The sequence below is a fragment of the Notechis scutatus genome, chromosome 1 (genome assembly GCF_049901735.1).
Source record: "Notechis scutatus isolate UNSWTSFEM ecotype Mainland chromosome 1, rNotScu1.2, whole genome shotgun sequence".
Lineage (NCBI taxonomy): Eukaryota > Metazoa > Chordata > Lepidosauria > Squamata > Elapidae > Notechis > Notechis scutatus.
Window position 1 is genome coordinate 40,429,789 of NC_142009.1, and position 72,089 is coordinate 40,501,877.

General features: G+C 37.2%; 2 protein-coding genes across 3 annotated transcripts in view; both read right to left on the bottom strand.

Annotated features, from left to right (window-relative positions):
* APMAP (adipocyte plasma membrane associated protein) overlaps nt 1–6,852 on the bottom strand; it is a 23,249-nt gene extending 16,397 nt beyond the window's left edge. The window contains exon 1 of the mRNA XM_026684682.2: nt 6,609–6,852. Coding sequence (XP_026540467.1) covers nt 6,609–6,700 — 92 coding nt within the window. The 5' untranslated portion in view covers nt 6,701–6,852. The remainder of the gene's footprint in view (nt 1–6,608) is intronic.
* A 2,762-nt stretch (nt 6,853–9,614) lies between these two features.
* On the bottom strand, nt 9,615–51,771 carry ACSS1 (acyl-CoA synthetase short chain family member 1). 2 transcript variants are annotated; one of them, XM_026684652.2, is made up of 14 exons: nt 51,277–51,771; nt 34,539–34,635; nt 29,072–29,271; nt 28,548–28,723; nt 26,736–26,888; nt 25,578–25,725; nt 21,831–21,968; nt 21,339–21,431; nt 18,335–18,447; nt 16,439–16,565; nt 15,368–15,495; nt 13,983–14,046; nt 13,013–13,131; nt 9,615–10,101 (listed from the first exon to the last, which is right to left on the bottom strand). In XM_026684652.2, the coding sequence occupies exons 1-14, from the start codon at nt 51,602–51,604 to the stop codon at nt 9,928–9,930; spliced, it is 2,058 nt and encodes a 685-aa protein (XP_026540437.2). In that variant the 5' UTR covers nt 51,605–51,771; the 3' UTR covers nt 9,615–9,927. The 2 variants fall into 2 exon arrangements, with proteins under 2 accessions (XP_026540437.2, XP_026540446.2); XM_026684661.2 differs by lacking the exons at nt 34,539–34,635; nt 51,277–51,771 and adding an exon at nt 30,046–30,138.
* Nucleotides 51,772–72,089: the final 20,318 nt, after the last annotated feature.

Consider the following 72,089-nt stretch of genomic DNA (forward strand, 5'->3'; position numbering starts at 1 on the left):
AGACATTCTGTGGATGAAATCAGTTTAAATCTCACTCTTCTAAACTAAACGTTCCTTCAATAATTTCAAGAAAGATTTTTTTTTAAATACCAGGCATGGTTAGTTAAAAGGAAAAAAAGAAGTAAACAAAATATCCAAATCCTACTTGATATGTTATTTTCTGTGCCTCTAAATCTGTGCCTCAAACTGGCGGTCCATGGGCTGGATGCATCATGCACAGGCCATGCCCACCCCAGCTCCACGAAGGGAAAATTACATTGCAAAATGTCACGTGATGGCAACAATGCCATGAGTTTGACACCCATGCTCTAGATCAGGGGTGTCCAACCTTGGTAACGTTAAGCCTGGAGGACTTCAACTCCCAGAATTCCCCAGCCAGCAAAGCTGATCTAGATACTGTGTGGTCACAAAACTTCCCTCCTTCACTCATACTCCAGTAGTATGTTGTCTTTGCTCAAGCAAAACAAATTTATCCAATATATAACTTCAGTTCTAAGGCATGGAGGTACTAAAAGGATACACTGGGTGCTAGTTTTTGTAGCTTATAGACAAAAATGCAGGTCTACTCTGCTTAACAGATAGTAAAACTGTAATGATTTGAAGTACAATTAAACAGTATTGTTGAAATATGTGGAGAATACAAGGTGGAGAATCTGAGGTCTCAGAACCACACCAGCCTCTTTTTGCAGCTGTTGAAGATCACTCTATCATCGTGATGTCAAACCTATGGCACACGTGTCGAAGTGGCACGCAGAGCCATTACTGTTGGTATGTGAGCCCTCACCTAGAGCAGGTCTACTGTGCCTGCGCGTGTCGCCCGCCCAACAGCTGATTGTATCTGTCACACATGTGCAGGGGCACGCGAGAGACGTGTGTGCATGCGCAGAGACGCGAGGTCAGGTGGGGGCTGCTTGCACATGTGCAGAGACACGTGGCATGCATGGGGGTTGCGCATGCATGTGCAGGGGCGTGGAGGGGCTGTGCGCATTGCCTTCTGGGTGCTGGCACGCGTGCACAAGTGCGCACGCAATTATCGGCACAGGAGCCCAAAAAGGTTAGCCATCACTGCTCTATCAAGACTGCTGAAAACTGATAGCTGCCATTTTCAGGTACAAATGTGTGAAAATTTCTTGCAATCCTCAGAGGCATCCATGTCCTAGGACCAACTCTCTTCATACTCAACATAAATGACCTCTGTGATCATATTAAGAGCAACTGCGTTCTCTTCGCTGATGACGTAAAGCTGTTCAATACCACAGACAGTACTGCTACCCTTCAAAAAGATCTTGACTATGTATCAGAATGGTCAAACAAATGGCAACTTCAAATCTCAACAATTAAATGCTCTGCCTTACATATTGGCAAAAAAAATCAGAAAATAAAATACAAGCTGAATAGTCAAGACCTTGTTGATGATCCAAGCTCTGTAAAGGACCTTGGAATAACCTCTAATGATCTAAGTGCTAGAGCCCACTGTAACTACATAACCAAAAAGGCATTAAGAGTTGTTAACCTAATCCTACGTAGCTTTTTCTCTGGTAATATCACACTACTAACTAGAGCATACAAAACATTTGCCAGACCAATACTCGAATACAGCTCATCAGTCGGGAACCCACATTACGTGTCTGATATTAGCACAGTTGAGAAAGTCCAGAAATATTTCACAAGAAGAGTTCTCCACTTCTCTACTCGTTGTAGAATACCTTATGCTACCAGACTTGAAATTCTAGACCTAGAAAACATTGAATTACGCCATCTTCAGTCTGTTCTAAGTATGGTATATAAAATCATACATTGCAATGACTTACCTGTCAATGAATACTTCAGCTTCAACCATAACAACACAAGAGCACACAATAGATACAAACTCAAGGTTAACTGCACCAAACTTGATTGCAGGAAATATGACTTTAGCAACAGAGTGGTCAATGTCTGGAATACTCTACCTGACTCTGTGGTTTCTTCCCCAAACCCCAAAAACTTTAACCTTGGACTGTCTACTATTGACCTCACCCCTTTCCTAAGAGGTCTGTAGGGGGCGTGCATAAGCGCACCAACGTGCCTACCATCCCTGTCCTATTGTTTTTTATTTTTCTTATATGTACCCATTTCATGTATTCATAACTATGTATATACTTATACCTATTATCATGTAAGCGATTTGACAAATCAAAATAAATAAATAAAAAAAATAGATTTACAAATCCTGTTACCATTTTTCCAAATTAATAGGATGTCTTGTTTCACAAACACTTCCAGTTATAGAAAGTTCAGGGTTTTTAAATAGAGGTATACACCTGGACCAGGCACCAAATTTTCATTTTTTTTAATGTAAAAGATGAAAAAAGTTATATGATACAACAGCTTTAGTATTAGCTAAATATTACAGAAAAAATATGAGAATTTCAGCTCTTAGAGAAGCATGTCTATATATGGTTCTGGGTTGGCTATGAAACATAGCTTTGACCGAACTACTGGGCTTTGAATAAAAGCTAAGAAAAGCAAACAACTCAAGCTTTGAACAAAATTGCTTTTAGCTTTTCTCAAGTTTTGTGGCTTGATCAAAATAGATATAATACAGTATATTGAATCCATTAGATATGACATGTAAATTATTGCTTTCACAATATGGAATCCACAAATAGAATGAAGTGAAAATTGTCTTCATTAAAACAAGCCAAATATAAAATTTCATTCACAAAAAATATGGCTGAAGTTCTATAAACCCTGAATTGGAAATAATCACTTATTTCCACATAAATAATGCAAGATTGGCATACAACATTATCATGTGGTGCCTGCATTAGTACCCAAGAATAATAGAGAAAAGGGTTTTTTTTAAATGTAACACTCATAATGATTATGCTTTTTGAGGATTATGGGAAACTCATACAGGTAGTCCTCAAGTTACAACCACAATTCAACCCAAAATTTCTGTTGCTAAGCAAGGCAGTTATTAAATGAGACATATCCCATTTTATTAGTTTTGTCGTGATTGTAAAACAAATCACTACAGTTAAGTGAATCATGTGGCCATGTAGTGAATGTAGCTTCTCCCATTGCCTTTACCTATCAGAAGCTCCCTAGGAATGTTGCAAGTGATAATCCCAGGACCCTGATATGTAAATACTTGCCAACTGCCAAGCACCCAAATTTTGATCATATGACTGTGGGAGAACTGGTCATGTCACCTTTTTTCAGTGCCATGGTAACTTTGAACGTTCATTAAATGAATGGTTGTAAGTTGAGGATTACCTGTATATAGCAACAACCTGGAGAATGCTTCCCTAATTCACTTCTCCTCTCTCAAGTTTACAACATAAAAAGGTAGTAATTAGTAAGCTATTTCTTGCAGATCACCAAAAGGCAATGACAATGCAAAACACAAGATCAACAATTTTGCAAGAACATGTTTACTCTTAGAAAAAGAGAATATTCCCTACTATTACTTTCTCATAGTAAATCTTGAAACATGCATTGGGCTGCAAGTGAATGATAGGTTACCCAACCAGCATCTGTGTGTAAAACAGGATTAGGATTTACAACCTCCCACTTTCTAGTCCAGCACCTTTACCACTACAACAAAGTGGCTCCTGAAATATATATATAACTTCTTCCATATATTATTTTAAGTAGAAAAGCCACACATTTCCTCAAATATGTATATATATATTCAGCTGCAATGCAAATTAAACCAGCTGCAATTATATATTAAGAAGCTATCTGTTGTAATATATCCTCTAGACTGACAAAGGAATTAACTAAAAGTAATTTAACTTTAACTTTACTGTAGCACTTATTTATGCACTAAAATACATAGGATATCACATTATTTTCTTGAAAACATAGAAACCTGCAAATATCTAATACTGCAATTTTAAACACTGAAATACCCAGAGGTTTTTAATAGTGTAGTTGTGTCCTGCATCTTGATGAGTTTGCACCTTTTCCAAAGGTTATTTTTTAATATTGCATAGAAGTATTAAATGTTAACATTCAAGTTGTATACTTCTCCAAAGAAAACATTTGCTAGCTTCAGACAATATTCATAGTTCTGCAGGAGGAAGTTAGTTATATTTACTCATGTTTTAGATATAAATCTCCAAATGCTTTTTTAAAAAAATCAACTTTTGATCAATGCTGTTGCAAAGTAGTTCCAGATATCTGCATATTAAGCTTCCTAAACTTTTCACTCTACCTGGTTAATTGTTCTTTCTATAGTATTTCCTTTTCAGAAGAGTTTATTAGATATGATTGCTCAACCCACCTCTAACTCCAAAACCTTAAAAAGAGAGCCAGTTTGGTCTAGTGCAGTGGTTCCCAATGTGGGCCCCACAGGGGGGCAATTTGATTTTTAATGGGGGCAATTAGAAAATGAGCTATTAACTGAATTTTTGAAAGCCCACTAATTGTTTTTATATATTTGTGATGAAACAGCTGTGTTTTATTTACCTATTGTTGTCTTTGTTAAAGTGCATTTCCTAGGGCCTAGTCTGAAAAGGATATCCCAACTGGGGGAAGGAGGGAGCAACTGCCAGCCAATCAGATGTGTTCCCACTTAGGATCATGGAACCGGCAGTCTCTCTGTCTCTCTCTTTCCTGTGGGCTTTGCTGCTGGGTGATTGCAGAGAGAACTGTTCTGTGGGGAGACAGAGTGGATGGCTGCTAGGGGAAGGATAAAAAACCAGGATGCAAGTTTAAGTAAGAAACTAAATACCCAAATTCAACCTACTTTGCAAGAAAACTGCTGTTACCATTTCCATCTTCATATTTAGCTGAATGATTTAGTGCTGTAAATGATTTGCTACTGAAGAAATCGACTGGATATCACTGCACAAGGAGACTTGAGAATGAATGAAGCTGACTAAATTGGGGCCTAATATAAACTCTCTCTGCAGCAGGCATCAAGCACCCTCACTAACTTAAAGCTGCAATCTTACATTTTCCCGGGAGTAAGCTCCATTGAAGACAATGGCACTTACTTCTGAGTAGACATGCATAGGATTGCGTTGTAAATATGAGGTGAGCTCAAATTGTATTTTGAATTTGTTAGGTATCTTTATTTTAATATGTATAGTAATTAATATGATCAAAGTACTGCAGAAAAAGCTTTCATAAAAATTATTTTATTCTTTGGAATCTTGTTTAAATCAAGTTAATGGCCTTTTAGGCTTCCTCCACGTGAGTAGGAGTTCACTTTTTAAATAGTAAGATTTATATGTGGGGGGGAATCATGATTTTAGAGATGCTTAGGTGGGGCATGGCCAAAAAAAGGTTGGGAACCACTGGTCTAGTGGTTAAGGCAACAAGCTAGAAAGCAAGAGACCTGCTTTAGCCATGGATGGCCTCGGGCCAGTCACTCACTCTCCTTTAGTGCACCTCACCGGGTGGTAGTTGTGGGGAAGGTGGGATATAAATAAATGAATATAGAATTTCTTAGTAAATGAGAGTTTTTAAGTATCTATTCATTCACAGTGAATTACTGTACATTTTAGAAGGAAAATTATGGCTTTTGTAAGTTTTTTTTAATTGCTGTGGTTTTATTGCCTCCATCATAGAAATTTTTCTTTGCACAGCATCAGCCTTTACACTTTCTAGAGCAGGGATGTCAAACTCATGGGCCGGATGCATCACGTGCTGGTCCTGCCCAGTTTAACAAGGCGGGGAGGGGGAAAGTCCTGATACTGTGATGACAGGAGTTTGACACCTCTGTTCTAGAGGAAAGGGAAGCGAAAGGGGGGGGATTACAAAACAAATTATGAACACATTGGTTATAAATTAAAATTGCTTAATTCTGCCACCTATCAGAAGGACAATCCTTTTCATCAGCTGTACCTGTAATGTGAATATATAAAATTGCTGCTATAAAAAAATGACATCTCACATATTACCCTCCCTACATTAAAAAAAAAATATGTAGAGGTCGTTTTAAAACAACTGCCAAGAATAATAATAAACAGTGGGCATTTACTATATTTTGCAAAGTCAGAGAGAACGAGATTATTTTCATTCCATGACCCATTCCACTCCTCATTAAAAAAAACAAAAACCAAACCTTCCCTTCTGGACCTCCGAGTTGTTAATTCCCACCGATTTCAATCGAGCCCAGTCACGTCAAAAGCCATTTCTAGGAGCTACCACAGTTATTTACCGTGGATCTTCAGAGACCACTTATTATTTTTGTTGGTATTTCTGTCCTTGACTTCAGCATGCGTTTTTTTTTTATCCCCAGGGCATACTTAGCAGCAAAGGCCGTGGAATATTTATTATTCCTAAACACCAAGAGGCCTAAATCCCTGAGTATCTGGCGCTCATCTTCCTTCTCTCTATCCACCCCCCCCCACCTTCCTCCAGCTCCGTCCGGCAGCACCGAGCTTTCCACGTGAGGGACTGAAGAAGCAGCAGCGCTGGCGCCGCTCCAGCCTGGCCCTCCCACCGATTCAGGAAGCCGGCGCCCACCTCCCGTATTACTGTCGGTGAGCAGGGCAGGGGGAAGAGAGGACGCCGCCCTCTAAATCTTCGCCCTTTCCGAAAGCAGCGGTGCCTCCTATCCTCCCCGGGGAAGAGGGAACGCCGAGGGGCCAGGAGAAAAGCAAAGACCGCACCTGCTCTCCTTGCCTGCCTGTGCCGCGTTGTCCTCGGTAAGCACTTGCGGCCGGGCGGGCCGACGCTGCCGCAGGCCATCAGCCTCATTCATGTTGCAATGAACGGCCCACCGAGATACAGAGATCAAGAGCAGCGGTTCAACTCCGCAGCCCAGGCTCGCTGGTGAAAGCCGAGGAGCAGCCCCGCTTCCCGGCCCACACCGCGAAGCCCCGCCTCTTGCTCCAGCCTGCTTCAACGGTTGCCACACAGAAGCCACGCCCTCACCCCTTGCGTCCCAAGGCCGCCATGACACTCCACCCCCCTCGGCTGAACTTGCCCAATAACTGTGGCGCCAGACACCCGCCCCTGCCTTCAGAAACGCCCAACCACCATCTTGTCCCCGAGTGGCAGCTCCTCGCTGGCCTCCGAGGCTGTTCACGGGGTGCTGCGCAGGTCTGGGCCTGCTTCAGAGGCGGCCCCAACTTCTGCCTTATCCATCCCCCATGATAACCCTCCATAGAGCCATGCCCCATCGCTCTTTTGGCGATGACTCCCTGCTGCCTGTACATAAACCTCCCCGGTGTTTTCCTCTTAGATATACTTTATTGCCCCCTTCAGACACCTGCCTCCATCCTAACGGCTTAAGTTCAATGAATCAGCCTAAGCCCGCGCCCCGCTTCATTGCCCGCTTGGAGCGAGGAAGCGGGGTCAGTAGAACATCCACTTAGTTTCCACGCGAAAAGAACGTAGGAAATGCTTGTTTCGAAAGGCTGACTGCATTTGGAGAGAATCTTGTGGGGAGGGGAACTTGAAGGAGTGTTTCAGGAGGAACAGAGATTAGCGTGAATTTGAAAGAGAGCAACTATCTATAGGAAAGACAATACGTATTTTATTGGCGAGTTTGAAGTGAGATGGAATGTAAAGTAATAGGGTAATCTTGCTGTGATTTGTAAGATTTTGAACGGCATAGAAGGGAAGTTAGAACCCACCCCTCTCTTAGGAAAATGAAATATTTTAGGATATACTAAAAAGGCAGAATATTTCCCCTAAAAAGAGAAGTAGAAACTCAGACGCAGAAACTCACCTCAGAAGCAGAAGCTCACCCCCACCTTTGTTAATGGGTGGGCCCTTAATGTCTGGGCCACAGTATTTTACATAACAAAGCCCTCTACCCATCTCACCAAATGGCCTGGGAAGATTGCATCAGCCAGCACTCAGGTGAAACCATGTGATCCAGACAAAGCCTACAAAGTTAGCTAAGATCCCTGCCCCTGGGAGTCTGATAGTCAATGGGATACATTTTTTACACAGGAACAGGAAACACTAAGGTGGGACCCAACAGAGGGTATAAAACTAAGGGTCTCTCAGCATCTTGCCCCTTCTTTTCCTTCACCCAACATCTTGAAACTTGTGATTGTCCTTTTCACTTTGGAGCTCCAAGGCATGTGTTCCTGTCCACCATTAAATCATCTTTCCAAACAGCCTCCATGTTTCCAGTGTCTTTTCTTCCCCACTTGGAACTGAACCCAGAAGGATATTTCTTCCAACAAGGAAATAGCTAGGACATTGTATTGAAAAGACCATTGGAGACACATAAATTAAATGAGCCTAATAGATGTAACATTATTGCACTTCTAAACACTAAAGATGAAGCCGAAGCTACTAATACTGGGTAAGATGAAAAAATGTCAATTTCCATCATTTACAATGTAAAAAGTTGATTCTTATCAAGGATCAATCATTTGCCATAAGATCCAGTAAGAGACATATGCACATGTAATATTATCACTGCGTTTGTGCCTTTTGAGTCAGAGTTGGATTGCTCTTGCCTGCTTCCTAGGGCTAAAAGAGTCAATTGGGCCAACTGACTTCATGCCTAAAACGGGACTAGAGTTCAGTCTCCTAGTTTCTAGTCTAGCCTTTGGTAGTTTAATTCTTGTCTTATGACTTCAAAATAGAAACCAGCCTGTGTTATTTTTGCAAATATTGTTTTATTGCTAACCCTCTGTTACACTCTGTGAAATGGCTGGCTATATACATTATTTAAATAAATAAAATAAGCTTATTCTTAGTTTTGAAATGAACTGGACTGCTAATCCAAATGCTTTTTGTATATGGAATAGGAACATATCCCTTTGCCCTTCCCAACAATTAGAAAGTTCACTAGTGACGATAAGTTGTGGTCTAATTATCTGGTATCCTATCATTTAACCAACAATCATGGCAAACAATTGTTCTAATTTACTGGTTTGCAAATCAGAACAAATGTATTGTTGCAATGCTCACTCACCAGTATCAAAATAAACTGTCCAATCTCAGTTTTTCAGAAACCAATCCAATAGTAACTGAGTATCTTTCTTCTACTAGATCTTCCTTTTTCTTCAATTCCATCACATAATTCAATATGAAAGTAGGTAATAGAGTTGGTTTGGTATCTGAATTTGCAGCCCTAAGTCAGATGTTTTGTACTGAATTCAGAAGTTGTTTTGTCATTATTGGGTGTACATGCTCAGGCTCATTCATATCAGCAATATCTAGGTGTAGTGGTTAAGTGCTGCCCTAGAAAGTAGGAGACTGTGCACCCTGCCTTAGGCATGAAAAAACAGCTGGCTGACTTTGGGCCACTCACTCTCAGCCCAACTCACAAGGTTGTTTTTGTTTTTGTTGAGTAATATATGAAAAAAAGATAAAAAAATCTAAAAATATACACGTTTAATAAAGAATAATGTATGCCTGTTCAAAATTATATGTCAATGCAACATTATAACAATTCAATTTGTCCAACTCCAGTAAAACAGATAACCTCCCACGTTATTCATAAGTATAAGTATTGATACAGTTTTGAGTTTAATTTGGCTTTCAGTTATGTAAATTGAAATTTGTATAGTATAAAAAAAGTCATTGTGATTTTTAAAAGTATATATAATATATTATATATTATATAAAATATTATATAAAAATAACTTAAAAGTATGGAGAGTTTCAGTTTATCTGATGAAATTAGGAAAAGAGTATAGCAAGACTGATATTAAAAGACAGTTTTATATATTGGTGGCAAAAATATTAAGGCTAAATGCAAAGTTACTCCTTAAGTTTCTACACTCTGTTTAACAAAGGAAGAACATGTCTTAAACAGCAGTTTGAAAATTATTTTTCCGTGCTTTCAAAGAAAAAGTATAAACTCAAGAGGTAAACTGTTACAATACACATTCTTTTCAGGAAAAAATTTTTACATGAATAATTTTACATGAATAAGTATAGCTCTTTAATCAGGAATAAATCTAATAGTTTCTTTTGTTCCTTCAGCTTTTTAACATAACTCATCTTTACAATAGTCCGTCATAGAGTAGGATGCTTAAGTTTGTATTTCTTACACGTTTCAAGTATTTCCTCTATGACACTGGGATCATCAAGTGTGGTAATATCTCCCATATCACTATTATCAGTCACTATTCTCTGTAGCAATCGTCTCATGATTTTTCCCGATCGAGTTTTGGGAAGACGTTTCACTACCTGTTTGAGAAATAAAAAGTCATTATAAGTAGCATTACTATAAATAAAGATACTACTTACTATAAATAAATAACTACTTCCTTGAGTTTTTCTTCTGTGCATTTACTTATATGAATAAATGTGTCTACGCAGAATATTGTGGAACCTTTCAAAGTTATCAAGGTAAACAGCCCCTACCCCAATGGCTCATTCCTCTGTTCAGCCATCCTAAGATCTTCACATTAGCCTTGATAAAAAGGAATACTCATTAACAGACTTAGGTGAAGGCAGGATGGATGAGTGAATTTACAGATGACCAACTGAAGAATCTCTATTAAAAGTAAGTAAAGAAGGCTACCAAAGCTTCAAATAGGGCCGCCCACTAAACAAGTTACACTGTTTATTTTAGTTTTATTTTATTTTTTTATTTTTATTTATTTGATTTGTCAATCGCTTACAAGATAATAGGTATAAGTATATACATAGTTATGAATACATGAAATGGGTACATATAAGAAAAATAAAAGAAACAATAGGACAGGGACGGTAGGCACGTTGGTGCGCTTATGCACGCCCCCTACAGACCTCTTAGGAAAGGGGTGAGGTCAATAGTAGACAGTCTAAGGTTAAAGTTTTGGGGGTTTGGGGAAGAAACCACAGAGTCAGGTAGAGTATTCCAGACATTGACCACTCTGTTGCTGAAGTCATATTTCCTGCAATCAAGTTGGTGCGGTTAACCTTGAGTTTGTATCTATTGTGTGCTCTTGTGTTGTTATGGTTGAAGCTGAAGTATTCATTGACAGGTAAGTCATTGCAATGTATGATTTTATATACCATACTTAGATCAGACCGAAGATGGCGTAATTCAAGGTTTTCTACTTTTTTTTGTTACTGTCACAAATCTATAAAGCCAATCATAAAGTCCTAACACAAAATTAAGTTTATTGAAATAAAAGTATCTTGAAAAAGTATACAAACTATCAAATCAAGAGGCAAATAAGAGGGTGTTTTTGTAGCAGGGATTCTATTGAATCAGCATTACCATGGGCAGATTTCTTCCTAAATACCAGAAGTCTATAGCCTAGTTGAACACTGCTGGCGTTGAGATCAAGTTTTAAACACCAGTTATGGCTCTCTTGTTTTCTCATTTTTATTCTCAGACCTCAGCATTCTTAAGGACTAAGTAGAGAAAGCTGCTGGTCTCAGTCATAGTCTCCTGGGTCCAAGCTAGGGATATAGGCCATTGTTTTAGCATAGTTATTACAAAATGAATACTAGTTACTACTAGTTACCTTTTTCTGGTCTTTCTCTTGATAATCCTCCAAGTTAGTGAGGTACAATGCCCTAAGGCAGGGGTGTCAAACTCAAGGTCCACAGGCCAATTCCGGCCTATGGGGTGTTTAGAACTGGCCCGCAGGGCTGACCTGGAAATAGTGAAGGACCAGCCCGCGGTGCCTTTGCAGCCCTCCCGAGCTCTGTTTTTGCTGGCAGAGGGTTGCAGGAGGCCGTCACAGCCAAAAGCAGAGCTCGAGAACACGTTTTCGCTGGCAGAGTCCTCAGGCCACCACAGGCATCCCCGACACAAGTGACATTGAGCTGGCCACGCCCACCCTGGCCAAGTCTGACACAGCTGTCAATTAAATCAAGCTTGATACCCCTGCCCTAAGATAAGATGTTGGCTATGTGCAAGCATCTACAATACATCCTTCACAACAGAAATGATTCAGAGATGGGAAGAGATGAGAAGCTTCATGTAATTTAAGCAAAGAAAAGAAAAAACCCCACAAGAATTCTAGAAGTCAAACTGTTTTCCAAGCTAAGGAAAGGTCATTACTGTTACAGAATTGCAAAACAACTGAAGTGGACATCCATGGGGGGGGGGGGGGAAAGGTATCAAAAACATCACGATGGCAATTGCAACCTCATGATTAACACCACCATTTTCGCAGTCCCCATCCTCAACCTAGATCCCTGATAGTAAGGCATCTGTGCAATAGAAGCCATAATTTCTTCATAGTATCCTTATATGTGGTACACTTTTTAAAATTGTTTTATAGTTTAAGACACTGTCATGCTTCAAATACACTGGGAAAACATAGTTTTCCATTTCAAAAATGTTCAAAGGAAGGACATTTAAATGCTTTTCTCTGCAGTCTGGAATAAAGATCACATATTAACTAAAATCTGCACTGGAGTAGAGATTCTGCAGTAACTCTCTCAGCATAGCCCTCTCCCAAGCTATAAAATCAACTAGAACTACAGAATTCTATGCTATCCCTCAAGTCATCTCCCTCTCTCTTGTGTATAGTTGCTATTACTTTAATAATATACATAAAGGCACTTCATCAGTATTTCCATGCCTCATATTTAATATACCCAGAAGGGAGAGGAGGCTATCTATTACCCCTACTCAACATTGATAATAGCAGATTTTCATTACAAGAAAACCATGGCTTTCTAAAATTTAGGAAAAAAATTCTATCTGAACTGGAAATGTTTATATAAAACAATCATTGTTTTAATAGTAAATATTTTTATTACATTTATTTGCCAGCCATCTCCCTATCCAAAGTGATTTTGGTGGCTTACAATGGCATGAAAGCATAACTATAAGTACATTAAAACAATAAAATTAACCATTAAATAAACTATTAAATACCATGGAAGGTATGGGGGTGGGCTTTTGTTTCACTCAACCAACCCACCTCCAGGATAGCAGACCTCTACTGGGGCCCCAAGCAACTGGCCGAGTCAGGTTTTAAGACCCTTCTGGAAAACCAGAAGGGAGGAGGCAAATCTCACTTCCACAGCAGAAAAGGTTCTTCTCCTGGACCCCGCTAGCTGAAATTCCTTGGCCATATCCCATAAACAATGAGAGATTATTTTCCAATATATGTCCTTATAAAAACATATACAATAATTAAATACTTACCATAATATGTTCAGGAACAGCGTATTTTGCTATCTTGGTGGCAACTATTGTCTTCACCTCTTTGATAATCATATCTTTATCTGCCATGTCATCTTTTAAAACTATGAATGCTAATGCAACTGGAAAAAAGGAATACATTTATCATTTAATATTTTTACTCCATTTTTATTTCTTTATAAAATAATTTGTAAAGCCATTGGCTTTCATGCCTAAGGCAGGACTAGAATTCAGTCTCGTGGTTTCTAAGTCAACATGTTAACCATTACACCAAACTGGCTCTTCATTAGCTTTCTAAACTCACATTTACTATATATTGATACTGGTTAATGTCTTTTAATGTATATACTGTAGCTAGAGATAACTTTATCATTATACTGTACTAGAGGATAAATATTTTTCATATTGCACCAAGAATAGTCCTATAGATAGATATGATCTGAGAGCTTTTAGGTCCAACAACCTTTTCACAGTGTTTGAAAAGTAACGCTACTATGGGTTCAATGTTACTTCTTATTCAAAGGGAGTTGGAAGTCAGTGTCTTTTCTGTCTTTTCCCCTCCTTCTCTATTCTTTTCTCTTCCCTTTTCCCTCCCCTATTTTTTCCTATTTGCTTTTCTATTTTTGTATTTTATATTATAAAAAGGATTGACGTGGGGAAAAAATAAAGAAAAAAATAAAAAGAAAGTAATGCTACTATAGTACTACAATTATTTTGATCAGAGTAGCTGTTTCAAAATTTTAAACTTAAATTACATTCCTTTGCAATAGTTTCCATGCGTGTAAATACATTATAATACTGCTGTGTATATGCTTTGAAAAAAACTATTATTCAAGTATCAGTTTCCGCCAAACATCCCTGTTCATCTTCTCCAGTTCAATTGTATCAGTAAAAGTCCTGACATCAACAAAGCAATTATTAAATATACAGTTAAACGTTTTCCTACTTATTTGAAAACATTTTAGTCACTTACCTTCCCCTTTGATATCATGGGGATAGCTAATCACAGCTGTTTCTGGAATTTCAGGATGTTCATCCTTTTGAAAAAGATGATTTGGAAAGCAATAGTAAACTGATAAATACAGTAATGGTTATGCAAAAAATATTTAACATGCAAATATTAATGAAACCTGAAAACTTTCTTCTAGGTATTATGGATAAACTGACAGAAAAACAATTTGGGACATTTTTTTGTATGTAGTGACTGCTGCAAAGATTGTCAAATAAATATATGCTAAATCCTGAGATATGAAGAATGGCTCCTGAAATTGACCGCACTGGCAAAGATGGCAAAATTAACTCTGGTAATTAGAGACGATGGTTTGGACAAGTTTATAAAAGATTGGAGACCATTTGTGGAGTTTCTGTGTGTTAAATAAACAAGGGACTGTTAATACAGGGTTTTGGACATTAGTGTAACTTTTGGGTTACTAGTTAATAGCTTTTTTTTTTACAGTGAACAGAGACTGGGTCAATTTGATTGATAAACAACAGAATTTTACATTTGGGATATTTGTAAAGAGACTTGATTTAAAATAGTAATTTAGTAAGTATAAATGGGAAAATTTATAACCATTGTATATCCCTCGAGCAAGAGGGGAAATCTATTAGACTTGTTTCAGTTATATTAATCAACATTCAGTTAGGATGGATGGTGTATGTTTAGTGTATAACACTTACTATATGTATATTCATTTTTACCCAGTGTTGTTACTATTTTTCCTGTCTTGTTTGTAATTTTTGTTATTCTTTGTTCTTCTTTTGTATTTGTATTTTATCCTATCTTTTGAAATCAATTAAAATTTAAAAAATAGTAAACAAAACTAAGCATTGTTCCTGGCATAACATCAAAGTTTTTGAAAAGTGTCTGAACTGAGCCAAATTCATATACATGCATGGAATCATATATGCATGTAATACAAGCTCACAAATAAGGTGATAAATCTGTGATCATAGACCTATGATGTCACTATAAGTGACATTCATATATCAGAAACTCCTGTAGAAACATGTCCTGCCATTCAGTCTGCCATAGTTTTGGTAGATACAGGCCTCCCATACAATTTGTTTTGAAAACTAGGCTTTCATCTTCTTAATCTAAAGAAACCTGACTAAGTTGATGAACCGTTTCCACTGCCTATACTGTATTTGAGTTAATATCAGATGAAAGAACCCATCTGTGGTGACTAATGCATAATGGTTTAAATATGCAAAAGGTCAGTAAATGCTACAATCAAAGCTAAATTAACTATGGGAGCCAGCCATTCAAATCTTCTCATTGTTCTAAATATCTATGTTTCAATTAGTTTACAAGAATAAATTATTGGAGCCCACACTTTTATTTGACGCAATAATTACCATCGCATCTTCAATTTCTGCAGTTCCAAGTCTGTGTCCACTGATGTTTAGGACATCATCCATTCTCCCTGTTAGCTGATAATAACCTTCCTTAGTTCTATAAGCAGCATCTCCTGTGAAATAATATCCTGTGGCAATAACAGGTTTAGCATCAGTAAATGTGGATGTTCACTTTTTGTGAAGAGAAAAATACACTCGATATAGTTCGTTATCTCTGTGGGAAAGTAATGTATGTATGTTGCATATCACCACTCGTCGATATGCAATTATAACAGGAGAACATACCAAACTGCATTTATAATACACCTCTATTAATTTGTCAGAGTGTGAAACAAACATTTAATAAGATATGCATTATATGAAAATGTGTGTAATGAATCAGGGAATTCTGCAAGTAGAATTCAGGTGCTTTGCATACATTGATTCTGCTGAGTCTTTGAGTCTTTGCTCAGTGTTATCACTTTAAGATTCTTGAAAATAAAAGACAGTATTGTATGCCAGATTTTATTCTGCAGAATGCTGGCTTTCTGTTTTTCTTAAATTAAAGTATTTTTTAAATGTAAAATATAATTGAGGCAGAAATCTGTGGGCAATGATGGATCAGTCCATTGGGAACAATGTTGAGAACCCAGGATGTCTGTCAACTTCCATGGAGACTCATTGCCATTAGTCTTCGCTTAACAACAGTAACTGAGATTGGAATTTCCATCACTAAGCAGTGCAGTGCAAAAACATATCATGACCTCATGTGACTTAATAACACACCTGTGTTATTAATCTACTGCAACTATTTTAGAATTCAATTCATTTTATACTTTAGCATTCAGGCCCATATGAATGATAAAGTAAGAAAATTAGCAAAGATGTTTCAGAATGTTCATGTCAGTCAACATCTGTTATGCATGTAGAAGTGTGCATGAATACTTCTCTGGTGTACAGACTGCTGCTGCACTATTTTTAAATGATGCAAAGAAAATATAACATAACAATATAGCTATTGTCACTGAAACTGCACCATGTAAAGTGTCAACTTCAGTGCATTACTTCAACCAACATTGTCATCATTCTCACCTGGGTAAGCTTTGAAATAAGCTTCTACAAAACGCTGATGGTCTTCATAGATAGTCCGTGCTATACCAGGCCAGGGTTGTGCAATGCAGAGAGCACCCGAGGTATCATTGCCTTCTAAAACTTTTCCCTAGGAAATCAAGTAAAAAAAAAAAGTTCTCTCAATCCATCAATAAAAGATAATTTTCCCAGAAGTTGAATTTAATTTCATATTTATTCTTTCCATTAACACTTTGATCAAACACTTGATAAAGACAATGAACTCAATATGCCTGCAAGCACAGGTAGTCCTTGTTGAGTGACTGCATTGTTTTAGCAATTATTTGCAGTCACACCAGTGATAATAAAGTAACATGACCAATCCTTGCATTTATGATCTTTGCAGATCTGTAAAGCAAAGGAAAGGTGAAATAAGATAGAAGTAAGAAAGTTGAAGTAAGCACAGTCAAGGTTTCAATTAGAAACCATTTCACTTAACAACCGAGTTGCCAGTCCCGATTGTGGTCGCTAAACAAGGACTCTTCGTATGAATAAAAAATATTTTTGTGGTGGATAGAAGGGAAAGGATGGGCATTTAGCACTGACAAGCACAAAGCTTCCTTTCTGATGGACCTCTTTCCTTACCACTCACCTCTTAAAAAATTATTTTATATCATGCCATGTCATGGTGATTTCCACTAGCATCCCAGCTGTTCTGATATAAGGCTGGCTCGTGTTTGTGATTAATTATGCTAGCATTAAGAAGTAAAATGTTAACTATATAAATCAATAAAGAGCAAGTCTAACAATTAAGTAGGACCTAATAATGCTATGTTATCCATTATCCCTAACAGTTACATTACTCACAGGTTAACATTTACATTTTTAAATTTTAGGGAACATTTTGAGACAAATATACATTCTGATTGCACAGAAGTCAGTGATTTTTCTACCATGGCTTGATTTTAGAAAACCAGTTTAGTTTTAGTAGACAGCAGGACACATATTCCATAATGGTTCTCTTGAAATGTGTACCTACTGTATATACTGAGTATAAGCCTAGTTTTTCAGCCCATTTTTTGTGCTGAAAAAATCCCCCGGCTTATACTCGAGTCAGATTCCCTCTGAAAAAAATGGTGTGGAGTCGCGGCCTCCGGCGGTGCAGCGACTCCCAACAGCCTCAGCCGGGAAGGGAAAGGCAAAAGCGCTTTGCCTTCCTTCCCGAGGCGGGGGGACTGGGGCCGCGCCGGCGGTAGTGACTCCTGACTCAGGGGGCCTCCGAGGGAGGGGAAGAGAGTGACTCCTGCCTCCCGCTGTCATCATCATCTTCTTCTTTGGGTTAGTGAATCAATTAAACCTTTCATGATAGTGAGATCGCTTTCCCAAATTAATTATTTTTATTTTTGAAATTTACCAATAGCTGCATTTCCCACCCTCGGCTTATACTCGAGTCAATAAGTTTTCCCAGTTTTTTGTGTAAAATTAGGTGCCTCGCTTATATTCGGTCGACTTATACTCGAGTATATACGGTATTTATTTCTTGATGTTTTTATCCATATGGCAAAAATTCCAGCTTTTTCCTTTTCTGACTTTTTCCTGCCTCAGACTTTATTCAGAATAATGCAGGTCCTTCAAGCTAATCTCTAAAAGTTACCTATTGATTCTTATAAGACCCTCCTTACCAAAAGAAGGTATGATTAGATGGTCTAACTCTTCATAATTTTTTCAAAGCTGTTCTGGGCTTTAGCCTATACAACTATCAACAGTCTAATAATGACATTTTTGAATGTTATTATTTTTTTTAAAAAATATCCTTTAAAATGTTTAGCACTTAAGGAACAATTAAGATCATTCTCCTCTCCCCTTAATTTCAATTAAATGTATTTTCAAAATCCAGAATTTTTCAGTATTTTAGCTTACATTCTCATCCATTAGCACTGGGGTAATTCCATAGAAAGGCCGCATTGCTATAGCTGGAATGATCTCAGCTCCTTCTTCTGAAGGCCGAGGAGCAATGCAAATGCCACCCGTTTCTGGAATGATAAATGAAGAAGAAGCACCACTAAAAATGAAAGCAATCTCTGTTTTCTGGAATTAAATGAATGTAAGCAACATTTTTTGACTGAGGGAGCTTCATTTTCCATTAAAAAAAAAATACCCAGAACTCCTTATTTTACCCTCACAAAGCCCTAAGCTGATTATGTTCAACACAATTAGATGCACTCAGCAAGTAATTTCAGCAGCAAATGAAAGAAATGCAGGGAAATCATGGAATATATTTCCTTGTGTTGTTTTGATCTTCAAACTGTTTGCTTAAAAGCAGTTTATGAGACTATCCACTTATGAGATATAAGTAGTTCAAATTTATAGTTACATCCTAGATTAATATAGGTAATAAAGAATAAGTAGGAAATAAATGCAAACACAAAATTAGGATTAAGACTAAAAGTATAAAGCATTAAGACTTTAATTTTGTATAATAAAGCAACCCCACAGGCACAGAAATCCAACGTTCTATGCCTGTGGTCCTAACAGACCACAATTCAGAGGTCTATCATGAAGCTTTTCATACAGAAGGTCACCAGTCTTGATTTCTAAAATGTGATCAAGCTTTATAGGGATACTGGATTTGAGAATGCTATTGCACTAAGCCTGATCACACTTTTAAAATATATTTATACACAAGAATCTGCATAGTGAATTTCCTCCACCTCTCCCATAATCTCTCTTTCTCTTATCCACTCAAATGCTTTCAAATATATTTGCAAAGCCTGATCTGCTAATCTTTATGCATATCTGAGTTGATTATTTGTGGCATATCACTGCTTCCAAGAGCTACGTTTAAGAAAGATAAGCTGCAATAATTATGCTATTTTAAAACCAAATATAAGATCTATATAAGATCAACTGGCCTAACACTAGGGAATAAATCAATATACTTTGCAAATTCTCTGAAGAATTATTGTTATTGTTATTCATATCCCCAGAAAACAATAAATCTCACAAGTAGTTGCCTTTGTTTTTGTATCAAGTGATCCGCTTTTGAGAAAACATTATATTAACTGATTTAGTTAGGATAACCAACATTATGATGTTATATGGGGAACTTGAATTGAAGTCTTCCCAGAAAATAACATCATTATTTCTGGAAAAGCAGCCTTGTAATATTACAAGAAGTCCAAGTTGAACATCCACTTGTTCAGCAACCATTTGAAGTTACAATGACAGCGAACAAGAGGGATATCACTCATAGTTGCAACTGATGCAGTAGCATCCTTGTGGTCATGTGATCAGAATTCAAGTGCTCAGCAACCACATCACAATTACAGCTTTGCAGCAACTTACAGTCACATGATTACAACTTGCAACCTTCACTGCCAGCTTCCAACAAGCAAAGTCAAAGTTCAGGAAGCTGGCAGGAGATCACAAATTGTGATTACATAAGAAGCTGTGACCATATGAGCTTCACTTAACAATCATAACTTGGATTGTTGCAACTGCCATTTTAAGTTAGTGCGGTTATGTGACATCACATTTTATAATCATTTTATATCTTATTCATAATGGGCTAAACAACTGTACATATACAGGGAAGGGTTAATTGTAACAGCTAATACCATATTAATATGTGCAAGTTAGGTGGTCCCTTGGGGAATTCAAGGTTTTGGAAAATTCTATTAACTTTACTCTGTTAACCCTGTTACTATTCCTTCATTTTCTTTTATAGTATGTGACGCACAGACTGTTTTTCTCCTATTGTTTGAACTGTAAGTAAATGTTTACTTATATGAAGATGGTGTAATTTTTAAAGAAATTTTGTTGGCTCAAGGAGGGGAAAAGAGAAGGAAAGAAATGAAAATAAGCAGAGCTGAAACCAGTTAAAAGTAATAACCACAAAACTGTCCAATAATTTTGATTCTTTGGCATACCTTTTGCTGCATAGAATAATTTATACCATACAAACACACTAATCAAAAGCAGAAAAGAGACAGTCTGTGGCTCAATAAGGAATGGAGGGGAAAAGTCAAGAATGACATAAAGCAAAAAAGGGGAAGTTGGGAGAAAGAAAAGGAAATTACTTCTGAATAGTAAGGCTTAAAGAAATACAGTAGTAGCTCTTGAGGTGAGATTTTAAGGAGAAAAAGCAAATTATATATAAATATACTCAGAAAGGATGTTCAAATACAGAAATCATCAGAAAAAAATGAACATAGGATTTTTCAGAAACTAAATCTTATTACAGATAGTACAGTTACTGGAAACAAGATCAGATAGGGCAATGTTTCCTGGCCTATTTTTATGTTACAGCTAAATTTAGCATCATATTTTAACTATTTTGAGTTACACATTGCATTTCTTTTTGCAGTGTTATAAACTTATCTAGAACCCAAGGCTGAGAAATTCCTATTTGTAAAGTTTTTGTGTTTTTAAAAAAACATATTTTATATAATTCCTTTACTGAAGATCTCAAACCAAAATGAAATAAATGCACAGTACATATACATTTGCATGAGTATAACTGAATGCAATTCAGAACTTGTTAAGAAGATACACATGTAATTATTTTATTTTAGAAAAAATGCCACAAATTATCAATGTGCAAAATCTTTAGCAACCTTACTGTCTGAAAACAGGTTATACTGTTACTTTTCTTTATTTATCAAACAAAAATTACAAATTCAAACAAAATGAAAAAACTAACATGCAGGGACGATAGATACATTAGTGCGCTTTCAAACACACACCCTTAGGAACCTCTTAAATATGGGATAAAGTCCACAGAAGTTAAGTTAGAATTAAAACTGTGAAAGTTAGTAACTGAAACAGCTGAATCAGGTAAGACACTGCAGATTTTGACAACTGTTACAAAAATATTTTTTATAATCAAGTTTAAAGTGATTTTCCGTTTGCTACATAGATTTACCTGTTTGCCACCATGTATCCACAAGGGTACACTTTTTCTCTCCTACCACACTGTAGTACCAGTGCCAAGCTTCATGATTTATTGGTTCCCCCACTGCAATTCAAAACAGCAAAATAAATAATTATGATATGTACAGTATTAAAGATATTTTATAACTGGTAATAAAGCAACTTAACTTGAAGACTGATTAAAAACTGGGCATGACCTATCTTGTAAGAAAAAAACTCATAAGATCAAACTCATAGCTTACTGATTGTGAGACGAGAGCTCCATCTCTAGGACACCACACTGGATATGAAGGCTGACTAGCTGACACTATTCAACTCTATTATTTTCATTAAAAATATAACATAAAGAAATAACACAGTGACCTCAATGGTCTTTCCAAGAATTACTGAAAAGAAAAAGAAAAAAGCTCAGTTCTCCTTCCATAGAAAACTAGCAAACTCTTTGATTTTAAATAGACATAAAATTTAGCTTGTCCATTCTCACCTGATCCAAGAGTAGTAAGAGAAGATCTATCATATTTCTTCACATATTCCTCACCATACTTCAGCAACAAACGTAATGCAGTTGGAGCACAGTAAAATTGGTTAATTTTTAATCTCTCCACCGTTTCCCAATAGCGACCTTAAAATGACCATATATTTTAAGAAGTAAGTTCCCAAAGTCTTATAAGCTCAGGATATTTCATATTAAATGAGAATGAATATCTTGGACACATACACATTTTGAAATACATAACTGCTCCTTATTTTAAACCTTCAGAGTCAAATAGTGAAGAAAAATAAAACTATCACAATTAAATACAGTTGAAAAAATACTGTGTATGTATGTGTGTTTCACATTATTTTTTGAAGTATCAGGAGGTGGCAGCATGTGGCTGATTTTTTTTCTGGGCTCAGAAACTAAAGAAGCTTAAACTTAAAATACTTGGGTGGCAGATCCTGAGAGAAGGAGGTTGAAGAGACATCCTAGAAGAAAACAGTGGGAAGAAATGCGAAAGCTTAATTTTTATTCATCAAAATAGCTTTAAAAAGCTATTGAATAAAAAACTCATTCAAACTAAGCTCAGATCTCAAAGTCAGAGTGAATTTTAATTTGTGAATTCCCCCAAAAAATCTAATTAAAATTCAAATTGAACTTTGGCTGTAAGTATTTTTATAATTTGTTTATCTTAGTGGTTTAACGTGTATTTTTTGAGTTGCTAAAGCAAATCAATGTATCTTAAAACATTCTGTATAATTCCGACTTTGGGCCTGAATAATTCATCTACTAATTTATACAAGGATGACACAGCTCTTTAATCAGACCCATATAAGAACTTTTCGCACTTTATTTATATTTTTAAAAAGTGTAGCAATAAGGTGTTTAGTTGGTTATATACAATCCAACTCTTAAGACTAAAATGTATTCTTTGGGCCTTGCATGTTATCTTTCCATTACAGCTTCAATTGAAAACATTTTGTGCTGTTTTCTACTTGCTGCATTATCCATAACAATTTGCTGTATCCTGGCCCTATCTTTGACCATCCATACTTTCCATCTTTAGTCATGAAAAATAACTGGTCCACTGCTGCATAGTGAAAGGAAAGTTTGGGAAGCCAAAAATGGTACCGCCATCTAACGCAGTTGAAAACATCAGAGAAGGCAAAAACAAAAGAAAAGAAAACAAAAAGTACTCAGAGTAGTAGCAAAACCCTCTTCACATTACTAAATAAAGATGGCCAAAAGCAGCCCATATCCACGACATCAAAAATCCCTTTGTGCTGAGAAAAAGGCTGGGGGGAGAAAACCCACAAGGGACTTTTTTGTGCACTGCAGATCTGGAGCTGTTTATCCTTTTGTGTGTGTGTGTGTGTGCAGAGGAAAGTGATTTATTTTGGCATCACAGCTCTGAGGCTCCTTTTGTTTTGTTTTTTGTTTTTTTTTCTTCTGCAGCAGAAGCACAGCGTAGCCAGCAGCCAGGCCAGGCAGCAGCAACAGCAACAGCAAGAAGATGGCAAAGGTTAGCAGCTAGGACAGCAGAAGGCAGGGAGCCGAAAGGGCATAGATTTGGGGGAGGGGAGGGGAGACAGGTAGGTGCAGCAGTTGAAGCATCCCTGCTTCACCTCTGCCAGGTAACCACGGGGACGTAACTTTAGGCATCTGTTGGAAATCTTTTCTTTTAGCACTGCTGAACACTTAGAACAGTCACTGAAAGAATGGTTGTAAGTCGAGGATGACCTGTATTATTTGACACAGCAAAGTCTTCTATTAGCAAATTAGGGAGGGATGCAGTTTTTTGTAATTCCCCAGCCAGCCAGCAGTCTCTTTCCCTTGACCTGCCTAAGAGATTTAAGGAACTCTAATGTAGAGGGTAGAGGGAATGGCTTTGAAATGAGGAACAGCTACTACCGAACCAACAGTCAGATAAAATAACCTAAACCTGGTCAAGAAAGTAATCAATACATACATATGCAGTTTTGTTCCCAATAATCTAAGGTTGCAGGCAGGATTTTTTTTTTACACTTTTAAATCCCACTTTTATTATTTTTATAATATAAATAACTCAAGATACCTAATACACCTTCCTGTTATTTTCTCCACAACAACTTTGTGAGTTGGATGAGAAAGAGTGACTGTCCCAAAATCACCCAACTGGCTTTCATGCCTAAAGTGAGACTAGAGTTCATAGTGTCCTGGATTTTAGTCTGATGTGTTAACCACTAGACTAGTGGTTCCCAAAGTGGGCGGTACCGCCCCCTGGGGGGGTGGGATGCCTTAGGGGGGCACTAAGAGGCAAGGGGGCTGGCAGGGGGGCGCTAAGAGGTGGCAGGGGAGCGTTCGAGGCGCTGGCCCTGCAGGTTCACCCATTGACTAGCACTGCTCCAGAGCCGGCACCTCCAATGCGGAAGTGGTGGCATGTTACGTAGTTAATCCTTTTGCCTGCCTGTCTGTCTGTCTGTCTGTCTCTCTCTCTCATCCATCCATCCATCCATCCATCCATGTTCGAAGCGCCAGCCCCACAGGCACATCGGGAAAGAGCAAAGCCAGTCTGAGAGGGAGGGAGGGAAGGAGGGAGGGAGAGAAAGAGGGAGACCTGATGCATCAGATTGAATGAGGCCTAGTTTAGACTGAAGCCCTTTTCCACACTGAAACATCTTTGCCAGCACATTGAAACTTCTTTGGCTTCTATTAAAGGTTTTGTGGACAAAACATGGTCAAGACTATCAGGAAGCTCTCACATTTTGTTGAGGCTTTAAACAGGATCCATTGGACCAGATCTCCACCCTAAAAATTACTTTTCCCCAATGTATTACAGTGCCAATTCTGTAGAAGGCAAAACCAAAATGTACTGGTAAATTACAAGGAGAACACACACAAACACACACATTCCCTTCTAACCCTGCTGGAGCAGGTGATTGGACTAGAATAGATATCTCATTAGCTTTCTCCTCCCTCCCTCCCTTCCTCCTTCTTTATTTCTTTTTCTTTCTGTCCCTTCCTTCCATCCCCCCCTCTTTCTTTGTCCCTTTTTCTTTCTTTCCCTTTTCTCTTTATTTTCTTCCTCTCTTTCTTTTCTCTCTCTCTTTCCCTCTCTCAGGCTCATCCCTTTGGATCAGGGGCCACCAAACTTTTGGACCTCAGGGACCACCAAACTCATAATTTTAAATTCCGGAGACCACAAATATGAATTTTGACTGACGGTGGCTTTCTGGCATTGGTGGGAGAGAGAGAGAGAGAGATCTGATCCAACCTCTCTCTCTCCCTCTCTCTCACACCCACAGGCAGGGGTGGGATGTAGACCTCTGATCTAAAGCTGTCAAAACTCCAAAAACTGGTCAAGTAGCTCTGGGGAGGCCAGTCATAAATTAGAACACTTGCTAAACAACCAGTCATTAAGTGAGGACCACTTGTATTTGGTTTGCCAGTCACCTGGCCATGCCCACCCAGTCACATGCCCAGCAAGTCATGCCCACCCAGTCATGTGACCAGCAAACCACACCCTCAAATTAGGCCACACCCACAGAAATTTGAATCCCACCCCTGGGTAGGGGGCACCGAGGATGAGTTTGTAGCACCAAGGGGGCAGTGGACTGAAAAAGTTTGGGAACCACTGCACTAGACCAAACTGGCCCTATATAGAGAAGCAAGTGGTTAACCTTTAGCATCACAATAAAGAAATGATTGTATCATAACTAATTGCCCTTCCTTATGTCTACTGCTGTTTTTATATATTATATTTAAATTTTCTACCTGGATCTGGATAAACAGGAGTACTTTCGAACAAAACTGTGGTGCTTCCGTTGCAAAGTGGTCCATAGACAACATAGCTGTGTCCTGTGATCCAACCAATATCTGCTACACAACCAAAAATGTCATCTTGTTTGAAGTCAAAAACATGCTATAAAGACAATATAGTTGGTTAGAATCAGTGTATACTAATGAAAAATTATTACAATAAATAAATACTTGTCAGTAGTTAATCCTCACGATCATCCTTGTGTGAAGAAATACGTCAATCACAAATTCATGCAAATAACATTTTAAGGGGCTTTCAATTATGGTTTCAGAATTTAAACCTTGTATGAGAAAATTTACTCCAGCATTAATTACAGAATAAACAGAGATTTTGCTACCTGCCATTTCATAAGATGAGAACAATTTCAAGTAACAGTCTTCCCACAATTTATGTATCATTCTTTCTTTCTTTGAATAGTAAAGTATATATTTTAAAAAAAATCTATTATGAGACATACTGAGGGTATAATTAACCAACCTTGTTAACTGGTACATTTGCCTTGAAATAGGCCAAATAGCCCTATTTTTTAAAACATAGCATTCCAAAATTAAAACTCTGCTTGAGTAGACTGTTTTGGATCAGATCTGCATATATATAATTTTTAGGGCTCTGCAGCAATCCAAATTCAAAGGAGGAAAAGTGACTTAGACCATGTGATTAAAGAAAATATATCATTTCCAGAAATGCAGCTTTTTAAAGAAATTGCCCATAGATCTTTGTGAACACCTTTGTATATTCTGCATCAGAGTTGTGGTGGCGCAGTGATTAGAATGCAGTACTGCAAGCTACTTCTGCTGACTGCCGGTTGCCTGCAATTTGGCAGTTCAAATCTTACTCAAAGTTGACTCAGCCTTCTATCCTTCCAAGGTCGGTAAAATGAGGTCCCAGATTGTTGGGGCCATATTCTGATTCTGTAAACTGCTTAAAGACGACTGTAAAGCACTGTGGAGTGATATACTGCATAAGTCATAATACAGTAGTTGAAAAATAATTTTTTCCCCTCACATCATGTTGAAAATGTCCAGCTATACCGAAATTCATTGTCAACATGATTTTCACACTATTAACAGTACTAAAGTAAAACAATAAAACTCTAAGGATTCTACCGATACCTTATGTGTTACCGCAGCATAAAGCAGATAGCCAGCCTGGGTATGAACAATTCCTTTGGGTTTTCCTGTGCTTCCTGAAGTGTAAAGCATAAAAAGCATATCCTCACTCTCCATAATTTCAGAGGGACAAACCAATGATTCCTTAGCCATCTCCTAAAAAAAGCATGTTTAAATTAACAAAAGTGGAGCAACAGTATATTAAATATTCTGAAATACATAACAGAGGTATGTTTTTCTTTCTTCATTTTTTTTCACATTTCACAAAGAAATAACAAGTGTGCAATGCAGTTTTGGCATTTAAAGCACCAAAGGCTATTATTATTATTATTATTTGAAAACACAAGTTTAAAATTCAGGTTCCATGCCTTGAATGGTATAAATTAGATGTTTAGGAATACTGAATTCAATGCTTCTCCTGGAATCATGGCTATGAATGGCTTTTATAGATATCATCCATGTCCTCTTCCATTTCTGATGGAAGTACACACAAAAAGACATATTTTCAATTTTGCTGACAATATCTAATTATAATTTCAGGCAACAAATACCATTTTGCTGCAGAATGCTTTCAACTGCGTTCTCTGCTTTTTTATAGTATTTTAAATTTCTGGTTATTATTTCTTCATGGAGAATTTTTGGAAAATAAACTTGCAACTGTTGTTGGTGGAAGATTTCTATCTGCATTCCTGTGAATAGGAATTTAATCTATATTTACTTTCCTAAAGTTGTATTATTTATGACTAAAACAAAAATAAGATTTAGTTAATGAAAACACACAACAGAGGTAAGCAAAACCCTGTACATAGCTAGCTACACTCCATCAGGAGAAAGTCAAAATAATTGACCTCTTTTGTGTGATGCTGTCTGGGAAGAAAAACAGAAGGAAGTGACTTCAGGTTAGCAATCACTTGAACAAAACCAGGTAGAGCAGTAGACAAGGAAGGAACCTTAATTCTCTGTCTGTAGAAAGCCATAGACCTTGGAAAAATATGTAGAAATGATTACAAAAGCCAAAGCATACCTTAAGTCATTAGAAAGCTCAGATCAGCTCCGCTCAAATTTACTAGGTTAAAAGAAAAAGAAATGGAAAACACAGAAAGGCTTGCAAGATTGATGTCAACCCCTTGAGGTAGTCAATTCAGGAATCAGGCTGCACAATTTTTACTGAAACAATACTTTATTGGAGTAGACTAAAGAATCACTTTAGTGTAGAGATTAAAGTATGAGGTTAGAAACCAGGAGTCTAAATTCTAGCCCTGCCTTAGGCACAAAGCCAGCTGGGTGATCTTGGGCCAGCATTTTTTCTCAGCACTAGAAAGGAGGCAATGGCAAACCATTTCTGAAAAACCTTGCCAAGAAAACTGCAGGGACCTTTTCAGGCAGAATCAGAGATAATTGAATGGAAAGGGAAAAAAACCCAGTAATAACTTGAAAGCCTGACTGGCAAGTGAGAAGACTAAGTATGAAATATCTTATTTTAAAGATAGGATACATACACACACACATACAGAGAGCCTCCCCCATGCTTTGTAAGTCATAGTGACTACTAATAGGTTTAAAACTGGCTGGGCAACATAAACAAATATCATCCAGGAGAAAATTGAGTATTGCTGCATGAAACAGTTTCTTTTATTTCAAAAATAAAGGGGTGGGGAGGAGTTTGTTCTCTCTCTGGATAATCTAATGCTAACTTTTTACTTTAGCCTTTAATTTTTCCTAAGCTAGGCTTCAATATAGCATGCATTATACAGTATCATGCAATGTAAAAACATCTGATTAGAAGGAGTACTATGAACACCATGAACAACATACTTCTTCAAGGAGAATATCATGACTGCATGTATGGATTTTGTTGTCAGTTCTCTGGGCTACAAAGACGCACTTGATACTTGGACAGTTCTTTACAGCTTCATCCACGGTGCTTTTCAGTTCTAGGATCCGTCCTCCTCTGATTCCCTGGTTACAGGTGATCACTGCTTTACATTTAGCTAGCAAGAAAATAATTTGTAGAGACAGCAATTTTTAATCTATTCCTCAGTTTTACAACATAATCTAATAAATAAAAACCAATAGCACATAATATATTGTAAGGCAACAAATCCTATATAGTAATGAAATGCTCAGGATTGTTTTTCTGCTAAATGGACTCTGAGAATTTATTGTAAGCAAGGAGTCTTCATAAGCTTTTACATGCCATTCTACTTTCATAACTAGAGTCCAATAAATGCTATATTGTTGACATGTTGCTTATCTAATGAAAATGTTGCATTTCCCCTGCAATAACAAATCCATTAATTATTATCTGAAAAGGTTTTTTCCCCCTAAAACTTACTCACCATCATTTATTCTCCCTGCTAAAGATTCTGCACTGAATCCAGCAAACACAACTGTATGAACAGCACCAATTCTGGCACAAGCCAACATGGCAGCCACTGCCATTGGAGATACAGACATATAGATAGCAACTCGGTCTCCCTTTTTTATGCCATTTCTCTTTAAGGTATTAGCAAGGCGACAAGTCATGTCCAAAAGTTCCCTGCAATGTAAAAATGCCATGTCATTTTGGTTTACTTTATAAATATGGTATTTCAATCTACAAAAAAATCATAATATTTATCAAGCAATTTTACATTTAAATCTAATGCACTTAAGTTTAGCTTTTGTAGACTTAATTTCTGCTCTTTACCAAGATAATCATAAATTAAACAGGCACTGTCACAATAGCAACAATTTTAGAAACAATTTAAAATGCAGAGATATTACAAAAATAACTCTTAGATATAATAATCATTTAGATAACTAAATTTGAGGAGTTAAAAATAGTTGAATTTTTAAAATTACTGATATCATCAGAAATATCTGGTATTCTTCAGCATTCCTAGCATTAAAACTACTTTAAAGAATACTTTATAGGAAGCTTGTTTCCTTGCTAAGTCTCAAGATCTGTTGTTTGTCTATTTAAATTATTTTTGTGACAGTAATAATAGCCTAATGCCAAATCAAGAATACTATCATTTTAAGAAAAATACTTTCTCTTCCTTTTCTTGTTCTCTTTGTTGTTTTTAACTATTTACAGTTCAAATGGATTACCAATAGAATGAAAGAAAAGCATATTATTTGCCAAGTACTATATAGTACCTTTATGGCAAAATTACATTATTACCTGGAAATCTCACTCCATTTTTATTGCAACTCTCAATATATCAACATTATTCAGGAGTATGTTTAAAGTCTGCAGGCTTCTACATAGTAAAAGGTCATTTTCATAAATAATTTGTGTGAGGCCAGAATTATATTTCAGAATTCTGACCTGTGTTTGTCTCACAATACTAATGTGGATATCAGAAGGCATTTCCGGGGGAAGAGATAGAGAGAAGGTGTTTAACTCTTGTAATGTCCATGGATTTTCATCTGCAATTGTGCTGTGGCCATGCCTGGTCATGCTACTGTGCTTTGAGATCAGAAGAGACTCAGCTGCAGGGAAAGAAAGACAGTCTAGAAAGGATTCCAGGGATGGCCTGGCAAATGCAGGAGACATTATATATTTTTCCTTCTAAATACTATTTCTTTGAGCAGATTTATATTGATTAGGAAATACCAGCAATTCCTGCTTCCATGAGGATTTCCATAGATGGAATGTAGGTCTTAGTCATCTCTCCCAGACTAAGATGTGAGACAGACTGAACTATCTTGCTTTCATTAGATAATATACTTTATATTGCTTGATAGTTCCACTGATCTTCCAAGAGTGAGCTAAATAATATGAAAACAAGATAAACTACTTTGTATACAAAATTTGTAGTTTGTAAATAAATTCTTCATCTTTATTGTAAAATATTCTCATTACAAACGCCATTGTTATTCATGATAATATGTTCATATTGCTGTTTCCAATACCAAGGGGAGAGAATTTGTTATTTTATTTATTGTACACAATTTCTATACTTATATTTATGAAGAAGGCAAGCTGCCCTTCCCTAATCCAATAATGCACAGATAAGAAAAGTGTGTTGTAGTGTCCATTATGTGCACACAAATTAAAATTACATCCAAAGGTAACATTTTGCATTACTTTATTGTAAAAATGCCTGTGGCTTTCAGTTCAAGGCACATGCAGTTAGGCTAAAGATGGAATGTAACCCACTCGCTTGCTGTTATCTAGAAATCCTTGGGACTGAATAGAGGAGCCAATTTGTGAGCAGCCAGAGGCCTACTAATTTAAAAAAAATATTGTTTTATCTCTCCTCATGTCTACATTGCATAACTTTTTCCATTTACCCTCCAAGAGGAGAGAGGAATATTAATACTCTAAAAATGTTAACAGCCCTCTTATGCTGATAGTTCCTAAACAGAATAGTGTTAACCTTCACACAGTATTTATTCACCTGCCAATTTTATAATATGAATGTCACACTTCACAAGAGTACATTTTACTCTGCAAATCAAATATTCTTTTCAAATAATGTATTATATTCACATGCAATGTACTTAAGTTCAGTATAACAAGAATGTTGTTAGAATGCTAATCCTTTTTAATTAAAATTGCACATAATGTATATGGGCTTAAATGCTAATCAATGGATAACTAGATCAATTAAATTTCATAGGTTCATACACACTGAACCCTAAACCAGACAACAATATTTTAGTCTATCCTGTTGTGCAAAGTCAGGCAGTAAATTGAGAACATTATTTAAGATAAAGAAAGCTGATTCTTATTTTTAAGGAAATAATTTTTCAGTAGCTGTTTGATTACAGAAATAAAAGAACAGATACTGGTTTGATCAATAGTATTTGATTCTTTGTGAACCTTTGTTGATCATACCAGTTTCTAGCCTTTTCTGGAGGCTACTGTTATGGTTCACTGGCAGCCTGTGCAGATGGCAGCAGAATTGGGCAGTGGGGAAGACAGGGACCAGTCCGGGAGTCTGGAGAGGATTCGGACGAGGGTCCTGCGTCCTATGCAGAGATGGGGCCAGGACCATCTGGGAGTGGGGTGCTGATTCCGGAGCCTCCGGAGTCTAGCAGCAGCGAGGCCGAGGAACAAGGGGAGCCTGTTCCCAGTGTGCATGTGCGCAGAACTGCTAAAAGGCAACAACAGCTGAGATAAAAGGGGCAACTTGGGAATAAGGCTTGGAGGTGATTGCCCCTCCCATAAGGGATAAAGGACAGGCAAAGGTGAAGAAACCTTCGTGGGAAGCAAAGTCGTTCGTTCTTTTGGATTAATCCTTGAAGCTCTGTGTGGACTTTGTACTTCAGCTGGTTTTTTTATAATTCATTTGGCACTCTAGTTGTTGGCAGCAATTCAAAGGAAAGAAAACGGGTGCTAATCTCGAAGGGACGGTTTGGGACTCATTACCAGCTGGGAATGAAAATAATTTCCAGCGTTGAAATAAAACAAGAGTTGTTTCAACTAAGCCTGTGCTTAATTACGGTCTTGGGAAGCTTTGGTCAGAACAACTATTTCAAAAGATTCACTTTAATTGTAGTGGTCACTAATCCATCAACGCTGCTTTTAGGTTAAAATATATATATTGTATTAAACTTCAGAATCCAAATTGTACCTTTCAGCAGCAACCATGTTAATTCCTGCATGGATGAATGGACAAGATCATTCATGAGGGTGCCTTCACAAATTATATTATCCTTACATGGAAAATACTTCTATACACAAAGCCAAGACAATTGTACATCCACATCAATTTGTTACTGCAAGTCTAACCAAGTAAGGTACGGTGCTATAATATAAAAAACAATCTTCATGCTGTTGGTGAACTGTGTATACCAGCTAAACAACATAAATAACTTTTTCGCAACCTTGTGTCTCCAGCAGAATTCGATTCATAACTCTCAGAATTACCAGCCAACATAAGAGTTGGAAATTTGAATTGCACTCCAATACATTCAAAGTAAACCAGTTTGAACAGGCTTAGATGGCTATATAATCTTCAGTTTTGGTCAATCAATTCAGAATAATCTGGTAGCAATCAAATGAAACATCAAAATGAGGAGAGAGCTCTGTATAGAATAGATGGAATTCACTCAACATGCTAAACTATAATGTGGTTTGTTTTGTTCTGGTTTACATATGTAGCAACACTTGACTTAGCATGTTGAATGAACCCATCCCGCTGTAGTTTATTTTATAAGCCTAGTTAAGCAAATCATAGCTTAGTGTAATGTGTAATGTGATAACCAGAAGAATGTGATTCTCAACTAAGAATGTTATTAAAAAAGAAACACAGATCAGAACATACAAATAAACAGAAAGAAATGAAGGTTCCATGCTTTAGCTTCCAGTAAATTCATAACATTTGGCTTCTTGAAACTCAGTAAACTATAATTTGGTTAACTTATTTTAGTTCAGCTAAGTAGGTGGCATTGTGCAACCCAGGTTTGGAAAATAAAATAAAAATCTCAGAAGAAAGCAATAGCAAAATATGCAGTATTGTGAAGAAAATTATGTGAACACCTAAGGATTCAATTCAAGAAAGACTTGACATTAACTGTGGGTCAATATCTTATGTGAATACAGCCAAAATAGTAATCTTATGGTTTAGACCTATGTGTAAAGTCACAAAATTATGATATTTTAGTAACCACAGTTAAATTAATGATACATCAGTATGCAGTACAAACATACTCAGTACATATGTCTATATGTGTACAGTATGTATATATGTATACACACACAAACACACACACAGTGCCTGTTAACAACCTGAAGTAGTAGAAGCCGAATACAAACTTACCATTTCATCAGATGCTTGTGAAAGAGGCAAAATATTAGCAATGGATGAAAAAGAAATAAAACCATCTTGTTGATGTATTTTTGCTGCATATTCTTATTTTTCTTTCTCACTTTGTAGGGGGCATGCATAAGCGCACCAACGTGCCTACCATCCCTGTCCTATTGTTTCTTTTATATATTTTTTATTTTTCTTATATGTATCCATGTATTCATAACTATGTTTTTACTTATACCTATTATCTTGTAAGCAATTGACAAATAAAAAAAAAATAAAAAAAATAAAATAAAAATTTGCCACCCAAAGTTGCTTAGGTGAGATGGGAGTCCATATAAATTGAGGGTAGAATGCTATTCTTACACATACCAAACCTGCTTTGTTGTTAATGTTCAAATAACTGTGCAATATAAATATAATTCTCACCTTGAATGCCATACAGTAAAAGCAATTTAATTACAATCAGAATCACTACCTTGTTAAAAAGACTTTGTGATTCTCACAGTGACCTGTCATAACAATTGTGATTCTCTAAAAAAGGTTTAGTAAAATACTGCAAGATAAGCAAACTGAAACTGACTACCAATTCTATTTACTAAAATATTACAACAAGAACTGGGACTAATGCAATGAAGTCACATTATATTGCACTTTACAACCCCATTGTTTATAGATGGTAATTTTGGTCTCAATTGCTATCATAATCTGAGGTCTTCCCATATTAATGGATGTGAGCTCATTTTCAAACCAATTCATGTCTAGTTCTCAATTCTAGTTGCTGAGGGATGTTGTCACAGAGACATCATACTTGTGGGCTTTCCAGAATTTTTAGTTTGCCACTATGAATCCAGAAAGGCCTTTGGTACATCCAGTGAGTTCTTTTATTTTTAATCATCCAAAACTATTCTGATGAAGTAAATATTTTCTCTTCTGTGACAAGATGCCTTTTCTGAGAATAGTGTTATCACAGATTTCATACAAAAGCAAGCAATACTGTATGACTTTTCCAAATTCTGCACAGATAATTTTGAAACCAAGGAGGAGGAATATGTCATACCTGTAAGTTATTTTTTCTTCAGTACCAGGCTCATCTTTTTCCCAAATCAAAGCTACCTTGTCTGGTGTACGTTGCACATGTCGATCCAAACAGTTAACTGCATAGAAACAAATTGTGAAAACAACAAAGTATGTACTTGATTAATTGAAAGTGCTTACCATCTTGAGCTATTTACAAAAACAAAATCCTTAGAAGGCAGAATAGCAAAGAACAGCTATTATTGTATAAGCAACTCAAGACAGATAGTGGCAACAGTGGATATTACTCTAGAACTATTAAGAGGCACAGGGTATAATTGTGTGTTTTGATCATCACTACAACATAGAGAAGAATGTGTATTTTAATCTATATTGTATGAATTGGAGAAGTTTTGCATCTGAATATGCATTTGGACTAAGAAGCCCTTTTGATAACAACCTACACATCCATCATCATGTAGTTACACAACTACACACCTATGTTAGGTTGCTTTTAAAGACAGCTTGGAAAACCTTATGGGTCCAAAATCTAGCTAACTAAGTCTAGCAGCATAACACCTATACTTCAGTTGCAGCATTGGCTACTGAGAGATTAAAGTACTGGTGTTTTTGAGACGATGGTTGTACAAGAAAAAAAAGTACTACTGTTTCCTGGCATTTTCCTAAAAAATCAAAAGAAAAAGACATTCCCTCTAAAGCAGGGGTCGCCAACCTTTTGGACCTCGGGGATGGCCAAACTCATAATTTTAAATCCCAGGGACCACAAATTGGGTGTGGCCTAATTTGTGAGTGTGGCTTGGTGGTCATCTGCCTGGCTGGACATGGCTTATATGTAAATATTATAAATATTTATATAAATATTGATTTTTTTTAATAAAAAAAGAGCAACTTTTACCCAAAATCAGGCAAAGCAGGCAGGCAGATTGAGTTGCTCACAGAATCACAGATTCATTCAGAAATCTATCCATCTGCCATCGGCTAGCTCAGTCTGTTTGCTTGCAAGCAAACTCATAAAACTCATAAAATTTGCTAGTATGAAAACTCACAAAATTAACGCACAACACACCATGTATGTAAATATTGAATTTTTTATTTTTAAAAAAGAGCAATTTTTACCAATCAGGCAAAAAAGGCAGGCAGATTGAGTTGCTCACAGAATCGGTCAGTAATCTATCTATCTGCCATCGGCTAGCTCAGTCTGTCACATAAAATGTGCTTGCTGTGAGTCTGCACTGAATAATAGAACCTTCAGTCCTAAGGGAGGTTCGGCTGTGCTTAAAAGCAGAGCCAAAGATCTAAAGACTAGCTAAAGATCTAAAGACATCCAACCATTTCCTGCTTCCTAGCTAATCTAAATCTCCCAGCACAGCAGAACAGCTGATGGTCAGAAAAATAGCAATTTAGCAGGCAAGTTTGCCAGGTAAGGAGTAAGTGAGCAGGAAGGGTTCCCGCGGGACATGTGGGCGGCGCAGGTCTGTGTTTCTGTGCAGCCTGGATTAATTGTTTTGGGGGGTGCTCTGGGGGTGAGATTTCTCTGTGGCCCACCAAAATTTTATCGCGGCCCACCAGTGGGCCGTGGCCCACCTGTTGGCGACCGCTGCTCTAAAGGGGGACTTCCTTGATGGCTTGGTTGCTTCATAATGAAGGGGTGATGTGGGATTTCAAAATGCCAGAAAACAAGAACAAAAATTGGAAAGAAGAATGCCAAAGGACTAAGGTTAGAAGAAGAAAAAAGAAGAAGCCAAAGATGCTGGGTGAGAGATAAACCTGCAGCTGAAAGTGTATAAATATATTTTGTACTCTGTGCAGGGCTATTGAAGAACTACGGTACTTGTTGCAGGACAGGGAAGGAGTTGCTTTTGAGTTGGAGAAGCAATTCCAGAAGAATGTAATTACAGCAGATTCAGACAAAGCTGGAGAAGTAGAGGTCACAGCCCAGGTGGCTAGTAAGCCTCAACGGGAAAAGTTCTCTACTAGAAAGTTTAGTAGTGACAGGCTATAAGAGAAATTCAAACCAGAAGAAAGAAGGTAGAGAAGCGGAAATGGTTAGTCTTCCTGCCTGTAAATTGCAAGTAACCAATGTCTGACTCTAAAAGACCCTGGAGGCTTAGCAGTTGTCTGGAAAGGCTGAAAGGTGATGCCAGTGCAGAGGTGGTATTCAACAGGTTCTGACCAGTTCCAGAGAACCAGTAGCGGAAAACTGAGTAGTTCAGAGAACCGGCAAATACCACCTCTGACTGGCCCCACCCCATCTATTCTCTGCCTCCCAAGTCCCAGCTGATTGGCTGGGTCTTCTTTTGTTGCCCTGCATAGGAGAATGGAGCTGGAAAGCAGGTTAGTGGGGTGGGGAGGATTTTGCAATAACCTTCCCTCAGGAATGGAGTGGGGTGGGATGGGAATGGAGATTTTATAGTATCCTTCCCCTGCTACGGCCACCAAGCCAGCCCGCCAAGCCATGCCATGCCCACCAAGCCACACCCACAGAACCGGTAGTAAAAAACAATTGAATTGTACAACCATAGCCTAAGGCTAAAGTCAGTGATACCAGGAACTATCTTGCTAAAAATAGAAGTAATAGAGTTCAACAGAGTATAATGGGAAAAGGAAAGAAAGTTACATCCTGCCAAACTTGGATGGTAGTAGCAATAGAAAACCAGGGAATATGGCCATAGTAGCAGCCAGTATTGTCAGCCACATTAGTAACAGGTGCAGAGAAAATGTCAAACCAAAGCATCCAATGAACAGGTCAAGCCAAAAAGGACCAAGTACACCAAATGGTCAAGAAAAGCAAAGACAAGGGAGGAGACAATGCTGAAGGATTATTACCACAGAGCTAAAGTCAAAATAGGCAAAGTCAGGCAAAGCAAGAACCAACATTATAAGATGTGACACTGATGGTCATGCCAAGCAAGAGTGGAACAGTCCCAGTATCATGATGGTCAAGCACAGGTGAATCAATTAGCAGCCCAATAATAAAGAAAGCCAAGTCAGAAGTAGTTGGCAGAGTGTAAGTTTAAATGTTAACATAGAACTGAAGCTAGCACAACAATAAAGTACAGAGCTCATGTAGTTAGAAATAATAATGTAGGATAGCAGGTTGTAGCCCGATACACACTTTAAAATATCACAAGATCAATAATGTTAGATAAAGTGTTCATCACTACCTTACCTTAATCTTTCTATAATGCTTTGTTGCCAACAGTTACTATACCCCATGAGTCCACATAAGCCTATATAAATAGCTTTTCCATTTACTCTATCTCATTACTCATTTCAATATTTCAGACGTAATCAGTGTAAAATAAACAGTCTTGCATTGTATTTCAGTTTAATTGACAACCATGCAATTTAACTCAGCTAATAAATAGGATAGTTTTACCTGATACAGTTACTATATGTTTTTGCTGATCAAATATTCCTTTCTATAACACTAATTATACTTACGTTGCTTTACAAATAACAACTTTGACAGAACATTGACTAAGACTAAATTAAGCTACTGCGTACCTGGGCTTCTCCATGTAGTCTTTCTTGGCAATAATGCTGAAGGGGTTATTACTGCCTTCTTCAAGGATATTTTCCTACTTCCTCAATCTAGCCTACACTATCCAATTTCATTACAGTATTCCATTTAAATATTAGATATGACTCTACCACTATCTATGAAATAGAATACAAGGGAGAAAAACAGAAGCAAACAGAGGAATAATTTACATACACCTGGATTCAGTTTATTACTGTATAAGATGCTTTAGTCAAGAATCCTCATAAGAAAAAAGAATCAAAAATCTTGACCAGTGGTGGGATTCTAAAACTTTTACTACCAATTCTGTGGGTGTGGCTTGGTGGGCATGGCATGGCATCATGGGCATGGCTTGGACGTGGCAGGGGAAGGTTACTGCTTAATCTCCATTCCCTCCCCACTCCTGGGGGAAAGTTACTGCAAATTCCCATTCCCTTCCACTCCTGAGGGAAGGTTACTGCAAAATCCCATTCCTTCTCCACTCCACTAACCTGCTTTCCAGCTCCGTTCTTCTGTGCAGGGCAACAAAAGAAGACCCAGCCCTTCCGGTTTGAGCTTCTTCAGCGACAGACCGAAACCTTGTCTCTGCGAGGCTTCAATCCGTGCTCGCCGCTGGAGCGCCCCGAGCCGGCTGACTTCGGGGCTAAGCCACCCCATAGAGGTGGTGAAGGGGGGAGACTGCCTGCAGGGTTGAGGAGAGCCGCATCTCTCCTCCCCAGCTGGCCATTACTCCCTTTCCCGAAGGCGGTTGCAGTGGTGGTCAGAAATGGCCACCACAAAGAAGAACTCGACCGGAAAAGAATGTGCAGGAGGAAGATAAAAGTTTTAGTTGACTGGGTCAAACAGCAAAAGCAACAAATAAGGTACCCTGGAATTGAAACTATTAAAAAACAATAACATTGTTCCCTAAGAAGATTTTTAAGCTGCAAAGGAGAGAGAAAGGGGAAAAGATTTGGTTTTTTTTTTCTCCTTTTCCTATACTGACAGCTAAGAGACTTAAGTAAGAAATTGGAAAAAAATCCACTTTGACATCAATAGGCATTTAATGCTGAAAATAAAAAGTCAAAGGGATAATAAAGATTTCTGGATAATTAAAAGCTTTTGAAAACAGGAAAGGAGAGAAAAAGAATAAAAGGGCAGGATCTGGAAGAGAGGAGACCGCCTGGAATTAAAAAAGAACTTATAGCAAAATCTCAACAAGACTTCCAAAAGATACATTCTAACTGAAATATCGCAACAAAAACCCCGGGAAGAGAAAGTCGAAAAAGAAATAAGAAGATATAATTCAGGACTATCTGGATTACTTGATTTCTGGATTCTTGGTTATTGTTTTGAATGACTAAAATCAATCGGGTGGTTGTTTAAAACTGTTTAAAATGGCTCCACTTTTAGAAGAACTGAAAATGGAACTTAAAAAGTACAAAGAAGATACACAAGAAGGGAGAGGTTCTTTTGGCTTCATATTTCAGTTTTTAGAAATGGAGATTTGGAATTATGAGAAACAAGAAATGCCTGCAGAACAAGAAGATTGCGACAAAGAAGAAGCCATCTTTAATGAACAAGTAATCTTAGATGGGAGAAAAAAAGGAAAGGGGGGAAAGAGAATGGAAAGTTTAATATTGGGAAAAACAGCTCCAAAAAAAAAAGAGTGAAAAATAAGTATAAAATCAGAAAGCAACAGAAGAGGGAAATGCAGAAGAGAGAATTAGAAGTAGAGAGACAAGGGGGTAAAAAGGGGAGGGAGAAGATGAGAGAGAAGAAAGGAAAAGAAGTCATAAAGGACAGAAACAAAATACAGAGAAACAGGGCCTATTTAGAGACAATGGGTGAAAATTTAATGGAAAAAGGGATTCTGCAAAGGTACATAAGATAGTATGGTTATATTAGAAACAGAAATAATTTTAGAAAATATGAAACAATGTATGATTAAAATGGTTGATAAAATAGCTATCATAATTCAGTGGAATGCTTGTCAATAAATAAATGTAATAAAAGGTATATTTAATGATTTATAAAACATATGTGAAGAGAAATAAGGGAAAAATTAATTATGGAGATTATATGTGTTTTTAAGGAAGTATGATATTTAATTGAAAAGAAGTGTTAAAGATGTTAAGATTTTAATGATTATTAATGATAGAACTGAACTGGAACGGAATGAGGGTTTATAATTACATATATTTACAATCTTTTTTTAAAAATATAGTGTGTATTATAAGAATGTATTATAGTTAGTATTATGTATTATAAGAATGTACCAATTGTTTCAGAAATTATAAGTGTAATTGTGAATACATGTTATGTATTATGTATTATATTGATAGGTCATAACCGTATTATTAACATTATTATATTATTATTAACATATTATATTGGTATATATTGAACTTTAAATAAGAGTTGAATGGATGTTATTAAAAGATATAAAAGTGTCATACTCCAATTAGTAACTACAGGAGAAAACTTGTTTAATGAGAAAAGATAATATGAAATTGAAACAGAACAGACAAAAGTATAAATATAATGATTTGAATTGAGATGAGATAATCAAATTAAAATTGAGAAAATCAAAAGAGGGGAAAAAACTATATAGAAAATGTAAAATAGTATAAGATATGAAATAGAATACAAAAAGGAGCATGAAATTGAGTTTTGTGTCTGTATAAAGAAGTTCAACCCGGGACCACGCTATTTTCAAAAAAGATGTTTTACTTGTATTTTGTATGTGTGAAACCCAAATAAAACTTTATAAATAAAAAAAAGAAGACCCAGCCAATCAGCTGGGACTCAGGAGGCAGAGAATAGATGGGGCGGGGCCAGTCAGAGGTGGTATTTGCCGGTTCTCCGAACTACTCAAAATTTCTGCTACCGGTTCTCCAGAACTGGTCAGAACCTGCTGAATACCACCTCTGATCTTGACAAAATAGATCAGGAGTATACTGCTTCACCCTGTTGCACTACCACTGATTATTCTAGTACACAATTTCTTGCATTATTTTATGGAATACCAATATATTCTGAACAACTTGAAGACATTCTAAGATTTGTATGTATGTATTGAACCCATTTAATTACATTAGCCAAACAAATTTACTATTTATTAATGAAGAGTATGGATAATTCTTCTTAGACATCACAATAATACAACTGGGGAAAAATGCATCACTAGAGTTTGGATGAAAACTCATGATGAATGTTTTACTAATGTCCTACCACCTTTTATTTACATATATCTTTGTGAAAGTAAATTTTAGCACTCACTACAATCAACATCAAATGTTAAATTAAGGTGAATTTTAGACTGATTCTAAAACTTTTTTTAAGTAAAGAAACATAGATATACTACAACTTTGACAGCTCCTTGGAGCTAGAAAGACTCAAATCTAAGTCAACATTTTTCAGAAGGAGCTTCATGTCAGGTTGTAATAGCCTGTACCAGAGCTGAAAGCATAAAAGAAACAAAAAAAAATTGGTAACATACTTATTAAGGATTTGCCATTGGGTAAGAATTTTGGCAGAATGATAGGAAAAATCATCTCTTCAGGAAACAATGAGATAAAAGCCATAAACAGACAAAAGAGGAAGTCAGTATTCACCACCACCCCTTTTTTTAAGTGGCCATATTATGCATCTTTATCAGCTCTCGGAGCCCCAAGCTTATCTGCTAATGGAAGCTAAGTGTTTTGAACAGAGATAAAGAGGTGGAGAGAAGCAACTTTCACCCTGTAGTGGGTAGCGGAATCAAGTTAATTGTTATACAGGAGTGCATGTTTGTTGCTTCCAAATCAAAGAACCTGAGATACTTTTCAACACTCCTTTTTGAGGGAAGGCCTGCTGATGAATCAATCAGTGACAGGGAAGACAATTACTTCAATCAGAATAAACAGCCACTTCTGACTCACATATTAAGATTTGGTAGAACAAACTGCACTTCAATTCCTGCCCAACATAAGGCAATTAACAGAAAGGTGATAAGATAAAATTGAAGTTATCTATCATAGATCAACTTCCCTGAATAAGTACTTGATCCCACTTGCAGGCTGGGTTCACACAATCAATCAATCAGAATAGAGCTGGAAGAGACCTTCTAGTCCAACAGCCTGTCCAGTCTCTTCTTAAAAACCTCCAGTGATGAAGTATCCACAACTTCCACTGGTTAATTGTCCTCACTGTTAGGAAGTTTATCCTTAATTCCAAGTTGCTTCTTTCCTTGATTAGTTTCCATTCATTGTTTCTTGTCCTGCACTCTGGATCATATATACTGCTATCAGTCCATGGCCTGGAGGTTGGGGACCCCCCATTAAGACAGTTAGACTACGGTAGCATCCAAATTTGATGGTTATTCTTGACTCTACTTTCATAATCTTTTCTGTCTTTTGCAATTATATTGATGCTCTTACCTCTGTTCTCCAGATTTGCTTATATTACAGGTGGCCATAATAGATGAATTAAATAAATACATCCCATAAATAAATTAAGGTTAAACCAATGGGCAAAGGCACTGATTTTCTGTTTTATTTAGAGTATTTATATTTCAGTTTTAATATTTTAAGTACAATTTTATTCTATTTATTTTCTAGTTAATGATCTTAAACACTATTTAATGTAAAAGTGAGTTGTGTATTTAATAACATCATCAATAAGATAAAACTCAGATAATAAATGCACATATTAAATACAACCTGCATTATCTAAAAATTATCTATTTTTTATTTTTTAAAATGAATAAAGTTGTTGAATGTAAAATAACATTTCTGTATCCCTGTATCTAGTGTGTGATTCCATTTTAACAAGATCTGGCAATGAGTTGGAAAATAGGAGTACTATAAAAAGGGAAGTAAAGAATCAAGGGGGATAGTTACATTTAGATATTATAATAATCACACTCTCACACACAAAATCTAGGGCCGTGCACACTTTTTGAAAAAGATCTGCAATATGTTTTAGAAGTATTATAAACAGTCCCTGCTCATTAAAACAATGTATTTAAAAAGACTCATAAAAGCAGAAATGTGTTTTTGTGCAAGAACAGAAGCTTGAAAATGGAAAGTTACTTTAGTATATAGTAGTAGAGAGGAATTGTAAGGTCTTCTGGATCATTTCCAAAATCTATACAGCTGTACTCTTATAAACTATACTCTATAATATTCTTAAAACTATACTAATAAAGAATTGATGTGTTTATAATCTCTGTCTTATTATGAATATTTATTACCAATTAAATTATTATCCTGATTCAGTTTTAAAGTGCTGTGACTTATATCTTGTAAGACTTGTGAAATTTTATGTGATAAATTGTGGATTTTAAAGTTTAACCTTACACTGAGAGAACCCTACTCTTTAAATGTAATAAAATCCATAAAGGTTTGTGCTGAGTTGGCTGACATTGTTCTTAAAATTTCAAATTTTCCCTTTAAAAAACTTCTATTCCAATTTTGCCCCAGTATTTCTCAGATAAACTGCAATTATCATAATCTATAAATGTGATTCAATAAATCTGGAGGACACAAGTCAGGGATCATATCCAATTGTTAACAATAAAGATGGGTGGCTATCAAATTCTGCAATAATGCAGTGAATCATTACAGATCCATGGCAATTCTGTGCCACCATTCCATAGCATACCAATGCACATTTTTCATTACAATTAAATTAATGCTTTCATTATCTACAGAAAACCAAATAATAGCATACTATGGCTCTTCAACCAACCCCTTCATTAATGATTTTTCTGCCTTAATGAAATTATTTACAAGAATTTTACAGTTAGCAAGAATCTAAAACATAAGACAACTTCTGGAAAATTAGTAACTACCATTAATAAATTCCACTGTATGGATATATAGCTTTTCGAGTAACTTAATTCTTGGAACAAAAGACTAAATGTTAGTCAATGATCAAACTGAAATGGTTTTAATGCAGTGTCTTAATTATGTATAAGCTATTCATTTGTAGCAATTAAAGATGCCTGTCTTGTTGAATATTAACTTATAAAATGCAGCAGATGAAGATTATATAGTATTTCTTGAAATATAAATGACAGTTTTTCTCAGTTTTTTTAAGCTTATGCCAATTGCAATAACAAAATCTGAACTCAGCCATGTCATAGGTAATTGAAAAATTAATTCTGCTTTCTTGAAGAACTGGATGCACCAGCTTTTGATCTGTTATTTGTTTTATAACAGTTTTACTAATCTACATTAGAAAAATCAAATCAAATCATTATTAGGGAGTAGGTTTTATTGAGCTCTATGAAATTTAACTTCTGAGTAAATACAAGTTTTGCAGTGTCCAAGAGCGAGCCCTAGTAAATTTTTTAAAAATAAACTGAACCTAACCATAGGTATAAATCAGTTTACTGTGCAGTACCTAAACAGGATCTGATCTTTCTAATAGAATTTCTATATAGAAAAAGCTTTTGTTTTTAGTGGAGAGTACAAATATTTTAAAAAACCACAATCTCTAAATATTTATTATTACATTTATACGTAGACTAAATAATTGCAGTATACACTTTTGTTAAATATCTTTGATGTCACAGATATTTTATTTGTCAGGGTTAGCTAGTATTTTAGTTGTGGTTGTAAAACACCTAGACCTAAGGGTACCTGTTCCTTTATATCTATCCATCCCATCAAGTCTGGCAGGAAAAGCTTCTTGGGGGTGGGGGGGCGTCTGCTAGGGAATGCTGCTAGGAAATGTCATCATGCAGGAAATACTGTAGGAAGAAAGCTTTTCTGTTGTGGCCCCCAACTCTATGGAACCTCACTCCCCACCAAAGTTGAGGTTGACCCCTACCCTATTTCTCTTCAGAAAGGCCTTTAAAACATGATTTTATCAACTAGTTTGCGGATGTCATATAAGCTGGAAGTTGTTATATGACAGTTAATGGAATGCACCCTCTGTCTATTTTCCTACTGTTTTTATTTGTTTTTATTTAAATTTAAATTGATTACTTTAATGGTTTTCATATGTTTTTGATTGTTACTATGTTTGCCACTCGAAGTCACTATGTGAGATGGCTGGCTATACAAATGTGATTAAATAAACTCTTATTACTGATATAATATTCCACTATGAATTTAAAATTTTATAACTGATAACAGATAATCAGAGTTGGAAGGGACCTTGTAGGTCATCTAGTCCAATCCCCTGCCCAAGAGGGAGACCCTACACCATTTCTGACAAATGGCAGTCCAATCTCTTCTTGAAAGTCTCAAGTGATGATGCTCCCACTACTTCTGAGGGCAAGCTGTTCCATTGGTTGATTGTTCTCACTGTCAGAAAATTTCTTATTTCCAGGTTAAATCTCTCCTTGTTCAGTTTCCATCCATTATTGTCTGGCCTACAGGTGCTTTAGAAAATAGCTTGACCCCTTCCTCTCTCTGGCAGCCCCTCAAATATTGGAACACTGCTATCATGTCCCCCCTGGTCCTTCTCTCTTCACTAGACTAGCCGTGCCCAGTTCCTGTAACCATTCTTCATATGTTTGTTTCCCCTAATCATCCTGGTTGCTCTTCTCTGTACTTTTTCTAGAGTCTCAACATATTTTTTATAGTGTGGTGACCAAAACTGGATGCAGTACTCTAAGTGCAGTCTTACTAAGGCTTTATAGAGTGGTATTAGTACCTCACTTGATCTTGATTGTATCCCTCTGTTAATGCAATTTAGGATTGCATTAGCTTTTTTGGCTGCTGCTGCACACTGCTGACTCATATTTAGCTGGTTATCCACTAAGACTGGTTATCCAAGATCCCTCTCACAGTTACTGCTTATTTTATCTTTACTATTGCTGATGAAACCTTGATTAATTGATTAATTATATCTACAAATAATCTGGGGCTAAGACATGATGAAAGCTAAGTGAGGATCTTACTCCCCAAATTTTAGAAGTGTATACAGCATCAAAATACACATGCAAATTTATCTGCTAAGAAACAGTTTAATATATTATTACTGTTTGTATTAATGTTAATCATCAATGCTATCAGATGCCTTTGGGTTATAGAAATTGTGAAAAAAATGCTCTGAAAACAGGAGCATAAATAGGCTACTTCAAGGTGAATACCACAGAAACCAATTCTATTATCACAATCACTGAGTTTATTTAGATTTGCCACCTCTGTACCTTTGAATAAAACTATGTGAATATTGGAGGGAGATTCAACAAGTGTTCTTTTTTCACATTTTGTGTTTGTTTTGAATTTGGGCTGGTTATCATTAGTCTTCAAATATTGCCATACAAACTATGTTAACAACAGAATACATTCTTTTTATCATCTGGGCAATTCTTTATCACTGTACTCTAAACCAGGTGATCTGAACTACAGCATTATTTGTTGTCAATCTTCTGTATGTTTATATATTTGCTGAACAACATAAGGCCACAATTTAACTAACAATAGTTGTTCTTTATTAAGCACATTTGTAGGGCACTCATTCAAAGCAATTCTGGTGGAGTATTTTAAAAGGACTGTGTTCCTAAGCTTTGTTTTTATCAAGTCTAAATAGGCTGATTCAACCAATCTATTAATATACATAATTATTACAGAATATGATATTCTGCATTCAATTCTTTGTTTTTATTTACTTTAAAAAAATCTATTTGAAGACTCCTTTTTATTAATGACTAAATTTTTAGCAACAGTTTTGTAACTATTCCGATTTTCTTTTAATTTGTACTGGGCCTAGAAAAAGGCATAGAATATTTTTTTAATACTATGATTGGTCACGCAGTCAGACAGATGTTTAGGCTGAATTTGGCATTTTTAATCCACCCACCAAGTTCTTCCCAAAGACCTGGGATAGGCAGATGTTGTTGTTTGATGGTGTTAAGAGTATGATTGCAGGATGTAAGCTGTTCCAAATAAAGCTGACTTTTGTTGTTTTTGTCCATCATTATTATTTTTGTTGGTCATACTATTATTACTATTATTTGAAAATTACCAGAGTGTAGCTGTGTCATTGGTATGAGTCTAACATAGTGCTGGAAAAAAGGAGAGTAATATTATAGCTTCATATAAGGGAAATATTCTGCATGATCTAAAATATTAAATGACCAAAAACTCACTGTGAAACAGTATTGCCATGATATAAAACCTGTATGATCACACCTTGCTGCCATGACCCATAAAAAGACCATGTTGATTACTGCTAGGTTCTGTATGAGAAACAAAGTGGGTAAGAAAACTATTCTGGAAGCACCATGAGTTAACAGTACAACTGTATTTCCTATGTTAGGAACAACCTATAAGGTCAACTTAAATATACAATATTTACATATATTACAATCTTGAGGGCATTTATGAAGACCTAAAATATGGGAAATTTTTACCAAATACTTGTAGAATACCCTTCAACAAATAAGTGTGTCGGCGGGGGGGAGGCATGAATATACATGTGTGTATGCCTCCATACTTTTAAAATGGGCCTCAAAATCTGAATATTTCAGTGCACTTTTAAATTAAAGGTTGCCAATTTTTATTATCAGACTTTTTGCTATCGCATTTAATTATTAATGCTGCTGTTTTAGTCAATGATATTTTGTACTATATCACTCTATACTTTCAATTTATAAAGTATGTTGAGGAGGCTTTGCCACAAGACAAGAGATATCAAACACCTACATTAAATAAAAAATAAATCCATAAATGCTATACTAAATTCCATTTGTTATTTGTTCTATTAAGTTAAGCAATAGTCTTTGTGATGTGACAATTCCCTTCTGCCAAAATAGCCATTCATCATGTAAGCTCATTCTGTTCCTCACAGGGGCCTGCTTTCTTTCACTTCCTATTTTCTCAATACTGTACAGTACACAAGTTCAAACCAGAGATATACAAAATGACTTTCTAAATGTACATGGAGATATATTTAACAAACATTCAACTGTAAATTACTTTGTGTGCACATTAAATACGGGCAAGGGGAACCTTTCTAAGTTCTTTTTTTAATCACAGGGCACCATTACAACTGTCATCACATTTCACTATCTAAATAAATATCTGTTAGAATAGCTGGAAAAAAATATAGAATTTGGGGGGATATTTGGACCTTCCAGAGACAAGGTTCTTCCATTTCTAGCTCTGGGATGGGGTGACACTACCCCACACTAACTCGGTCTGCAATCTGGGGGTCCTCTGAGATTTAACTCCTTGTTAAAGAGCAGATGGGAGCTGTGGCCACTACCGGGCCTTGAGCCTTTCAGAACCAAGCTGCAGAAGTGGTGAGTGAATGCATATGTGCGCACTCCATTTGTGTGAGTGGTGGGTGTACGTGCCCACCATTCTCACAAATGGATCTATACATGCATGCTTACCTACCACACACACAAAACCATCCCCTCTACCCCCTCCAACAGTCTGCAAAACCGAAAAGGTTGGGGAACTCTGAGCTAGGAGACCCTTTGCACATCTTCAGGCAGTGCACCAGTTGAACCATTCCTGAACGGGAGGCCCTGCTCATCATCACTCATGCCCTTGTAACTTCTCACTTAGCTTACTGAAAATTCTTTACATAGAGCTGCCCTTGAAGAGCATTCAGAAAATTCAACTGGTACAAAATGTGGCTGTATGGATAGTGAATTATATCAGCTACATGGCACATGTAACACCACCAGTGGTGGATTAAGGCTCACTGGTGCCCTAAGCACTGACAAATCTTGGTGCTCCCCTCCTTTGTACATATTGTACAAACGAAGCCATATTCTCAACTTTGTGGTGCCCCCTTTGGGCCTGCTGCCCTTAGCACATGCTTAGCCTACTTAACAGTTAATACACCACTGAACACCATTATTAATAATGTGAGTTGTACTGGTTGCTTGTGTGTTTCCAAGTGGTGTTCAAGGTATTGGTTGTCACCTTTAAAGTTCTATATGACTTGGGACCTTAAGAATGTCGTTTTCCAAGAGTCTGTGCTTATTCAGTTTGATCCAACTGATTGGGCATGCTGCAGCTCCTGTCAGCAAAAGAGTGTTGACTATTGAGAACTAGAAGACAGGTCTTCTGTGTTGTAACTCCTGCCTTGCGGAATATTATCCCCTGGGAGTGTAAAATGGCCCCAACCCTGTTGGCTTTTTGCAATGCTTTAAAACTTGACTACATGCTCGAGCTTGGAGCTCAGAATGTGTTAAGGGCCCTGTTTCTTGGCTATATTGTTAGCTGATTAATTATCTTACTGCTGTCTGAATTTATTTTCCAGATATTTTTACTTTTTAAAAATGTTTTACAATTTTAGAATTGTAAGCCACCCAGAGCGACTTGGTTGAGTTGTACAGATACAGAAATCAACAGATAACTAAATAAAGAAAATAAAGAAAACATAGGCGAATGTGCTCTATATAGGGCTATCCTTGAAGAGTATTTGGAAGCTACAGCTAGAGCAGAATGCTACCATGCCTACAGTTCTAATGGCTCCTAGGATGGCCCATGTAATACCACTGTTGTGTGAGCTACACTGGTTACCAGTCTGCTTCCAGATTCAATTCAAGTTGTTAATTATCATTAAAGCCCTTTTGTCACATGAGTCCACGATGAGAAATTTTCTCACCCCAATGGGATTGGCTCACCCCACTCGTTTCAAGGGGCATGCCGAAGACCTCATTGGTCAAGGAATTCTGGCTGGTGGGTCCAACAAAAGGGCCTTTTGCTGTGACTTCCACCCTCTGGAACATCGCATCCCTACCTTCTTAGCCTTTCATAAGAACCTCAAAACCTGGCTCTACTGATTGGCTTGGAGCCCCAATGGGGGTGTTCCATGTTGGAGGTGGTTACTGGACTAAGAAAAAAAATCCAACCTCCACCCAGCAGTATTCTAGTTTTTTTACTTGTTTAATCTCTGTTCATTTTAATACCATAAAGTTTAAATATTTTGTATCTTTGTTTTTATTTTTGTAAGTTACCCAGTTGCCTTGACAGTGAAATAGGCACTAGATAAATTTAATAAATAAAATAAAATAAATACTTATTGTAAGTAGTGCCACAAGCCTTATCCAGCAAAAGAGACTGAAATTAAAATCTAAGAAATCTAAGAGGCGTTGAAAGTTGCTATATTACATTGTAATACATTTCAGAAGACAACAATTGAAATTGAAGTTAAAATGCCTAGCCAGGCACACTGAACCCATGGAAAAAGTGAAAAACTGTTAATAAATTAAAACTGATGAAATTTCTTAAATATTTTGATGTTTCAAAATTTCACATTTAAAATGTTAGTAACATATTAAAATAGTAGGTTAGTGCTTTAGTACTTAAACACTAAAGACTTTAAAGTCCTTTATCAAACAAGACAAGCTGCTTTTTCAGATCTTAATACTATCTAATGTTTCATTTCTATGTTTCATTTTCTGATTCAGTAATAGCACTTTAGTTTTTCTTAATAGAAGTTCCTTTTGGGTGTCTATAATTTTAGCCGTAAAGCCATATAATTAATCTGGTAAACGACACAATAAAGACTATGCATTCAACCGTGGGTTATCAATGACATAGATGATCACATTCTTTTGGAGCATGTTAAGCAACAGAGAAAATGCTCTCTATGGTAGAATTTTATTTTCATACAGGGTTTTTGAATGTTGGCTTAATTCATAACCTTTTACCGACTGATTGATATTCCCTCTTCTAGGAATCTCTTACTGTACTTGCGAACATAAGTATCTACAGTAAGCAAAACATTTTGAAGTTTTGTCTTAAATTAAACCCAGTGAATCCTATCGGTTCTAGCACCCATCAAGCAATAGGAAGCTAGTATTTAAATTAGCCGAATTCAACCTATTGTAAACGAGATCGGGTTTTCAAGCCACCGTCTTCCTCTTTCTCTGTGCAAGGGTGGAGTGTTTTGAGGGAAAATTATTGCGCATAAAGTACAGCCTCGGTCGCAAAACGTTGCGACTCCAAGTCAGGCCTTCTTCGAATGCGTCCGTACCGCGGATCGCTTTGGAAAGGAGAGTCTGATGCTGTCACTGCGTTCCCCCCATTTTCCAACCGCACTATCGCTACGCCAATATTCCGGATAGAGGGTGCGAGATTCCAGATAATTCGGGTGTGACTTGCCTGCCCACAATTTGGGAGTGGCTTCCAAATGCCGGAGTGCAGAGCTTCCACCGTGCCTTTCTCTTTCGAAACCTGGAGCCTAAATATAATCATCGACCCGCCCGGAGAAGGAAAGGACCGAGGGACCCGAGGCAGTTTCGGGGCCGTTGCCGCCGTCCCTTCCCCCGTCAAGGAAAGGCGCCTCTTACCCGCCACATTTAACCGACCGCCTAAGAACCAGCGGATCCGGCCCTGCGCGAAATCCCACTCGCAGTCGGTGTGGTGCGGGGTGTCCCATTGCAGCGTCTCCCGTGCCAGAGCCCCCCAGAAAGGGCCGGGCTCCCGGTTTGCCCGCTCGCATAGCTGCCGGTAGTTTCCCTTCAGGGAGGGAGCGCGCGGTTCACCTCGCCCCCCGCGATCGCTGCTGTTACGGCGGGCGAAAGAGAGGGGAGCCCAGGGGGTGCTTAGGTAGCTGTGCCTCCAGAGCTGCTGCCTGCCTACGGCGCTCCGCAGGTGGCTCAAGGCGGCGATTGCCATGGGCGCTTGGGTCCACCGCCAAAGACCGGAGAGGGGGGGAGCCGAGGGCGGGTAAAACGCCGCCAGCGAAGAGTCACGGGGAACGGCCCGAGCCTCACGGAGGCACCAGGCAGCTCTGCCAAGGGGGCCCTTGCGCGCCGCCTCTGCTTCGCATTACGCCTTTTCCTTCCCTTCTCTCCTCCCCCGGTGTCCGCCCGCGTTTGGAGGAGTTCCTCGCAGAAATCTCCAGCTTTGATAACGAGGAAGAAACTTCTAAGAAGCTGACCAAACAAACGTTGGTGCCGCTGAGGCTCAGGGCAGCATGAAGCTTCATAACTCCGTAGGAGGACGATCCCCCTCCCTCCCAGATAACTTGGAAATGTCAATTAAGGTGATTCGAGGCTAACATATCCATTGAGGAAGTCCAAGAGTAGTAAATGGTGCCAAGCGCGTGCACGTGGTTGTGGTTTATAGAGGACATAACAGCCACGCGGTGGGAATCGTGAGTTGGGGGAGCTACCTCCGAAAAGCCCCCTTCCTCTTACCCAGAATATTAGAAAATTACTGTGGACAATTTTCTAGTTTTAACGAGCTAAAATATAACTAATTTAAAACACACACACAACTGGCAAAAACAAGAACAAAAGCTTGGGGGGCGGGGAATGGAGAGATCCCAAAGGGAGTGATATTTAGTTACTCTCTTTTATACACATAAAGGCAGAATAAAATACAAAGCAGGCTACCGGGGGGTTTTTTTTTTTTTTTTCTTAGCGGACAGGGGCAACGATGGATCCAGAAGGTTCTTTTCCCTTCTATCAGTTACCCACTATCATCAGGTTAGGCCAGTGGCTTCGCGCATATCATAGTTGACCCGCGGCCGGGAATCTTTGGGCACCAGGGACTGGTTCTGTGGAGAGAGGTTTTTTCACAGACCAGAGGGGTGTGTGGTTTCATGTGCTACCTGCATCCCGCCGATGGGGCTTCACTCGTTTGCGCCAACCGGTTTCTGACATGCCACAGCCAGTCCATGGGTCAGTGGTTGGGGACTTCTGAGTTAGACAATACTTCTGTTTTCTTTTCCCCTTTTCTTGAATGTCCGTCCTTTAGTATAAGTTAATATCAGTGTATTTCAAATTGGGCCTGCATTGCTTTGTGTTTACAATTCTAATCACCTGATGTTATTCTCACATACTCTGGTTCAGGTTAGTTGTTCCACATGTACTTGTTCCGCAGTAGAGTACAGATAGTCTTTATTGACTGACTGCTTCATTCGGTGACTGACTGAAGTTAGAACAGTTGCATGAAGTAGATCTATAACCTGTACTCAAAATTGCATCCATCATAGCATCCAGGGGTGGGATTCAAATTTTGTAACAACCGGTTTGTAGGCGTGGCTAGGTGGGCATGGCCATATGACTCGGTGGGTGTGCCTTTTTTTTTGGCAGCAACCCCCCCCCCCCCGTTTTTTGGCCCTCCTGGGCCTCAGGGAAGCCTCCTGGGGGGTGTTTTTGCTCCCAGAAGGCTTCCCTGGGGCTAAGGAAGGAAGAAAATGGAGCATAAGGGGGACATGCAGCACCCCTCTGTGTTCCATTTTGGGGCCTTCTGGGCCTCAGGAGCCTCCTGGGCGAAGCAGTAAATAAGCAAGGGGAATCCCAGCACAGTTGATCATAGAAACAGCTGATCGTTGGGAGGGGGAAAATACCTTAAAGAGTGAGTGGGCGGGGAAGAACGCAGTCAGCGATGTCGGGCATGCACTCAATGTTGCGCATGTGCGATAAGGACTGACTGGGAGGGGAAAGGAGGGGATGGGGCTAGGCAGAGGCATGATTTGCCAGTTCTCCAAACTCTGCAGAATCTTAACAACTGGTTCTATAGAACCGGTCCAAACCGGTAGAATACCACCCCGATAGCATCCATATGGTCATGTGATCATGATTTAGGCACTTCAAAACGGGGCACATTTATGATGGTTATGGCATCCCATGGTCATCTGAGAGCTATTTGCAATCTTTGCAGACAGGTTCCAACAAGCAAAGTCAATAGCAATAGCAGTAGCACTTAGAGTTATAGATTACTCCACAGTGCTTTACTCTCTGTACAGTTTACAAAGTCATCATATTGCCCCCAACGATCTGGATCCTTTTTTTTACTGACTTCAGAAGGATGGAAGGCTAAGTGAACCTTGGACCCATCAGGATCAAACTCCAGAATATGGGCAGAATTAGCATGCAATACTGCATTTAACCACTGCACCACCAGTGGTTAGATGTCAATGAGGAAGCTGTCAGGAAGCTGTCATGTGTTATTGTATTTAGCAATCTGCAGTGATTCACTTTACAAGTGCAATTAATGCCCTAAGTCCAATGTGATCATGTCATATTTACATAACTTAACAACCATGTTGCTTAGCAACAATTGCTAGTCCCAATTGTGGTCAGTAAGTAAAGATCACCTGTATTCCACCTTTGTAAATGACAGGATTACCATGCTTTGTTTCTTGCTGCACTAGGCAAAGGGTATGTTCTCATTAAAGAATATATATCCAGTGATAGATTTCCTGTCAGATTTATCTCCAGCCCAATCAGAATTTGTATACCAAATACATTTTGATTATTAGTTATAGGTTGTTTTAAATTAAAGTCCATAGCATAGTTTCTTTTAAATATGCTTAATTTTTTTTACTGCTGTCCAGTCAGCCTATGTTGGCTCCCTGCTCTTCTGGCTAGCAGTCCTATTTCATTGAATCTTTATGCTTGCATATTTAATACTGGCCCAAAAACTTCATTATAATCCTCACTGCATTTTTAATGCAGACCTTTGCTGCTAACTTAGCTTTCTGAAATTCCATACAATGCATCCTTGAACATTGTGCTTTGTTTTCAAAAACACTTCCAGGTTCTCTCCCCACCCTTTGGTAATTTCACTATAATCCATGTTTTATTTTTATGTAAGGATTCAATTTCTTCCTATGCAGTTTCTATCCATTTATGTGCCTCAGTTGTTACTGGTCCTTGTACTTATTTCCATGAATTAGAATCAGGCACATCCTATAATATACTGGTGCAAACCAGCCTATTATAATATATATCAGGCATATCTTTGAGATATTCTTAATTCTGATTCTCTGTGTTAGCAGACTTCTGAATTTGATGTTATTCCTCCTTTCACAAGGATCTGGAATTGTCAGAAATTGTTGTTTAATCATTTCTCAGACCCATTTTCAGTAATTTGCAATGTCATTATTATTGTTGTAAAACTAGGCCGGTTTGCATAAGTATGTAAATATTGCAGCTTGTTTTGCATTATCCTTTCTTGTCATAAAAATGAGCAGCGTTGCATATGTTTACTTTTCCAGTTTTTAAGTCTAAATCTTTAGCCTTTTGTGCCTATTTAATAACCCAGCATTATTCCTACTTGAGATTGACAATTTAGTTTTTCCTTCTTTTTCTTTAGGGAGATATACTGTATAAGTTTTGCATCCAAATAACTTTTCCATTTTCTCCCATTCCATAACTTAGATGGGGCTTTATCTGTATCTTTTTGTTTATGAACAGTCTTGCAAATAAGTATGTGTTGCTTCTCCTCAAAGATTGTTTGGCAGTCTTGCATCAAGCAAGAGATATCTTATCATAATTAGCAAACTTTGATTTATTTATTTTTTTGCAATCTCATTTTGCTCAAGGCTAAATCCTATTTTTTATGTTTTATGTCATTATTGTTCGAGTATTTTTCAAATTCCTGGTTGCAATATTCTTCCATATTATCAGACTGTACTGTAATTATTTCTTTTTGTTCAACTTATTTTCTACATGACACCAAACAATTTGAATTTCTCAAATACTTCACTCTTACTGATTAAGAGATAAGTGCAAATATACTTTGAATGACAGTCTAGGAAAATTATAAAGTAGTTTTTACTGTCCTTTGTTTTTTGTATCAAGGGACCACAATAATTTCATCATAAATGTGAAAACACCAGTTCAAATGCCTGGTTAGATTCTTTGAATTCTAGTACAAAAACATTATTTTTTTGTGTTTTTGCCTTTAAATAACAACATATTTTAATTCTCTTTGTTTCTTGCAAGGTCTTAACATTAACTCCATTTGTTAAGTCATTGTCTTTTATTTTCTTAATTACAGAGTAATCTCTGTGACCAAATCTTCAAATCTTGGATGGGGAGGAACTATCTCCCACTCAATCCTACCAAGAATGAATGGCTATGGTGATTGGGCCAGTCAGATCTGAGGAAATTCCATTTTTTGACCTTGGATGGGGTAGCTTTATACCCTTCAAGGTAGGTAGATACATCAAGGTAGGTAAGGTAGGTAAGATTACTGTACACAGTTTACATAGGTGTGCCTTTGCAGACCTCCTGGAAACTTCATGTGGTCCTGAATACAGCAATGTGAACAGCAGTGGACATGACTTGTTATGCCCATGTAACATTTCTCTTCCAAGAACTGTACTGGTTGCTGGTTCATCATATTTGCCATCTTTTATCTTTATACTTGTATGGTTTATTAATTTTAGTGTAATATTTTTGTTGTGAACCATTCAGAATCATTCAATTATGGTTGGTCACACACAGCTAGATATTTAGACTGGATCTGGCATTTCTGTTCTCTTACCAAGTCCTTCCTAATGACCTGGGATTGTCGGAAGGTTTAATAATATTTAGGTTATTGTTACAGGATATGAACTGTTCCAAGTAAAGCTGCGTTTTGCAATTGACTGATGGTGATGTTGTCAATGCCGATGATGTTCAAGTGGTGTTCCAAAAGTTTTGGAATTGCACTCAAGGTGCTTATTACTTTTGCTTCATTTTGCCATAGTTGTTCTACTTCTATTTGCAGGTCTTTATATTTTCTTGTTTTCTCCAATTAACAATCGGATAGTAATTGTTACTTGGGTGCATTGTGTGGCAGACGCTTATCTGTCTTCTCATTCTGGCTTTGTATGCATTTGTCTTAAGACATGGTATTGTGCAGCCAGAATGTGCCCCTTCTTTCTTCAACTTTCCTGTTCTTAGTCATTGCAAGGTCTTGTTGTTATCTGCTTGGCCTGCTTTTAAAAAAATGTACTGGCTTATCTTTTGTATTGCCAAGTCTTATTTTGTCTTTCTTGGAGGCCTGTTGGATCTCTCCTGTACTCAGTAAGCCTTCATGGTGTACTTCAGTGCATTTTTTCACAGTTCTTGAGATAGTCTTCCAAAGCCCTTTTTTCTTCTTCAACTGACTAGTGTACTTACAACCTTCCATACCCATCTATTTTCCTTGGTAAATATTGTCTGTCAACATTGCTGCACGTGTAAAGTGTATGATTCATTCTCATTGTTTTTCTGATCTTCCTATCCAAGGCTTTTAATTCTCTTTGAGTCCACTCCACTGTTGCTCAGATGGAAATTTTGTCAATGCAAAGATTTTCTAAGTGCCGTTTAAGATTTTTTAGTATGACACTCAGGGTTGTTATTGTAGCGCATTTCTCTAGATCAAATGCCATTGCTATATTTGTGCTAAAATTCTTACAATGTTTGACAGTCAAAATTTGTTTTGTTTGATAGCCAACAGAGGTAGTATTCAGCAGGTTCTGACCAGTTCTGGAGAACTGGTAGCAGAAATTTTGAGTAGTTCAGAGATCTGGTAAATACCACCTCTGACTGGAGATTTTACAGTATCCTTTCCCTGCCATGCCCACCAAGCCATGCCCACAGAACCAGTAGTAAAAAAAATTGAATCCCACCACTGATAGCCAAGGTTTGTTTTCTTAAATCACTGAAATTGCAATCAGATTATTATTACAAGGCCTAGCTTATTAAATTTGGCTCAGAAATGCATTCCTTATCACAAAATGGGTATTAAATGATTTTGTCTACCAAGAAAAATAAGTAGGTTATATTTGAAAACAATTGAAATTTGGAAATCTCTTTGAAAGTACCCCATGGATACTATCATCTTCTTCCCTTAGCAATGAAAATGAAAACTAGTAGCAGTCAAAAATAACTGGATAGTGCCCTCGTATGTTCATTACATGTGTAACATGTTTTAGAAGCACTACCGTGTTTCTCATATAATAAGGCCGGGTCTTTTTTTTTTTTTTTTTTTTGAGCCCCGAAAAAATGGCTAGGCCGTCTTTTCGGGGGTGACTTAATTCCCCCCCTGCATCTTCGGGCGGGCGGGCAGTGATGGCTTGGATGTTGACCTCGGCATTGGTGGGGCACTTCATATCGGGGTCAACGCAGGCAGCACCATATCCGGGTGTGCAACAAAAGTACTTCCTAACGGCAAGCCCCCTCACCATTCCCCCCCATTTTGCATGTTTTAATATAGGCCTTAATTGGGGGGGAGGGGCTTAATTTCATTTCATGCCTATAAAGCATGCTGGGACTTCCTATTGGGGGAGGCCATATTGTTGGAGAAACAGGGTATTATCTTTTTTTTTATTAAATTTTTATTTGTTTTTAAAACAAACATAAACAAACAAAACAAAAACATCAAGCCATCTTCCATATATATACATGCAGTGTGCTGGTTGGTTTACAAATTGTTTTGTGCTTCCATTTCGTAGTCTTCAATTACAATTACATTGTACATACATCTCGTATTTTCAATCAAATATTAAATACATTAATATCATTATTAATCAATCATTTGACTATACTTTTATTCATTCATGTTTTATGAAATAATCATATTTTACTTAATTTGTTTTATGACGGTTCATATTATCATCCCAAATCTATCCTAAAATCATTTTGTAGATATAATAAGAAAAGAATACATCTTTATATATTTATTATTTTCTAAGAATCTACACATTTCATTACTATATTTTATTGTCTAACCATTGATAGAATAGATCCCAAATTTTATAAAATTGTTTATCATCTTGTTCTCTTATTTCAAATGTCAATCTACTCATTTCATTTTCTCATTTTCTCATTTTTCCAGTTTTTAGCAAATACAATTCTAGCTGCTGTTAATACATTTACAATCAGGTATTTCAAGTCTTTACTATATATTTCAGGTAAAATTCCCAATAAAAATATCTCTCCCAATAAAAAAATCTATATGCTTTTTTGTCATTTTTTCCAAACACGTGTGGATTTTAGTCCAATATTTTTTAGCATCCGCACATGTCTACTACATATGGTAATATGAGCCAGGTGTCTGATGACATTTCCAACATTTTTCGGATTTATTCTTGAACATTCTTGCTATTCTTGTTGGGGGAAAATGCCACCTGTAAAACATCTTATACAAATTTTCTTTATATGCTGTTGACATTGTCATTTTATAATTTTGAGACCACAGTTTTTGCCATTTCTCTAGATCAATCCCATATCCAAAATTTTTCCTCCAAGCAATCATAGTTTCTTTAACTTGTTCTTCTTCTAATTTAATTTCTAATAAATATCCATACAATTTTTTAATCACCTTTTCATCAGTACCTGTCAAAATCTTATCTAAGTCAGTCAGTTTATCATAGAAACCTTGTGTTTTAGAATCTTTATCATACCTTGAATGTATTTGCGCATATGAAAACCAATTCATCTTTATACCTTGTTTCTCTAGTTTTTGCATAGATTTAAGTTCACCCTTTTCATTCAATATTTCACCATATCTAACTGTTTGTTCCTTTTTGTATATTATAGGATAAGAAAATGCTTCAATAGTCGATAGCCAGACTGGAATTTTCAAAAAACATTGTCTTTTAATCTTCTCCAGTTTAACCATAGAGACTTCCATATATAATGTCTTCTAAAATACTCCTGTGTTTTAGTTCCTTTATACCATAAAAAAGCATGCCACCCCAACAACAGATCATGTCCTTCTAATGTCAACAATCTAGTGTTTCTTAATGTTATCCCTTCCTTAACCCACATCAAATTTGTAGCTTGGTAATACAACTCCCAATTAGGCAAACCAAATCCTCCTCTTATTCTAGCATCTTGCAAAAGTTTTAACTTTATTCTTGCTTTCTTACCTTGCAATATATATTTCAACACAATTTTATTTAAATCTTCAAAGTAATCTTTTCCAAGCCTAATTGGAATTGTTTGGAACAAATATAAAATTCTGGGTAATATATTCATCTTGATTGTTGATATTTTCCCTATTATCTTATCAAATAGCAATGTCCTTGAAAAGAAGTCTCAGTTCTTTCTCAGCTTTGTCTGGTCAAAAGAGAAATAGAATATTTCCAAGCCTCTAGTTGGCAGTGTTACAAAGTTTTTTTGCTTTCACTTTCCCCCTCCTTTTCCAAGCAAAATATGATAAGAATTAATTAAAAAAAGAAAAAGATATTTAAAAAAAATAACTAAAAGAGAGTCTCTAGCCTAGAATATTATAAAATCAAAAAGGAGAAAAAGAATAGATAAAAGAAGAGAAAAAACCAGTCCAGTTTCAAAATATAAGATCGTGTGTAGAAAATCCAGCAATGAGAAAAAAATAAAAAATATTACTTTGACATTCCTGTTTAAAATCACCGTTTAGTCACTTCTGTCAAAACTTTTACAGATTCTTTCTTTTCCTTAGGGTGTCCTTTCAAATCTTAGAATAAAGAAAAAATTCTCACCAAACCGGCACACTCTCTCTTTCCGTTCTCTTTCGTTTCGGAGCTGTCCCAACTTCAGCAGCTTTAATGGCTGCCTCTTTGCTGCTGGCAAAAAGAGCTTCTCCTGGATCTACCAGGGACTTTGTGGTATCCCTGGGATCGACAGGATGCGCTCTTTACTTTCACCATCTCTTCGGGACAGTTTAGATCCGATTGGACCGTCCAGGAGCAAAGATATCGGCAGCGATCTCAGACCTCCAAGATTACATGCCGTATCGTCGCAATGCCAGCTCCGCCCTCAGAAGCACTATTATATTTTCAATTTCATGCAAAACACTAGGCTAAAATGTTGTTAGCTAGTTTATGGCTCAATATGTTAAATGATCCCAGCTGCCTTCTGGTTTTGTGTGAATTCAAGCAATGTTAAATTTGTTGTCTGTCAAACAGACAACAAATGGTCAAAATTGGGAGTGTCCTATCAAATTCTGTACCTGTCAATAGTGGTGTCCCCAAGGCAGTGTTCTAGGACCAACTGTCTTCATACTCTACATAAATGACCTCTGTGATCATATTAAGAGCAACTGCGTTCTCTTTGCTGATTATGTAAAGCTGTTCAATACCACAGACAATACTGCTACCCTTATATTTCTTACTTTATACTGTATTTCTTCAAACGATGATGTTACCTAGTCTGGTAATGAAATCTTTGCAAGTAAACAACCTCAGAGAGCACCATGGACCCTACATGAGTCTTTTTAAAAAAAAAATTTTATTAAATTTACAATTAAAAACATATCAACATTACATACACAAAGAAAGAAAGAAAAACACTCGGCCTTACGAACCGGAAAGAGAAGAGAAGAAGAGATTTAAAAGAAAGGAAGAAGCAAAGAAAGAGAAAAAGAAATGAAAAGAATACTTTAAAAACAGACAATATCCTTTTTGACATTCTGCAAGATCCAATTCTAATTTAATTTGAATACGCACATCTAATCGATATCTATGCTTATCGATATCTATGCATGAGTCTTATTTAGTTACATTGGTGGATAACTTATGGCAAGAATGAATGGAAGGAGTATAGCCATATATGTTTTCTTAGGCCACGTAATGGTATTTAATTCATAGGTTCAAAACCTGTTGGATCAATTCTGGAACTCCTAAGTGGCTAAGTATAGATCTTGAGAATATTGTTCAGGAGTAATGGTGCCAGTCTTGTTGAGTCATGTCCAGAAGGTGGTGCTGGGGTACTACTGTTCTGCAATGAATTCTTTGTGGTAAGACATAGATTACTATCTTATCCTTCTGCTTTTTAGTAACTTTGGGTGTCAAGTCTAAGTCTGCTGCTGAAATCTTCTAGTCATACATCAAGAACAACACAGAACTATCCAGGACAAAAAGACTGGATGATCATATAAACAAAGCAAGCAAAATACAGGAATCAAGATAAAAGTATTTGTAGCCCAGGGTTGAACTGTGGGGTTTCTTGGTGCTCTCTTAGCTTGATGGTTTTCTTGCAAATGTTTCATTACCAAACTAGGTAAGATCATCAGTGCTAGTGATGATGATGTTACTTAGTTTGGTAAGAAAAAGCCTGCAAGAAAACCACCAAGCTCAGAGAGCACCAAGGACCCCAAAGATTGTTGACCTGACATTTGGTCAAAATATGAACACAAGATGGCACTAAAGAGTTATAGTTTTGTGGATTTTGTAGCCAAGAAGCAGCCAGATAACATTTTTAAAGTTTGTACTTCAAGATAGGGGTGGCACTGAATGTAGGATAGCAGGCTGAGTTACCCTCAAATGCAGCAAATAAAACTGCTGCAAAAGCCAAGGTTTGCAGCCAGAGCAATGGTAAATGTAGAAAGCTTCCTGTGCATTCTTCATCCCAATGTATAGAGAAAAACTCCCAGATCACTCATTCCACTGCATCACTCCAAATGCCAACTGGTTTTGTAGCATTGGAATGGTTGTGTGTAGCATTCACCTATTGGGTGCTTTGAATAGTATGGTTTCTTGGCAGAAGTATAACTCATTTTAGTTGACCCAACCATAACAAAGACAAAAAAATGAGAACCACAAAGAAATGTCTGCAAAAATAACAGTTCACTCTCTTATATCTGAATTGTTATTGTAGAAAGCATATTTTTATTTATTTTTATTTGTCAATTGCTTACAAGATAATAGGTATAAGTAAAAACATAGTTATGAATACATGGATACATATAAGAAAAATAAAAAAATATAAAATAAACAATAGGACAGGGACGGTAGGCACGTTGGTGTGCTTATGCACGTTCCCTACAGACCTCTTAGGAAAGGGGTGAGGTCAATAGTTGACAGTCTAACGTTAAAGTTTTTGCGGTTTGGGGAAAAAACCACAGAGTCAGGTAGAATATTCCAGACATTGACCACTCTGTTGCTGAAGTCATATTTTCTGCAATCAAGTTTGGTGCAATTAACCTTGACTTTGTATCTATTGTTTGCTCTAGTGTTGTTATGGTTGAAGCTGAAGTATTCATTGACAGGTAGGACATTGCAATGTATGATTTTATATACTATACTTAGATCGGACTGAATGCAGCGTAGTTCTAGGTTTTCTAGGTCTAGAATTTCAAGTCTGGTGGCATAAGGTATTCTGCAACAAGTAGAGGCATGGAGAACTCTTGTGAAATATTTCTGGACTTTCTCAACTGTGTTAATATCAGATACGTAATGTGGGTTCCAGACTGATGAGCTGTATTCAAGTATTGGTCTAGCAAATGTTTTATATGCTCTAGTTATTAGTGTAATATTACCAGAGAAAAAGCTACGTAAGATTAGGTTAACAACTCTTAATGCCTTTTTGGCTATGTAGTTACAGTGGGCTCTAGCACTTAGGTCATTTGAGATGAGTACTCCAAGATCCTTGACTGAGTTTGGATCATCAACAAGGTCTTGACTATTTAGCCTGCATTTGATTTTCTGTTTTTTTGTTTTTTTTCCAATATGTAGGACAGAACATTTGTTTGTTGAGATTTGAAGTTTCCATTTGTTTGACCATTCTGATACATAGTCAACGTCTTTTTGAAGGGTAGCAGTATTGTCTGTGGTATTGAACAGTTTTACATAATCAGCGAAGAGAACGCAGTTGCTCTTGATATGATCACAGAGGTCATTAATGTAGAGTATGAAAAGAGTTGGTCCTAGAACACTGCCTTGGGGGACACCACTGTTGACAGGTACAGAATTTGATAGGACGCTCCCAATTTTGACCATTTGTTGTCTGTTTGACAGGAATGCTTCTATCCAGTAATGCAGGTGTCCAGAGATACCGTAAGATTTTAGTTTTAGGAGTAGTTTGTCGTGTACCACTGAATCAAAGGCTTTACAGAAGTCTATGTAGATTGCATCTATTGCTTTGCCCTGATCGAGTTGTGTAGTCCATATGTTTTTGCAGTGTAAGAGTTGCAGATTACATGATAGTTTTTTCCTAAAACCAAATTGTTTCTTAGAGAGTAGGTTGTTTGTTTCTAAGTGGAGGATGATGGATTGGTTAATAATTGATTCCATGACTTTACAGCTGACGCAGCATAAAGAGATTGGTCTGTAATTTTCAACTAGGCTGGGGTCTCCCTTTTTGAAGGTGGGGATGACTGTGGCTTGTGACCATAGTTTTGGCAAGGAGCTGGTCCTGAAAGATTTTTCAAAAATTATGGTTAGAGGTTCGGCTATGGCAGTGGATAGCTTTTTAAAGAAGTAGGCACATATTCCGTCCGGTCCAATAGATAGAGATGGTTTTAGATTGCGTAGTGCTTTTTCAACAATGTCTTCTGTAAAATCAATATGTATTAGATCATTGTTGTCTTTGTTTCACTAGGAAATACTGGGCATGATCCATTGCTGTTTACAAATACTGAGCCAAAAAATGTGTTAAAGAGGTTGGCTTTAATAGTGTCATCGTTGCAGTCTTTACCAGTCTTTAGGTCCTTTCAGGGGTGGGATGGACCTTGAGTCTTTTCGTTTGTTGTTTACAAAATTGTAAAAAGCGCGGGTGGAATTGGTGCGTAGATGGTTTTCTTCTTGTTTAATGTGATAATTGGTGCATTCAGTTTTTATCTGGTAGCATAAATTTTTGTATCGGCTTTTGAAGTTGCAACGTGACCAGATTTGTTTTTCCGCCAAAATGATTTCTTTTTGGATTGAAGCTTCCTTATTGTTTTGGGTAATTTTTTTTTCTGGTTTTGGGAGTTGTTATTGGTACATATAGTTTGATGACTCTTTTGACTTCAAGTAAAAATATGTTGTAATGATCTTCTAAAGTATTGCATCCAGAGAATAGAAATTGCCAATCAAGGGATGAGAGATCATTGTTTATAAGATCATAGTTGCCTTTTTTGAAGTTATAATTGGGGATTCCATCATTGTGATGATTTTTGTGGGGACGTATGTTCAGACAAAAGTCTATCATGTTGTGGTCACTGTTGGAAAAGGGTTCTTTAATTTGTATTCCATAAATTGAATTCAAACTATTGCAGAAGATGAGATCAAGGCACTTGTTAAGTCTAGTGTTGTTGGTTACTAGTTGTTCTAGTCCCAGATTTGTTACTGCATTGTAGAAGGTTGCATGTGTGGGTTCAGTTGTACATTCGTTAAGGGTCCAGTTAATATGAGGTAGATTGAAGTCACCAAGAAAGTTAAAAGTGTGTGGGCAGGATGTTGCCCATGTTAGTAGTTTATTTAGCTTGTTTGCATGTTCAATGTCAAAATCAGGGGCTCTGTAACATAGTAAGAACCAAAATGTGATATTTAAGGACAGTTCACAGACGATGGTCTCAGGAAGAGCAAGCTCCTGGGTAACTTGGATGTTTTTTAGATGTAGGGACTTTTTATAGAAGATAGCAACCCCACCTCTTTTACGAATTTCACGATCTGATTGGTAAACATGATAGTCTCTTACTGTGGTAATGGAGTCAGGGAGAGATGCGTTGAGCCATGTTTCACAGACAAATATGATGTCAAATTTAGCCATATTTAGTAAGAGGAGAAATTCAGGTATTTTATTCACAAGGCTTCTTGCATTGAGTAGCTTGCATTTAAGGCCAGTTGTGGTTGGAATAGAGGTAGTTAGGAGCATGCATGCCTAGTTTTGAGTGATGTTGGATTGGATGGAGTGGGGTTGGATGCGGAGTTGTGGGTTGTGTGACTTTCTTTTGATGCAATCAGCTCTGTAGTCAATGTATAGGTCCTTTTCTCCATTGTCTAGATGGTTTTTGAGTTCTGCCTGGAGTTCACGGGAGCGGATTCTTTGCAGTATGGATAAGTCTGGTCTTGAGCGAAGTTAGAAGCATAGAGGCAAATGACTGAACAGAATTGTCACAAAACAACCACACCAAGAACTGAGTGGATCACTAACTCCAACATCTCAAACCTCCCCTTCGCCACCCTCCTAGATTATTTGCATACAATGCCTTGTGTTGTTGTTGTGTGGAAAATATTGTTTCCATACAAAAACATCTGTAGCCCTTTTTAGGCTGTCTTAGCAGTGGGTTGAAAATAAGTAGGCTGTCTGAATGGCTGAAATGCCAGTAGGGCAGCTGCTTAGCTACATTTTGTGCTCCAGCTGTGATCATTCCTAAACAGACCAGAACTGGCTACAGTTATAAATACCTTACCTTCGTCACAGTTGTTCTACCTGTATTACCTGTAATTCATGCCCTGCTTCCTTGGAGAATGGTCAAAATCTTCAGTTGAGGCAAAATGCAATATCTAGGCTGCCAACTAATATGCAGTACTAGGATCATATTCTATGTGCTAATCCTGCACTAATTGTCAATTATTTTCTTCCTTGGTTGAATATGTGGTTTTTAACTTGAAATCAAACAGCTTTAGCTCTATCTAAGGCAGGGGCAGACCGGGTACATCACGTCATGCGCTGGCCATGCCCATGTCTGGTTTAGCAAAGGAAAAAAAGTCACCATATGTCACGTGATGCCACCTTGACGCTGCAAGTTTGACATGCCTGATCTAAGGAATCCCTTATTTCAATAGAAGACTTGTCTGGATATTGAGACTGGCAGGAGACACTCTCTTAAAAAATAGCCTCATTTTTGCCTGTTTTGCCAAGCCTGCCTGAAGAGCAGATGGAAGAGGATCAGTGATGGGATTCATATTTTTTTTATTACCAGTTCTGTGGGCATGGCTTGGTGGGCTTGGCAGGGGAAGAATACTGTAAAATCTCCAGTCAGAGTTGGTATTTGAAGGTTCTCTGAACTACTCAAAATTTCCGCTACCAGTTCTCCAGGACTGGTCAGAACCTGCTGAATACCACCTCTGTTGATGTTCCCAATATTACTCCCAATCTACGGAAAAGTCTTCCCTAGGAATTGCATTTACCCTCAATATTTCCACTTGTTAAGGTCTTCTTTTTCAGACAAGTCCTTTAATATTTAAATTAATTTTTAACTGTGTTTATATTTTCTCATATTTTTTAAAATTATTTTTCTTATTTTAAATGGTTATACACTGTAAGTACACCATGGGCAGATATACATCTTTTATAAATAAAACAAAATTAAACATACTAAGAGAAATAACTATTTTTTGTCAAGAGATGGAACCAAGTCTGTCCCTTACATTTCCCTTTATCTGCCTCAGTTTTCTGTCATATTTTTAAAATTGTTTCAGTATTGTTATTCCAAAATGTTAAATATTAGTAAAATGCAGTGGTATTTTAAAAATATGTATTATATAATAAATGCAACCTTCAGCAGCAAATAATCAACTGATCACATCATACATGCACATTTCATTGCACCTCTCCAGTTTTTCACTTTTCTTATCAGTAAACACTGCAGAGAATTGAGAAGTCTTTTTCTGTTGCTTTTCTAGACAGAAGATAATTTAGGATAAATATGTTCATCAGCAACACAAACCAAGCTTGCATAAAAGGGGCTTCCAATCAGAGCCTGTAATTCACATTAAGATGGAACAGGAAAGAATCTAGCATGTTTTTATATCATTTTACATAAATTTAAAAAAAATAGCCCTTCTGTTACCCTTTCTGAGGCAATTTTGTAAAGCATCACCTTTGCTTAATCTTCCAATCCAAAACAACACCAGACAGCTAGGCAGGATAAATCTAGATAAAATGCCAGTCACAATTTAATACTGTTAAACTATTCAGTAATGACAACATACAGATGTTTCTGAAATGAACACACACAGCTTTCCCCTTTAGAAAATGTGTCCTCAGATGTTAGAGCCATTTATTATTAAAACATGGAAAAGGTGTCCCTTTATGAAATCCAATATATTATCCAGATGTTGTAACATCCTCCCCCCAATTCAGATCTAGATAATTTAAATTGTCACATTTTTAAATGTCCTCCCTTACACTCCCTGCTACCATTAATTCAGTAAATACTTCTAAATCCCGGGATCTAACTGTCCATATGGCAAAGTGAAAAGATGTGCATATGATAGAAAATGTTGCTGTAACCCAGATAAATTAAAAGGAATGTGGAATTACTTACAGCATTATGCATGTTTCTATTTTAAACATTCCAGATTGGGGCAGGGTGGGGGAGAGTAGATGTTTCTAGCCAAGGATTTATAATCTTTATTCTTGCAGTTTATATAAATGCCTTTCTGGTTGTACCAACCAGCCAATACTTAGTAGCAGTACAATAATAATTAGTGGAGGTTATCAGTTGGATAATATGAATCTGTGTCTAATCACTGAATGCTATTTCATAAGCTTTTAGTCCCACTGCAAAGGTAAAGAACCTTTTCAGGCCCTGATAGCCATACAGATTATCCAGTAGCAACTCATATAAACTGAAATGTTGTGAAGGAGGTCCATGGCTGCCTTGCCTGAAATTGTCCCTCTGCAATTTGGGTCTGCCATCAGCATCTTATATATTATTTCAAGTCAGAAAGGAATTCATCATTTTGACTTGCATATCATAATTAATTGTTTCTGCCTGGCCCACTAGATCCAGGAGGATTGGTATGTTCTGGGTCCTATCCATGAAGTAGTGCCATCTGGTAGAACCTCAGAAAAGGTCTTCTCTGTTCTAGTGCCTGCCCTTCAAATCATCATTATCGTCACCACCACCACCACACACAGACAATTTATTTGGCTCTGATCTTGTTGGCATTTCATAAATCCTTGCAAACCTGGTTGTTCCCTTTGGCATTGGATCTATAGGTTGAATGACCGCATCATTGTAGTTTCCTCTGACCTTACTGAGATCATGAAGTTTCAGCTTGATTGCCCTCAGTTGCCATTCTCTATTATTGTGTCATTGTTTATTGGGTGCTTGGTTATTTTAATCCTGTGTTCACCAGCCAGGGTTGTGATTGCAAAATGGCAGGTAGATTAATACACTAAATAAAAAAGCAAGCAAATAAATACAATCTATCTATTTTACTATATACATATAAATATGTATAGTAATATAAAGTAAGGAAGAAAATGAAAAATAAAAAACAAAGATAAATTTAAAAGTGCAGGGAAAAAAGTAAATGAATCATATTTGACATAGCAAGGGTCAGATATTTTATTTTCTTCTCAGTCGTAAAACCTATTTTATTCCTCAGTTCAGTTTGTCTTCTGTTTTCATGTTTTTTAACAACCTCATCCTCATGTTTGTTAATCTCAAAACCTGCTAATGCACTAAATTATTTTAGTTTTCCAATTTATGTTTCAATTCCCTCTAAAAGGATCTTCCAAAACCAACATCAAATCATTTACACAAGCCCTTAAATGTTAAGTTTCTGTTTTAATATTTACTCACACTATCCTCTCATCTTAAGTATCTAGTCAGTATTTCAAGAACCAACATAAACAAAAAAGGAAACAGTGGGCATCCCTACCTTGTCCTTTTTGTATCTCATAAAGCTTTGTTAGATCTTCATTAACAATTATTTGTGATTTCTATTAAATATAAATTGATCTTACCCATTTTATAAACTTCATATCTCCAAAGCTTTGAAATAGCAAGCACAGTTCAAATTGTCAGTGTCATTCTCTTCTACAAAAATCAATGCAGCTTGTTTTTCATTATGTTGCTAATATTCCAAAATGCTCAACACGTTTCTAATATTGTCCTTTAACTATCCCTTAGGTAAAAATCCACATGGATCCTCATGAATAAATGCTTACAACATTATTTTCAGTCTATCAGCTAGAATCCTGGTAAACAATTTGTAGCCATTATTCAATAATCATTACTATGTTAATGATACCCATCTTGTACATCTACTCCTGGTGAATTAAACAGTGCTATGGACATCCTATTCCAGTGTCTGGAGGCAATGAAGGTCTGGAAACCGGCTTCAATTGAATCATGGCAAAACTGAGTAACTTTGAGTCCTGTTTTAGTTCTAGATCTACATCACTTTGGTGATGGGAGAAGTTGCACTGCCCCAAAGAAGATCCTGTGAGCAATTGTGTGTGTGGGGGGGAGGGGGGTTTCTTTCTGGATTCACAATTCCTGCTTGAGGAGCAAGGGGCAGTTGTAGCTAGGAGAGCTTTGCACAACTTCATATTGTAAGTTAGTTACACCTGTTTCTGGATCAAGGGGCTCTAATCACAATCACCCATGCCCTTAATTGAGGCTGCCCCTGAATAATATCTAGGAACTTCCTATTGCAGAAAGCAGCAGTGCAAGCAATTATGTGTGTTTTGCATAACTGGTAGAGGCACAAATCACGTCTCTGCCACACAAACTACATTAGTTACCAGTTTGTTTCCAGGTCCATTTCAAGATGCTGCTGTTGACCTGTGAAATCATGCAAGGCATTAGGTTATTTGAGGGACTGCCTCTTCCCAATTTCATCTGCCTATCCCACCAAATCCAACAGAATAGGTATAATACAGATTCCGTTGTCTAGAGAACTACATGTAGTAGAGCCTAGATGGCAGGCATTTTCTGCTATGATGCCCGCCTTATAGAATCTTCTCCTTCCCCCTCAGAGATGAGGTCAGCTTCATCATTCCTGAGCTTTCAAAGGTTCCTCAAAACCTGGTTATGCCAGCAGGTCTGGGGACTCCCGGAGACAGGCAAACTCGTGAGGTGGCTTTATTATTATTAATTTGTGTACAATGTTATTTTCTTGTTTTGGTTCTGCTGTTACAGTTTTTATGCTTTTTAAAAATCATTATTGTATAATGGTTTTAAGTAAATTATTGTTTTATATATTTACTGTTGTATTGAATTATTGTATGCCACCAGAGTCACTTCCCATGAGCTGGGCAGCCATATAAATTTGATTAATGAACAGTGATATTTTTTACTACTGGTTCTGTGGGCGTGGCTTGGTGGGTGTGGCGTGGTATGGCTTGGTGGGTGTGGCAGGGGAAGGTTACTGCAAAATCCCATTCCCTCCCCATCCCACTAACCTACCTTCCAGCTCCGTTCTTCTGTGCAGGGCAACCAAAGAAGACCCAGCCGATCAGCTGGGACTCAGGAGGCAGAGAATAGATGGGGGCGGGACCAGTCAGAGGTGGTATTTTCCGGTTCTCTGAACTACTCAAAATTTTTGCTACTAGTTCTCCAGAACTGGTCAGAATCTGCTGAATACCACCTCTAGCCTAGAGATTCTTTGTTAAAGTCAAATCTTGTCCCTCATTAGATGCCAACTCTCTGGCATCTTTCCTTCCTATAAGATAGACTTCATTGTATTTTGCAAAGTTTGTAAAAGTTCATCCTCAAAACTTTTATAATAAGAATATGTATAAAAATCTATAATAGAAATAATGATCCATCTTGTTCCAGGTACCTTTTCCTGGTTAAATCTTTTTTTATAGCTTCACAAATGTCCCTTATCGTTATCGGCCCATTCATAATCTGTTTCTGCTCTGTAATCCTCAGTAAAATTTTGTTTCTTTAGATATTCATCTGTTTTCTCCAGAGAGAGATCACAAATAAAAGCTATTATAGATAGTACAATTCTATTGTTTACTGGGTTGTCCAATAGCAAAAGTACTTGCAAGTCAAACTGCCTGATTTTTATTTGGTGTTTTATCACCCTTTATATTTTTACTGAGAGTTGGTAGCTGTTTCCCAATGTAATAAGCAAAAAGAGATATGCCATCTGCATCATTATAGAGGTTTGGTCATACGTGCAAACTATTGCCGGTGCCAGCATTACACAGCCCAGATCAATTTGTCTGCAGATGCTGTTGAATCAGGATTAGGTTTTAAGTGTGCCAAACTTCTGCATTAGTAAAGCCTAATTTCTGATTAAATAAGCCTTTGCTAATCATTATTTTATCATATGTCCTGCAGTTTCACTTAGAAAATTAACATTTCAGTTTATCACAAATAATTGTAAGCTTCTACTTCTTGCTCTCATATCCAGTACGTCTGTGTTTTGAGAGCAATCCAAACCATTCATTGATCCTATTGTTTTTGACCCTATGAATGTTCTAAAAATGATTCACAGAACTACAGTATTCTGGCTAACATTTTTCTGAAAAATCTGTCTACGCATGCTCATCTTTCTACACAGCCAGAATTTATGTTTATACACAACTGAAAAGTAACATAATCATTGCTTTTTGGTGTTCTAATTTTTAATCTTTTCAAACAAAATTTCCCACAAGATTGCAATGTTTAATAGAGGAGACCTGGAGCATACAGAGTGGGCAGAAACAAGTGGAGACAAGCAACCCCTTGTTAACCGGTAGTTAGAAACAATCTCTTTTTGTTTTTTTCCACCTTTATTACATTCTTGCCAGTACGCCTAGACTTCCTGTCTCCAGAGCTTCTGGGGCTTGACTTTTCTTAAAGGGGAAGGGTTGTTTTAAGATTTTTACACTGCTGTTGGGAGGAAATACTTCTCTGGACAATCAGCACTTTGAAGAAATGATTGAATAATGAAGCAGAGCTGTCAGAAAGAAGCTTTTAATGACAGGGAACCAAGATGACATTCAGCAAGGTTTCTTGGCTAGCTAGAAAGATT

Coding starts and splice junctions, on each gene's coding strand:
- ACSS1 (XM_026684652.2), bottom strand. CDS start 51,604: ATGGCAATCGCCGCCTTGAGCCACCTGCGGAGCGCCGTAGGCAGGCAG. Junction 25,726..26,735: donor ATGCTGCGGTAACACATAAG/GTATCGGTAGAA, acceptor TTGTCTTTATAG/CATGTTTTTGACTTCAAACA. Junction 21,969..25,577: donor TCCTGTTTATCCAGATCCAG/GTAGAAAATTTA, acceptor GGTCATTTTAAG/GTCGCTATTGGGAAACGGTG.